Source organism: Lissotriton vulgaris, chromosome 5 (assembly GCF_964263255.1).
Source record: "Lissotriton vulgaris chromosome 5, aLisVul1.2, whole genome shotgun sequence".
NCBI classification, from domain to species: domain Eukaryota; kingdom Metazoa; phylum Chordata; class Amphibia; order Caudata; family Salamandridae; genus Lissotriton; species Lissotriton vulgaris.
The window spans coordinates 97,472,937-97,545,025 of NC_141693.1; the positions used below are offsets into that span (position 1 = coordinate 97,472,937).

The window sequence follows — 72,089 nt, forward strand, 5'->3', positions numbered from 1 at the left end:
CCCGCCTCCCAGCTGACCCCTCCTCCCCTCTTATGGCGACCGCTGCGCGGCCGCGCCGAAGGCCCGCCAAAGGCAAGACCGTCTGCGCCCGTCCGTGCCCGTCCGCGCCTGGACCGCGCCCGGCGCCAGGACCCCTGGTCCTCAACGATGCCAGCCTACACGACGGACGTACAACGCCGCCACCCTCAACGCACTCAAACCCGACCGGAACCCCGCCTGCTACCGAGCCACAGCAAAACGCACCCACGGACCCTTCACCTGCGAAGCCTGCAAGTTCACCTGCCTCCGGACCATCACCGCACCCGAAAGGCCAGGCACCAGCAACAACTACCCCAAGTTCATCCTGCTCAACACCCACTCCTCCACAGACACGACGTCGAAATCTGGAACCTGCTCGACTCAACATCTCCAGACGTTGCCTTCCTCACAGAAACATGGATGAAGGCCTCCTCAGCACCCGACATCACCATAGCCATCCCGGACGGATACAAGATCACCCGGAAGGACGCGTCAACTAGACCGGAGGAGGCATCGCCATCGTCCACAGGAACACCATCTGCATCACGACCAACTCTGACAACACCCTCACCGCCGCTGAGCACCTCCACTTCCAGATACACACCGACCCCAAGACCACCCTCAGAGGCACTCTCATCTACAGACCCCCGGGACCACGCACACAATTCAGCGAAGCCATCGCAGACTTCATCAGCCCACACGTCCTACCTCCTCCGACTACATCCTCTTAGGGGACCTCAACTTCCACCTGGAGAACAACAACGACAGCAACACCACTACCCTGCAGGACAACCTCGCCAACCTCGAACTCAAGCAACTGGTGAACACCCCCACCCACTACGCCGGTCTCACGCTTGACCCCGTCTTCTCCTCCAGAAAGCACATCGCCTTCAGCCACTCCACCGGACTTCACTGGACTGATCACAGCTGCGTCCACTTCAGCTTCAAGAGAACCACGACCCACCACCACCTGCAACAGGTTCCCCGCAGGAGCTGGAGCAAGATCACCGCCGACCAGCTCACCACCTCCCTCAGCAAGAACCCTGCCACCAACACGACGGACCCCAACGAAGCAGCCCGCATCTTCACACAGTGGCTCATCAACTGCGCCGACGACCTCGCACCAATGAAGAACCCTCCCAGCAGGCACGGCAGCATAAAAGCATCGTGGTTCACCAACGAACTCAGTACATCCAAGAAAAACTGCCGCACCCTCAAAAAAGCCTGGCGCCACGACCAGACCACAGAAAATATGACCGCCCTCAAGAACGCCACCCGCACACACCACCAGCTGATCCGCACCACCAAAAGGACATAATTCAAAGAACGCCTAGACAACAACACCCACAACAGCAAGGAACTCTTCAGCATCGTCAAAGAGCTCTCCAACCCCAGCGCCGGAAACAACAACATCACACCCTCGCAAGACCTCTGCGACTCACTCGCCTCCTTCTTCCACCGCAAGATCGCCGACATACACAACAGCTTCGACGCACCAACCACGCACCCAACCACCGAAACAACGCCCCCCACCACCACCCTCTGCAACTGGACCCCGGTCACCACCGAAGACACCACCCGCACGATGAACACCATCCACTCCAGATCCCCTACCGACCCCTGCCCCCACCACACCTTCAACATTTCCGGCTCCATCATCCCACCCCAACTCCGGAGCATCATCAACATCTCCTTCAACACCGCCACCTTCCCGGAGAGCTGGAAGCATGCCGAGCTCAGCGCCCTCCTGAAGAAACCGACAGCAGACCCCACCGACCTCAAGAACTTCCACCCCATCTCGCTCCTAACTTTTCCTGCCAAAGTCATCGAGAAGATCGTCAACATACAGCTTGCCGTCTTCCTCGAGACGAACAGATCCCTCGACCCCTCACAGTCTGGTTTCCGAGCCAACCACAGCAACGAGACCACCCTCATCGCAGCCACCGGTGACATCAGATCCCTGCTTGACAACGGGGAAACAGCTGCCCTCATCCTCCTGGACCTCTGTGCAGCATTCAACACAGTCTGCCACCGCACTCTAATACAGAGCCTCAGCAACATCGGAATCCAAGGGAATGCACTGGAGTGCATCAAATCGTTCCTTGCCAGAAGAACACAGAGAGTCCGCCTCCCCCCGTTCCGATCCGCGGCCACCGAAGTCATCTGCGGCATACCTCAAGGTTCCTCGCTCAGCCCTACCCTCTTCAACATCTACATGAGCCCCCTCACCACCATCGCATGCCAACACAACCTTAACATCATCTCATACACCGACGACACCCAGCTGATCCTCTCCCTCACCAACGACCCGGCCAACGCCAGAGCCAGCCTACACGAGGGAATGAAGGACGTCGCCGAATGGATGAAGAACAGCCGCCTGAAGCTAAACTCAGACAAGACGGACGTCCTCATCCTGGGATCATCCCTCTCCGCCTGGGATGACTCCTGGTGGCCCCCCGCCCTGGGCACCACCCCCAAGCCAACGGACTACGCACGAAACCTAGGTTTCATCCTGGACTCCGCCCTCTCAATGACCAGACAAGTCAACGCCGTATCGTCATCCTGTTTCAACACCCTGCGCATGCTTCGAAAGATCTTCCGCTGGATCCCCACCGAAACCAGGAAGACGGTCACCCAGACACTCGTCACCAGCCGAATGGACTACGGGAACACCCTCTACATGGGAACCACCGCCAAACTACAGAAAAGACTTCAACGCATACAGAACATCTCCTCACGACTCGTATTGGACATCCCTCGCCACAACCACATCTCCGCCCAGCTGAAAGACCTGCACTGGCTCCCCGTCAGCAAGAGGATCACGTTCAGACTCCTCACCTACGCACACAAAGCTCTCCACGACCTTGACCCCAAGTACCTCAACAACCGCCTCACTTTCTACACGCCCACCCGCCAGCTGCGATCGAGCAGCCTCGCCCTCGCCACCATACCATGCATCCGCAGAACCACCGCCGGAGGAAGATCCTTCTCCTACCTGGCGGCCAAGACATAGAGCTCCCTCCCCATCCACCTGCGGCTGACCCAGGACCATTTCTCCTTCAGGAAGCAACTCAAGACCTGGCTTTTCGAGCAGTAACAGACCCCTCCCCAGCGCCTCGAGACCCTTCCGGGTGAGTAGCGCGCTATACAAATTGTTCTGATTGATTAATTGAAATGCCTGTCTTAGGAGCTCCCTGCCTACAAATCCCACACTGTTGCAGCTGTGGCAGGAGTGGACATTAGTCAGCCTGATATAATTTTACAAGAACACTGCACATCACTAAGAATGCAATGCTATATCAACTGTCAGTAGTCATTGTCTATTCTTTTTCAAATCATTTTTTTTATATGCATTAGTTTAATTGGAATAATTGCAGTAAATTTTGACTCCCAGAATGCTTTAGGTTGTTATACAAAAACCCAGCACAGGTGCACCGCCGGCAGGTGGTAATTTTACCCAATGGCTGGTCCACCAGCATGTTAGACTTTTCCTCGATGCTTCTTGTTGCCCTGGTGCATTGTATTGTATTGCACTGTATTATGGTGTATGTACAGTGCTTACTACTGCAACGTAAGTCACTGAAGCACGTGTTCTCGCTGGTAGCACCTAAACAGTGTCGCTGTGCACTTGGAACACTGTTGTCCTAGCTTTGAGTCTTTGTAGAAAGGGTTTCTTTGTCATGTGTGTTGGAAGGTGGTTTAGGTGCTTACAGCTAGTAATAACACCGCAATCACAAATAGGGTCCACTCAAGTATCAATAAATGTATCCATGCTCAATCCTGGGTAGCTAGGCTGACAACCTGTCAGGCTTACCTTAGGAGACAGATGTGTAAAGCATTTAATATCACCAAAACAGTAAATAAGGAAAAGACAAAACAGAATCATAATCCAATACCGATTTATAAAAATAAAGAATATTTTATCTTTATATTGACAACAAAAATACAAAAATGCAATGTAGGGAACGGAAATATGAATTTTTGAAGTTTACATTTAAATAAGTGCTTTCTAGCACCTAAAGTGAAAAACGACAACTGTGGCTATCTGGTCACGCTGCACTGGGACTAAGTCAAAGTTTCATGGTTCGGATACGATGAGCAGTAGGGCTGATCAAGTTTTCACCTTCTCACTTAGTGACTTATCTTCTCGCGAGGTTGAGTGATTGGGTCCTCGGATCTGAATTTTGGTGTAACTACGCTGGCCTGCTGCAGCGCAATGCCTCGGTGAGTCATGAAATTCTTTGTCATCGATGGCGAGGAGCTCTGGAGCGTTCAGAGGGGCAAACGTTCAAGATGAGTCACGGTTCAACATCGCCGGCTTCACTCCTGTCATCAATGCCAGTTTTCTCATGGAGCTTTCTCACAAAACTTGAACACAATTTCTCAAACTTTCAGAAATTCTTATGAAAGGAGGTTCCTTGAGGATCAGAAAGGGATCCACCGCACAAGTGAAGGGATCAGAAGCTCTGCTTTGCCTCTTGGGATCCGGGTCTCCAAGTCCCACAAGACACCTGGTCAATCCAAGTAAAATCCAGGTGAAGCTGTTCAGCTGGAGTAGTCCTTGTTGTGGTCTCCAGCACTTTTCTACCTATTGCTGAACAGGTAGTCTACTGCTTATATTTCAAGACAGGCAAAGTCCCCTTGTTGTGAAGCCCAGCAGGAGCAGACCTTCCGAGTGCGGTCCTTTCTTGTGTAGTCCATAGGTCCAGCAGGGCAGTCCTTCGTTTCCTGATATTTTCAGTATGGGATCTAAGGTACACATGCAGGTCTGCCATATGTATACCTCGTTCTGGGCTGATAAGAGGGGGGCAACCCAACCAATGGGCTTCAAGTTACCATCTTCTGTCACAACAACCTCCGGGGAAGCGTGGCATAATTTTGTCCCAGAATGCACATCTCAGTAAAAATTAAAATGGAGAAAACCTCTCCTTGAAGTTCAGGTCCTAATCTAATTAGAGGGACTCTCTGCTGGCTAGGGGTCAAGGAAGGCAGGCCTGGTCACTGGGCTATCTTGGATTCCCCCTTTGAAGAACAGTTTATCTCCCCAGCCGTCTTCCGATCCTGGCATCTGCAGGCAGCAGATTTTCTCCCACCAGACAGCTGCATTGTTTCAGCCCCATGCCTCTTCACACTGATCCAGGGAAAAGCTTGGCTCAGGCTGTCAAAAGCTGGCCAATTAGAAAAGGCTGCTACAGGGCTGTTGAAGGTAACTTCAGCAAAGTATTTATTTATTATTTATTTATTTATTTTTAGAGTTTTCTATAGCGCAAACTTGAACCGATTAGGTAAGTTCTAAAACTATTTTCCTGCAAGGGTTAAAATAAATCCGGCCTTTGCAAGTTGTTGGATTTATCATAACTATTAATTTGATACTTTGAAATAAGTTACTAGCTTCCACCTGTCAAATGTTAGTCTTTATAAAGTTTAATAAAGCCATCCAATGTTAGCCTATGGAGCTAACAGCACTAAAAGTGACAGTGGTTATACTGTTATACCACTGAGCTGTTTCATTTTTAATCCTGTCAGTTAACACACAAGAATAAAGTGAGTAACAGTGGAGTCTACCTAGGCAGTTTTAATTCAATTTCTATTCTTTCACACAGCGCTGCTAACCTCACTACACCTATCATTTCACAGGAATTACAGGTTGTCATGTGATCTATCACGCCAGATCGACGCACGTTTCGGTGTGTTTGTACCACCTTCCTCAGGACCTCAACAGAAACAAAGCTTGCTTCCTTATAGTGTGGACAAGGGTATCTGAAATAACAAATATAACATAAAGTATCAATGCCATTTCTTTAAACTTTTAGAAGGACAGTCAGTTTCATTTTATAACATTGAAAAATACATGCTCTTAAACGTTGTGTTGGAATACCTATGCACTGGCATCTCAGTTGATATATAGACAATTAAGCTATCTGCTTGACCAAAAACACCCATGTGAATACAGGGGATACTGAATCTAAATAATGGGAGGGTCAACCAGATTTTATTTGTACTCAATTGAACTCAATTTAATTATCCAGAGTGGCAGAAAGTCGGAAAAAAGGGATGCAGTATTATTTATGCCACATCAATTGAGTGCACTCTTGGAGCCACCGAAACGCGCGTCCACCCAGCGTGATTGTTCACATGACAACCTGTGATTCCTTAGCCACAGAAAAAAGAGAGTTTTTTGAATGAGAAGGAATGTATGTGTTAGTGTATGTGTGAAGATATGTGTGAGCATGTTTATATGTGTGCTCTGTAGGGTGTCCTTTGTTTTTGAATTTGTGTATGCAATTTGGAAAATGTATATATGATTTAAATTTTACTATTTATTGAAATGAACTCAAAAAAATTATAAAATAAATTTTGATATAAATGGAGAAAAAACAAATACATTGATATAAATATCATTGAAAGTGTTATTGCCGTGTTTTGAAGGACTTTTTGCAAAAGTATATAAACTATGTGACAAAAAGAGAAGTATTTAGGCCACGAGGGAATTTCTTTTCTTGTTGTAGTGTTGTTTTCCTCTCTATTCCCTGGCTGAAAGTATTTAAGAGGGGTTCCCCTATATATGTTAGTGTATGTAACCTCATCATTGTTGTGGTACTTCTAACGGATTTACACATGTTCTTAAGTTAAACCGTTCTGTTTTGTGCCATGGCGACAGGGATTGATCTCAGATTTAAGTTACTCAAACGTTTACTGGACCTAACAAGAACAGTGATATTATAACTTGTGGTGGACTAACATTAACCTCAACTAATAATCCACTTATCCAAATTGGGCTGTTGCAGCAAGCTCTACCTTGACATCCTCTTTATTCCTTCAAAAACATGCTGTTTAACTGCACTAGAGTCATCAAACCTCGACTTACATAAGACAGACTTGCTCACCCCAGGCCACAAATTCACTTTTCTATGTCAGCTTGAGTAGCTAATCCAGACTAAGGTTTTTATTTGTTCATTCTAGTCCTGAATTTATAGCTACACAAGAGAAGAAGTAGAAGTGGATGAATCACTGAGGGGACTGTCTGGAAAACTTAAAGGAAATATAGGAGGAGTGTTAAAAAATATATATTGCACCAGTATATAAAGGCAAAATTGGGAAATTTCAAAGATACTGATATCTGCCTCTGTGTTCCGATATTACCAGGCAGGGTAAACCACTACAGTCCCGACTCCCCATGACTATTTCAGACCTCAGAATGTTCCCAGCTCTATGCATGATTTGCTTGGTCAGCCATGTATTTGTGTTACATTCTGGCAGTTCAAGTTGAGTTTGAAAACAGGACATTAAATTCAATATTGTCATTACTTATGAACACAATGGTTTCTTTTACAAATACCCTTTACACAGGCAACTCCAATACATTTTGAAAACCTGTTGCACGACTCAGCATGCATACAACACAGAGGACTAGTTGCAGGGACATAAAACACATTACATCTTTTGGAAGCCATGAATAAGGAAGTGCCATAATTTAAAGGAAATGCTTGCCAACACCTAATTTACTTTACTCAGCAACTAAAACTAATGCTCGAGCCATTTGAAACTCTGTAGCAGCCCAGGGCCTCAAGGAGAACAAGAGACACCTCTGTTCTATTCATGCTAAGTGTAACTTCTGCCTAAAGACCAGGTCAGTGAGTACAGGAACCCATCCTAGACGCATCACCATTAATACTGTTTTTGTGTGCCAAAGTCTGGACTTTCATGCAACATGTGGAACACAAGAGATAAAACAAAAGCAACCTTATAACATTGACTCTTTACTCAAACCTCAGCAAATTCATAAATGTTTCTGTACTTTTAGAGCCAAGCTGGAAGGAGTGGGGAATAACAGTGAAAGCGGAGGGCAGGGATCTGAAGAGGAAGCAGCACAAGGGAAGAGAGAGAGAGAGTAAATGCACTCTCAAGGAGTGCTTCCAGGAGGGAAAAAACAGTAATTCCCTCCTGTGGTTCTTAACAAAAACAAAACACTACAGCGAGGTCCAGCAGGTGTTGGCAAATGAGACACAAGAGTGGGCTAATGAAAGTCCCACTAGTAAGTGCCAAATTGTGGGCACAAGTACAAACAGGTGAGTCAGTTAGGGTGGGTGAAGGCCAGGCCAAGGACATGGAGAGAACAACTGGGATATATTTGCGTTAACACCCATGAAAACATTTGGTAGACAGAGTTTGATATCCCACTTCTTCACTGGAATTACAGACAGGTCAGGAGGGCCTGAGTTGTCTGTACCATTTACAAACTGGTGTGGGAAAACCAAATGACATGAATGTACTGACTGCCAGTGGGATTTGGACACTGGCACACTGGAATAATGCTGTCTTTCAGGTTGATAGCGCCTTTTGAGTTCAGTCAAATTTTAAAAAATATGTTGCAACTGCCCAATTACCAGCTCCCACAGGATCAGAACCCATTCCCGCACTGGTTTCTCCTCTCAGGTGATGGATCTTGGTCACTGTAGTATGATCAATAGAGCTATTTCATCATCACAAGCAAATCTCAAATCCGATTTTGATAACGAGAGGTTTAAGTTGTTTTGACAGGACATATTTTCTCATTAAAAGTTTAGTAAATACAGATTCTTTATTCCTTAGTCAGATATCAATCAGATTACAGAATTGATAATGCCAATTATGGTTAGAGCAGCTCATATTAAAATTATGCATACAGGAAATAATCCCTATTCTAAAAAAGAGGCAAAAATTGTATCAGAAGCCATGAAGAGTTCAAAAGTGAGAGGCAAGAGTGAGAATACAGGATAAAGCTAAAAATCAATAATCAATAATTTCAGAACTTCGCATGAAGAGAGGTTCCAAAGATTCAGTAGAATCTCAAAACACCATAGGGGAAATACGCGTTAGCAGGAAGCAAATCAACAAGAGGTAAAGCATAGAGTATGGGTCTCCTAGAGTGGCAAAAGGGTTCTCTTGAGCTGTACTTGGAACACACACTTTTATAAGGCAGCATAAATCAATTATGTTATACATGTTGCAGGTTTCCATGTTCTTTTGTCTTCAGCTAATACGAATTCAGTATTCTCCTGGGAGTACATATTTCTCTCTGATTCTCACAGATCTTCGGTCGTACACACATGCTTTCTCTCCATGTCTGCAACTTTTGTTAATAAATCAAATTTCTAATTCAAGTCTTCGTTTTCCATTATTTCGCTACATTTCCTGACCTTCCTCTAAAGCAAAATATATTTTAACTAAACAATATCCTATGTGAAAGCATTACATCAGCTGCAAGAAAATAAATTATTAAGTAGGAAATTCATTCATATTAAACACAAAGGGGCCAACTACGATGCAGCCCCCTACAGGTCAGGGCCGCATCGTAATGGGCCACTCAGATCCTCTCCGACCGCCTCATTATGATGGAGGCGGTCGGAAAGAAAACCTGCCAGTGATTCCGGCTTGCTTCTGATGGGCTCAGAGAGCCTGTCCGCCAGTCGGTAGCCAGCTAGTAATCTCAAGGGAAGGCTTTTTCACCCTTGCAATTACAATGCACTGTTTCCAACATGGTTTCCATACCAGCCTATCTGACCTGAAAACCATTTCCGAAAGACTGTTTGGGGGTCCCCAGCAGGGTCCCCTTTGGGGCACGTCCTCCAGTAAGAGGCCGCATGAGCACCTATGGTGAACCCGAGTTAATTCCTGCACCTTGTGGCAGGCACCTTGAGGTTCTGCACCTCCCATTTCACTATGGGAGCATGCATTATGGCCGGTTTAAGGCCGTGATACATGCTCCCGTAGTGAAATATAGGAATGCGTCCGAACATCCTAATGAGGGGGTCGTGACCGCCGACCAGGTGTTTGTTAGTCCTGGACCGAACCGGTGTCGGCCAGAAGGAATTCCACCCGACATCAAAATCAATCCCAAAATGTTAAAGGAAAAGGTCATGCCATGAGCAATGCATTTTTTAATATGTGTGTTTTCTCAGCAAATAAAAGAAAGCTTAGGCCAAATTTATGAATGGTTTTCTGTGTGAGCAGTAACATCTACCAGCTTTTGATCGAAACAAAATAGTCCCAAAAAACATTTTCTACACAAAGTATGTGAAATTAAGAGGTCAAGTTCAGAGGTACATGCTGTAATTTGTGTGAAACTTCTTCATTATTTCACAAAAGGAAAGACAACATTCCTTTCTTCGTTAACTGAAACAGTTCACAGAATTTCAAGCAATCGTTCTTCCAAAAGAAGGGGTTAAGTTGAGGTAAGCCTCTCAAGCATTTTGTTCACTTTTTATTCAAACCATTATTTAGCATACTGTTAAAAACATTTTTAAGATCTACATTAACAAGTAGGTCTGTGTACTGCATGTGTTGCACAGCACTTTTAAATGTGCATTTTTAATACAAGTTGCACGATAATTCTGCACACTTGTTTTATTTTGTAATTTTAATAAAAGCACCCTCTTAAGGTGTACAGGTAAACACACTACAAAAAAGAATGCAGGCAGAATGTGGCTATTTGAAAAAAATCCTAATTCTTGTTATAGTCTGTAGTTTCACTGCTGGCCTCGTTGAGAAGCAATGTCCTCACCAGGGCTTCTGTGACAGCATAAGGGTCACAGTTGGCCGAAGGTCGGCGGTCTTCAAAATAGCCAAAGCCTTCTTGGGCTACCTGGTGTGGGATGCGGATGCTGGCACCGAGTTTGGCTACACCAGAAGAAAAGTCATGGATTACGGAGGTCCCATTTTGTCCAGTTAGCCGCCGGGAGTTGTCCTTGCCCCCGTGGGGGTCATACACACAGATGTGGTGGTGGTGTCTCTTACTGAGTTTCTCAATGGCATCCTCAATGTATCTGAAGAGAGGAAGAGGGAAAAAGCATAGGCTAGCATTAAAAAACATATGATCATGCTAGACGACATTCTCTACCAAAGCCCTCTCAACAGGAGGTTCCCAAACCACCCTGACTTCCCCAACAGTTTCATATGTTTCTTTTATGTACCTTAAATGCATACATGTCTCATTTATTATGCTCTCTATGACTTAATTGTGTATTACTAGTCCAATTCTTTTCTTATTTTCTATGTAATGAGCTTAGAACATGATGATATAAGGTTATTATGTATACCTTGTAGAGTCACCCTCTTTTATTTTCAATAAGAAAAATTTGAACAAAAAAAAAGCATATGAACACATTACTAGAGTGCTCGTTTGAGGTACCTTGCCTGCATGAGGGCTGTTGGCTGATCGTCACGCAGTGGTACAGACCCTCACCTTGCAATGAATGAGCCATTCCCATGTGTCATTTTTGATCAACCACGTGGTAGGCTAGAGTGGAGTGCAGTGGCGTAACGAAACTTGAGGGCGCCCCCCTGCAAGATACGTGGAGGGGGCCCCTCCAGACTCAATCAGGAGCTCTCCAGCCAGAGTATTGTGCTGAGCGGGCTCTTAGAGATCACCCCCCGCCACCACAGGTGTTACGGGAGTCTATGTTACGGCACTAGACTGGTGCTCCTGCTGCCTTCTCCTTTACGGTCGCTGCTGCTTGGTCTCTGCCCTTGGAGCCAGACATGGCCTCATTCCAGTAGCGCCTGGTACCCTCGTCTCTTCTTGTGACAACATATTTCCTGCAGGAATCCAGGAATTTCTAAATGCTTCGTGAGACACAATGCAGTCCCTTCACTTGTGGTTTTCTTACACTCTCAGCTACAGCTGACTTGGACAGCGAGGCAAGCCCTGAAATGTTGATGTGAAGTGGGTGAATATTACATTCCACAAAGTGGAGCACTCATCCCTGAATGCGGAAAGGAGGGCCTTTATCTATAATTGTCTGTTCTTTGCTATGGGCTTATTGTCTCATTTGAACCAAGCTCATCTGCTTGCCAGTTCCTAGAGCCATGACCTTTCCATGTTCTGCTCTCTGGTCATCTCTCCTCATTTCTGATGATGCTTTGCTGCACAGTTTGGTACACCTCGCTCTTCCCTTTGGGCCCCTGTGTGCTCCTTTGTTCTCGGAGCAAGAAGACTACAAGGATTGTTTTGTGAACTTCTTTTTCCATGGCCTTCCACCAGGGAATGGCTCCGGCTCCCAGGTGCTCACTTCATGAGCCAGGTCTTTGCTTTTAGGAGTGTGAGAGACGCTTGCTCCGCTGTTAATTATATTTTTATGCACCTTATTGAGTCTTCAAAAAAACATTTTTACTATTCAAAAAACAACACTACTACTGACTCAGTCTGTTTTGTGTAAACTGTGTTAAACCCAGGACTCATAATGACATAAAGGACAAAACATGAGTAGATCCAAGAACTTTAACCCTGTTTAAGATGGCTCGGAAGCCGGGCGTTTGGTGGGGCAAATTCTCCAGCCACAATTCAAAGTTAGCCCATAGTCAGGCAAGAACTGTTTCTCTAAGATAGCTTTGTCTACCCCTTAATAGTGCAGATTTCAGTTGGAAGGCTACTTTGGAAAATGTTTGGTGTCGACTAGTAGTATCAGCAAATCAGCAGAATCAAGAAACCTCTCAGTAAATGATCAGAAAAAACGATTTAGTAACATCAGAAAGTATGTTATGATTAAAGTAGGAAAAAAACACAAACACTGGATCCGTCACTGCAAAGATATAGCATTGCAAAGTATCATTCCCATTCCACGTGGAGAGTCCATTAATTCCTGCGCAGTGCTCACAGGTGGCCCTGGAGGCTGCTTCCCACTCCATTAGCACAGCATACCCCCCAGCTCCAGTCAACCTCTTGCCTTCAGGCAGGGTCGAGGGCTGGTTGGGAGTCAGTCACCTTGTGCAGCCAGGCACCTTTGAGGCCCCAAAATTCACAGAGTTCCTGGGATGATGTGTCTGGCTTGACCAATTGCAAATTAGCAGAATAAGACGGATTCATGCTCAGCTGACAACACCTAGACCGCCAAGATTTCAGGCCTGGGTTGTGCCAAAGACAACACCCTTTCAGCCGCACAACCTATATGGCGTAGCTCGCTGTCCATGTAGGTAAGTGCTGCAGAGCCATACATGGGGGTAGTAAGCACAATATAAATCCTTCTATACAATACAACAGAAACATTTGGTTCTACTCCTTGCAAGCTGACTTTTAACTGCAAGAACATAGTGCCAGAAAGAAACAGATATGAGGGGCACCACTGTGCATTATAAGGCCGATGTTGTCACGGAGGCAAGTCTTTTACTTGCAGTGAAGTCTTAATATTGTGCAAGGGTTTACAAAGTTATTCTCCCCCAGAATAATTTGACAAGAAACATATGTGAGATAATCAAACCATTTAATATGCTCAAGAGTTACTTTACTTATTGCAAATTCATGTTATTTTCAAATTTGTATTTACATTATTCTCTCTATTCTTTAAATGTCAACAGTATTGGCATCTGCTGTAGGCGTGAACTCTAGAGCGTTCCATGGCATAGCCCTGAACACTGTGCGGTTAGCCATTAGCAAGAAGAGTATATCCTGACCGCCAGGCCCTGATCAATGGTAAACACGACCCAATTGGTCTTTGCCACCATAAATGTAACTTTTCTTTCTACCTTGGTGCATACTTGCAGTACCACACCTAAGCCATGGGGAGTACCACTGATTAAGCACATCAATCATTGTTTCATTGCCTTCCATAAAATATGTCTTTAGTTTTTCCTCATCACGTAAAACAATAAAAACTAACCAACAGGGCTCTTTTTAGGTAAGCGCACATAGCACCCTGAGGTGAAAGACAGCTACTGGAATGCCACTCTTTGTGGCTATAATATGAGGACTGTTGGCCATAGTTTTGTAGCTATTAGCAAAAACAGCAGGTTATGGACCAACAAGAAGTATCCTTAGGTCAGCATTTCTAGACAGACTGCACCTATGTTGACTCAGACTGGGAACATGACATGGCCATCTCGCATGATTTTCTACAGGTTACCAATATTAAGTGCCCAAACGTACAAGCAGGAGCAAACTAAACAAGACACACATTCACAATAACATGTGATTAATTACAGCCATACTGCAGGGAAAACAGAGGTCCTCAAGCACAGCTCAGAATTTTGATAAAAGAAAACACACGAAAAACGTATTTTTACTTCAATGTAAGCAGACTTCAGTAAGACATCTATAAAGAAGGAATACGTCAGTTCTACTAATAGGTGGTTGCGCAAAAGAAAGTGGCAACGAAAGAAAATATTAGCGAGCCGGACCACTAGAACGCATTGCTGTCTGTAATCAGATACAGTCTATGCATAGCTGCCATGGTTTCAGATTACTTATGTGTGACATTTTAAGAATTTCAGTGTAATTATGAGTGACATTCAACGACTATGAGTGACACTTTCTTGCAAGCAAAAATCAAGCAACAGAGAAGAGGGAGATAAATAATTTCAGAACTGATACCCATTTTAGCAATGAGAAACTTCAAGATTGTCTCAAAACGGCTGCAAAGCCCCAGAAATGGCAGGCCAGTCCTCCTCAACAGGTGCCAAAGCCAAAAGCAATACCACATCCTTCTTCGGCTTTCTGCCACGCACATACTCCTCTGCCAACTCTCTTGTTCAAAAAACACTCTCATATACTAGCATTTAAAAGGGAGAGTCTCTGCACTTTTCAGTAGTGTTGTAATACATTTAATAGGAGAACAGCGGCACTTTGGAAGAGCGAATTGGTACTGTGGATAATAAGTACCAGCACTTTTTGTATCTTTTCATTTAAAGAACCGTCTGCACCATTTCATAGATATACGTCACTCCTCCAACTGCAGACATGACTCTATAAGCACGGATTGAGGGCCTCTTCTGGACAGGCCACTAACCAACTTTCTGGAGTACGGGGTTCTGCTAAATTGCCAATCCCCTGTACTGGTGCTGGCATTGCTCTGATAGCAGCAGTTGCTGGGCTACTCTTGACTTTGGGTGCTCAGTGATGCATTAAAGAGTTGGCAGTCTGCAGAATCCTTGTTTTCAGATGCCAGGTCAGGTCATCGACAAATTACAGGCTCTGGTCTGCTAGGCTTTTTCAAGATAGTACAGCCTAGAGTAGACCATTCCCGGAACACACAGGAAGCCTGGGCAGGCATAGCTGCCAAGGTTTCAGCTTGCTTATGAGTGGCATTTTCATTTTTTCAGTGTACTTATGAGTGGCATTCAAAAACTATGAGTGAGACTTTCCCGTGAGCAAAATAAAGTAATAAAGACCAGAGAAACATATAAATATCAGAATTTACACCCATTTGTGCAACCAAAAACTCTCATTTAGTGTAACGGTCGGTAGAAAATTAGAAAAAGATAATCACAAAAAGTCCATATTTTCTCCCTCATTAGCTCATCCTGCAAACAAAAGTCAGTATTTTCTCCCTTATTAGTTCATCCTGCAAACAAAAGTCAGTATTTTCTCCCTCATTAGTTCATCCTACAAACAGTAGGAAAACGTGCTTTAGAGCTTCGTTGAATGATACCTGACTGATACGTAAAATTAACAAAAACTGAAAAGTCATGTTAAAAGTGAATACAAATGGCTTTAGGTGTACATGAACAAATGTTAATATCCGGTATATTTTTTCAATACTTGCAATCCTTCCTACCTTGAAAAGTGAGGACCCGACCGACCTGAGAGGAACCAGCAGCTGCATTCTGATTCTGGCATCGTCCCCATAGATGGAAAAGCACTGTATGAGATAGACGACGGCTGGTGAGGGGCCGGTCTCAAGACTTTCCTTTCTGCCTGGACTGAGAGTCCTGGCCCACACCGAAGTGGAGGGGCACCGGGCACTGTGGCAGGGCCTAATCAGTGCATCCATTGGAACAAAGAAAGCCAAACAGTGAGCACAGCTGGAACAGGCTCAGCACAGTTCCAGAACACGGGAATCTCTGCGGGGGACAGGGCTGGTGAGGCAGCAGGGGCACAGCAGGACTTAAAACATTCCTGCCAGGTGTCAGAGTGAGCCCGATTTCTCTCAGAGCAGCAATGAGGGCCCGAAATTAAATACATTCTCGTCAGTTTTAAATAAATAAACCGTCAAGTGAACGGAGCCTACCTAATCCTCTGCAGCAGTTACCACCCTCAGCCTGGAGAGCAGACAGGGTCAGTGTCTGTCAGGCTCTAAGGACCTTATGTATCATAGTACCGTTTTGCGAATTCCAAATAGCGAATTTTAAGGAATCGCTATTTGGAATTCGCAAAACGGTATGTATGTACAAAATCGCTTTTTTATAGCGATTCCTTACCATTCCTAATTTGCGATTAGCAAATTGCTAATCGCAAATTACCCATTCATTTCTATGGGCCAGGAGGCCCATAGGAATGAAGGGGCAATTTGCGATTAGCAATTAGCTAATCGCAAATTAGGAATTTTTTCAAGGGTGCAGGGGTGTCTCAAGAACACCCTGCTGCACCCCTGAAAAAGACATTTTGGGGCATATGGCGCACATACATGCCCTAAGGGCATGTATGGGCGTCATATGGCACCTTTGTTTTTTTTGAAAAAAGCATTATTGAAAGAATTCGCAACTTACCACCAACTAGAGGTTGGTGGTAATTTGCGATTCCTTAATGGCATTTTTGGCATGTTATTTCTTTGATACATTGCATTTAAGGAATCGCAAAATTTGCGATTCCTTAAGTGCAATCGCAAAATAAGGAATAGCAAATTTTGCGATTCCTTATTTTGATGCAAAAATGTTTCATACATACCATTTAGGTATTTAGCATTCGCAAAGGCCGAAATTCACAGAATTTCGGCCTTTGCGAATGCTAAATAGCTTGATACATATGGCCCCAAAGTTTTAAAATGACGAATACCTCCGTGAGCCACGCAGCAGCCTCGACTCTGTGATAACAATGTGTCAGTCTATAATGCGACCTCATGTTTCCAACCAGTTCCCGTCCCGTCGCAGGGCAGCGGTGATGACGCACTGTACTCGCTGCCGCTCAAATGAAAGTAACACATTTGGAAACTTCCAAGTGCTCCCACGAGTGACCTCCTTCACTCACCTACTCAACAAAAATAAATGACTTCAGTTAGGCATGCGGTTGCCTACTTCTGTTTGCCAACTCTTCACACTACAGGCGTTTTTCCAAGTTAACAAATCAATCAGCTCCATACAAACTGTATCTGACATTGGATGTATGACAGCATCCCTGTACCCTTAGGAGAATACTTCACCAAGGCCATCTTGATGGCTAAGCATTGCCACTACATCACATTCCTCTTCAAATGAGGAACCCACAAGTAACAAACACAGTGGACAGCCATCCGCATCCAAAAGCCAGCTAGCTGTCGAAACAATGCTGTCCCACTAGTCCGATAAACTATTTTCATTCACTCACATCAATATTACAGTAAAATCCTATTGCTTACCCATCACAAAACACATTTACACCCCTTCTCCCTTCCACTTTCCAGTTGTACTGGAAGATCATACAAACTGCAGAAATTCACCATTCAGAGAGAACAATAACCCTTTATTTTAGAGTTGTGTTCCACTGACCTCATAAACAAGGACCATCCAAGGGAATTTATGCATATTGGGGTAGGAAAAGATTTGGAGCTTAGGCACCACTCATTTCATGCTATAACACAAGATTAGCTTTTATAACTTCAATCATAAAGCTTGAACCAGAACAATCTGAAAACAAAGCTACAGCAGAATTTGGTCAGGTGACTTACTTGAGCCCACCTGCCTTGCGCATGGCTTCAGTGCTGAAGTTGGTGTGACATCCGGCACTGTTCCAGTTTCCAGCCATCGGCTTGGGATCCAGCGTGGCCACGACCCCAAAGTCTTCACACACTCGGTGCAAAATGAAGCGAGCCATCCAGAGGTGATCTCCAATGATAATCCCTTCGCAGGGACCCACTTGGAACTCCCACTGAGGACAAAAAGGAAACAGGACTGCTGGTTTAATTTTACTCAAATAGAAACATTTAGACATCAATTTAATAAGATGATCGAAGGGGAGTGCCAAGCCCTATGCTAAAGGACCCCACTGTTCTATGTGCCCAAGAAAAGCATTCTTCCACTTGGAGTTATAAACTTTAGAAAGTATAACAGGTGCATTCTACTGACACCCACACTACAACCTGCGGAAGGGCTCAGGTATTCTTTTCTTTGCGTATGCGTATGTTAGGCCCCTGCTGAACCTCTAGGCTAATAGCTCCACCTCAGCCATTCACTGACCACCACAGCTAGTACAACCAAACTGATAAATGAATGCACTAAAGCTAGCACCAGAAACATTGCCTCTTGCATCTATCCAGCAAGAGTCCTCTATTCTGAGCATATTCCTGGTTTCCTCACATTTAGTGGCGGCTCCCCCACTAAGGCGGAGGAACATCGCCCCACTGCTGTGCAGCAGCGAAATGAAGGGAAAATAAAATGATAATAGCTTCAGGTTATTATCATTTTATAGATTGGTTGGATACCAACAGACACACGGGAGCTCTCCAGTAGTATTTACAGGGTAAGTATACATTGTATATCTAAATGGGTGCTTCAAGGAAAGAGGTGTGGATCCAACACCTACTACGTTCCACCTAGGTAGAAACAATATCAATATTATCATTTTATGTTGTCCTGCTTCGGCAGCTTTGCAAGTCGGGCGGCTGCTCTGACACAGGAGCAAGGGGAGTGGTGAGCACACTTTGCAAGTGTGCATGAATATTTGGTTGCCCGTCTGGGGCCGCCCAAACATTCTTTGTTACTTAGCATGTTCTCCTCCTAGGCTGCATTACAGCCTGGGTGGAGAACATGCAGAGGCTCCCATTCCCTGGCTGTGCGGCAAATGGCTGTGCTCAGACCATTGCTGCAGCATTGTGATTGGTTTTGGGGAGCCTGGGTGCTTACCCATTAGAACGCTGCATTGCAGCATTGTGATTTGCTTAGGAAGTCTGGGTGTGCTTCCTGTCCTGTTCCGGTGGTGCTGAGGGATGAGAAGAAGAGACGAGGAGAGACGTGGGGTACGGTAAGTTTTTTTTCTCCATGTTTTGTTTATTAATTTCACTCTCCCTAACCACCACCCCACACCCCATTCCCCGCCCTGACACCCCCGATCGGTGCCTGCTTCGACTGCTCAAATAGCTTTTCCACACAGTGAAGAACATTAGTCTACCTGAAAGTCACTTGGGCAGGGGTTCAGAAAAAGCGTTCACTTTGTCTCTTCCCAACGATGGAAGGAAACGGTTGCATCTATTTTACACTCCAGAGCACTCTCTATGTGGACATAAGCCCTTCACTTTGCAGATATAACCTCCCCTCATCCACTGAAAATCACTGGTGTGCACCCAAAATATCAGTGGTACCCAATATCAAAGACAAAATATTGAAGAATAAAAATTTGACTGGTATCTCAATTTGTTTTACCTAACTCCACATATATGTATCTACGTGGTATGTATATCTTTATGGTATGTACATGCTGAGTTAGGAATAGTTCGTATATACTTCCCTGAGGAACATCCATTACAACGTGGTGTTTACACCTCACTACCATTACAACGCTGGTTTTACAACGCAAGTCGTTACCACGACTTGCGCTGGAGGGGGCTCTAGGCAAATGAATAGTAGATTTACTATTCCAACACCTTCCCTACTGTACGTAGGCTGGTGTTGGAATAGTAAATCTTACTATTCCTAAGTCCAGCGCCCTACAGCGCAAGCCTTGGTAATGACTTGCGTTGTAAAAACAGCGTTGTAATGGTAGTGCGGCGTAAACACCGCGTTGTATTGACATACAACCTACTTCCCTATATGCAGCACCTTTTGATATGCGTCCCTCGATATTCTTGTGCCACGATAATCAGGGGGTCGATATTCAAAAGTACAATCAACTCCACCCCTAACACAGTTTCTAGAGCCATTGGGAGGGTGACCACAGGTTTACAGTCAACCCTGCATTTTTTTGACACATTTGACCATCGTATCGTATCCATTCAGGGCACGGTAAAAGACTCTTTATCAGTTTGGCTGCACAGTTAGACTAGGGAGTGTAGAGTGCCTAGAGGTAGCTTACTGCACAGTGTACTAGAGATATGATCACTCAAATGGCATAAGACCTGAGGCTTCATCCAAACAGCGTTGTCTATCAAGACTGTCCAAGAATAAGATTAAACTTGCACTGCCACCTGCTCCCCAGCACCAGAAGAGACCCAGAAGGATAAGGTCTTGGGCGCTCTTTCACCAATGGTTTCTTGGCACCAGACCATTTGAACGGGAATCAGTCAAGTTTTTTCAAGAGTGCCCGATGGAGCAACAGCTCATTGTAGCAGGTAGGCTCTCTGGCAGAAGCTTGCAGAGCTTAGCTGAGCACACCAAAAACAGAGAGCCACCAACTCTGTTTCTGTGGAATTTTAGAATTATTCTTACTTGGTGTCGATATTGCATTTATGTCCTATCTTTCATCCTTTTGTAAAGCGCTCTGATATCCTTCGGGATCATGTTTGCGCTATATAAAACTTTATAAATAAATAGATAAATATATTGGCAAGTTAGTAGTAGCAGAGTGCAAGGTTCTTGTGGGCGGTGTCTTTAGTTTATTTGCCATTAAAAGGTAAAATAAATAACAGAGCCTGTAAGGACACTACTGTGTTGTTGATGGAGAGAGCCTTAAAATGGAAATTGCCAGAAAGCCAGAGAAGCAGTAACTGAATGAAAGAGTGCAGCCAGTGCAAAGCCATCTATCCCCTGCCATCTGAGTAAAGGACAATTATGTCAAAGCTCTTCCATGCACCTTCACAAACAGACCATCCCTCAGCCATCTCCAACAGCATCACTCACACTGCCTTCACCCCCCCCTCAGCACCCGCATACACGCTATGGACTGGTTAGAAATATTGAGTTAACAAAAAGCTCTGCTTTTGGGAACATACATGAGCTGGTCAGGTGCTGACCTGAGACGGCATGCATTCAGCGTTGGTTCCACCGATCTTGACCCCGGCATAGAGGCACGCCTTGTAGTGGGACTCTACAATGTCACGTCCGAACATCTTGTCGGCACCTACACCACAGTAGTATGGACCTAGAACAAAAAACTTTCATTAGAAAACGTCGTGCTTGTCCAGCCATGTATGGAGTAGTAAACCACAGGCCCAAAGGTGAACTAGAGCTGATGGTGTGGACCTCCGGGCCACTCCTCAGCTTTCTCGTAAACAAGAACCCATCAAGAGGAACATTCCCTGATTGATAAAAAGAGCGTCTCAGACCTTCATTCGAGAATGTGCTGTAGCGGTAGCCTTCTGATGCACTGAGGGACAGTGGCGGCTCCTCTGCAATGGCGGAGGAGTGTAGCCCCACTGCCTGGCTCAGAGCTAGCAAATGTAAATTAAAACAATGTTCTTGCATTATTTTAATTTACATTTGCTGGCTCTTAGACAGCATTGTTGGGAGGGGCGGGCGGGGCTGAGGCTAAGGAGGAGGGAGGAGGAGTACTAGTGATCTCCAGCCGCTAAGTGTGCGTATGTGTTTTGGCTGGCCGGCTGCCTCAGGCCAAGCAAAGCACACATGCGCACTTAGGTTTCTCCAGCCCGGCTTCATTGAGCAGCCGGGCTGGAGAAACCCCATAGACTTCCAGGTCTCAGTAGGGTGTCTTTCCTGCCTGATAAGACCAATCCCCGTGCTGCAGGATTGTATGGGAGTACATCCCAGGGGCTGCTGGGGCATCACCCAGGAAGAGGAGAAGAAGCAGCACGACTCTGGAGGCGGCCGGCGCTGAAGGTAAGGTATGTTTTATTTACATTTTATACAATATTGTAACCCCCCTCCACGCACCACGCCTCCCGCGTGACCCCACCAGCACCACCACTCTTTGTTTATGGCGGCCGCTGCTGCTGAGGGACTCGTTTGAGTCTCAATCAAGGCATTAAGTGGAATGTAAAAAGTGTGTGGGTGGCTCTTACGGGTGCGTGGCCTATGCAATTAGGGGTGTGGCTTAAAAACATTGAGGGAAAAAGGAGAGGTACCCCTTAACTCAGGTCAAGGGAAATAGGGTCAACCAGCCAGATGCATTATTTACACTAGTAATTAAACTAATAACAGTGTATAAAAGCGCTTAAAAGATAAACTATGACTGAAGGAAGGTTTTGAATTTTCCAATCCCTGAATGTAAGAGCTTCACATCCACTGTCTGAATGCCAGATGCATTATTTACACTAGTAATTAAACTAATAACAGTGTATAAAAGCAATTACTAATGCGTCTTTATTACTAAAGGAACACTTTTGTGAAAAATTTTAATAATGAAATACTGAGCAAAAAGCACTGTTTCTAAACTTATATCTTACAGTTAGCATGCAATTCCTTAACACCTTCAGCGCGGCGCGAATTCTCGCGCTGTGCTGAAAGTTCTAGGAAACGGGCGTGGCCGTGACAGTACGGTTCCATCATAAGCACAGCCCAACCGGCGCTCGAGACGGAACCGTTCCATCACAAGCATCGAAGGGGTTAAAGATGGTTCATAATTCATTAAGCAGGTATATTACAAGGATGGTAACCTGAGACCTATCTCACTCAAGAATGTCTGCAGTGAAAGCAGTAACTCGCTGAGCTTCCTACGTAAAATACAAATTTGTGACCTGCATGGTGCATGCTTCACTTTGCAGCTGGGACATCATGACATCACATTAACTCTGTCTCTTTATACTTTGTATGAGTCAGGCCAGCCTGTAACTAGACTTCACACAGATCTCACCAGCAAGTGTATTCACTACCAAAGAGTTATCTTACAGCTACAATGCTTTGGAATTTGTTCGGCAAACAAAGATCTCTGCACCAGGTGTCTACAGTCTAATCCCAATAAACTATTTTAAAGTGAAGTCTGCTCGAGAGAAAACAAAGTACAATTAGAAGAGGTATAATACTGCAATATATGGTAGACACTCAAGCACAAGAACAAACGTTACGTTTGTAGGCAATGGTGGCACTTGTGCAAGTATCAAAGCAAACAAAATGCCATTACCGCGCAGTCCCCTGCAACACTCACTCAAAAGATCTGCCAAGGTGCCCTTTTTGTCAACTGGAGAGCATCGTTATATTCCCACCCAGGTAGACTTGTCCACACACCCACTGTGTTAATCTGAAGAGGATCAAGTGCACAACATCTGATAGTCTTTCTGTAGAGCATCACCCCATTGCCATTGGGCACACCATGAGATGGGCCTGCATTCCTATTGTGCTAGAAGGAGCATGGGTTACACCTTTTGTGAAACAAAACGCCCACTGTACATCCAGACAGAACACGGTCTGTCTAAATAATCACCTTAGACATCTGTACTGCTTTCCAAAAGAGACACGATGAACACTGCGGAAACCACACCCTCCGTTTAGAATTATAAACCCAAAGAATGTGCGAATACCGGTTGTATTGAATCTGCACAACATTGTGTTGACAACGATTGAAGGGATCGATCAAATACAGATGGGGGGAGAGAGTTGTTTCTTCACCTAGATATTACAGGGGGCTCCTTAATGTTTAGGCACAGGGAGGGAGATGTGCGATTTGGCCAGAACGAAGCTCCGTGTGTTGGGCCTCCCTGCTGAGACAGCAACCCAGCTCTCCAGCTTCAGGGTCGGCCGCCCTACCGGGCAGCGTGAAGCAGACAGGTGTCGCTTGATGGTGGCTGAAAGGTGGGCTTCAATGGTTACTGCTTTTCGAATGGCCCCGACTCGAGACCTTGTGGGGGCTGGGATGGTAAGGTACCCCCCTCTAGCGTGTCATAGGGTGGTGCCTGTGATACTAACTGTCTGAACCCCCCACCGCTATAACGACTTAAGAAAGGGTGGGGACTGGGGAGACCTTTAGAATTAGCATGCAGGTGGCAGGCCCCGCTCCTGGTGTTTGGTATTAACAGGCTCCATCTGACCGGCTGGCAGGGTACAGTACAGCAGGAAAGGACTTCCTATACATGAGTTGCACCCTTTTCCTTTAGAACAACAGTCTCAACATGGCTGCAATTGTTGGGAGGAAGTGCGCAGCACAGAAGGCCTAGCTGAATGCTAAGAAAGTCCTTCTTTTGTCAGTTCTTCCACATGCCAGCCTGGCTGCATCTTGGCGGTCTAAAATTTCATGTCCACATCGAGGGTGTTGATTTAAAAGGATAATCTCTTTCAGAGCCCAGCGCTGATTACTAGGTGGTGATGAGAGCTTGTTTTGTGACTGTCTACACCGTGTTTTCAAATAATCAGCTTTCACAAGTCGCACTTAGCAGGGGGCACATGACCTGAGGTGTGGTGGGGGGGCCCGGGCCCCGCCTATCGTGACTGCCCAACTAAGGAAGGAAGAAAGCTTTAGCCTGGTGGTGAACCCGCCCGAAGAGGGCCGTGTTTTCGTTCGTTTGTGCCAGTAAAAAAAGCATGTACTAACTGAATCATGATCAGTTCATTTGTGTGCCACTGCACATTTTTTACTTAGTTAGTAACTTCATGAAGTATTCTAAATAAATATTATTTCTCTCTCCCTCACCATCCCAAATTTGAAGGGGAGACTGGAGAGACAAAGACGGCGCTCGCAAATCCAATTGCGATATCATCAAAAGTCAGAAGAACAGAATGATGGTGGTCTCTGGTGATATTGTCGTCGGTATTAATTCTTTATTCTCACGGCGACGCACCACTGCGCATGTACTCTCGTCTCCGACCTCTGGCGGGTGCGTGACCGCCGTGACGCGTCAGCAGCAGGTGCGCACTGCGCACAGCGCGCGGCGCTGGGGCTGTCCCAGGCCAGGGCCGTCATCATTGGCAGTGCTAATTAGATTGACTGCCCTGGGACTCAAACTGCTGGGTACGCGGCGTACGCCGCGCCGGCCTGCACGCATCCGCATCGCACCACCAGTGATGATCCGGATCATCACACACATAGTACATCTCTGGTGCGGTGCGTCTTGCGATTGGTGCGCGGTGCGCTTGCACTGTGTGACTAATCAAAGCAGTAGTGGCGGCCAGGCAGGCAGCTAACTTACTAGATTGGTGTCACCCCAGAAGGGGTGACACCCGGTGCGGTCCGCACCCCCCTAGTGACGCCACTGCATTCATTACCTTGCCATTTTCTACATTTATTGTTCGGAAATCGATCAGCGTTTTTGCCATTACAATTAAGGATATGTATGTAGGGCCTGATACTTAGGGACATGTTTCAATGTCCGTTTTTAATGACTGCGGGTCTGAGACCCGGAGTGGCCTGGCCCACCTAAAGCCCTGAGCGAATCATTAGGCATGCCCTAAGTGTTATACAGGAGGCAGAAATGTGTTCTATTTGCCCAGTGAATTAAAGCATGCTGAAACATTGGATGAATGTCTGAGTTATGCACTCTGTGCCATTTTTGGCGAGGGCAGAAAGCATGCTTAGGTGGATTGGGCCCTAGCAACCACAGTAGGTAACAGTTAGCCACATTTGCTCTTTGTCGGTGCCGAGGGTGGAGGGGAGTACAATGCTGCCCACACACCTGTGTGTGGGAGTGGGTTTCTAATCAGCAGCTAGAGAGCTCAATGGTGTGAAGATATGGGGAGAGAATGTAGCGTAACAGTCAGAGCTGCCAACTTTGGAACTGAGGAACCAGGTTCGAGTCTCGGCGTTTGCTCAACAGTCAGTGATTCTGGGCAACTCGCTTAATCTCCCTGTGCCTACCAAAGAATGAATGCATCCTTGTGTAACGTAACTGGTGCTTATGTAAAGCTCTCCAATACCTTCAGGTCGAGTTTGTGCTATATAAAATAAACTGCATAAAAATATGAAAGAAATGTTCTGAAAAGCAAATTCCAGTTAATGGAGCACAAGGCAAAGTTGTGAAGGTAAACAGCTGGCTGTCAGGGGCGTACCTTGGTCAATACAACTGGGGTGAGCTTCAGATTTCCCCACAATTACACTGACATTTCTGGGCGCAGTTTGTGGAGTTCTGCTTCGCGAAACTTCCCGAAGTGATGCAAAACTCAGTTACGCTGTGTGGGGATCAGCAAGCAGCAGAGTTTAGCAAGTAGCACTGCTCGAACTGAATTTTAACGACAGGAATTTGTCCCGCACTGTAAAATCTGTGCGAACAGCACTTCGCGCAGTGCAAGAGGGTGCAGCTTTGTTCTGCTGTTCGACTATATGTTCTACTCAAGCTGCAGCATCTTCAACATGAATAGCAGATTTCTCACACGAGCGGTCGCGACCTGCCGCGACCACCCGCATGGAGAAATCTCACCAGGAGGTGTTCTAGCTTGTGATTTTTTTCTTGCTAGTGCTCGCAAACTTAATGTTGGTGAGCTATTTGAGAGAAAACACTTTGCTCAGTTGTGCGGAACTTCGCGATCCCTGCGGAACGCAGAGTGCACAAAACTCTGCGAACACCGCCGGCAGAGCGGAACTCTTCGCCCACCCCTAGTTAAAATACATTATATGAGAAGCAGGGTATGAGGGGAGCTTAAGGGGAAGTGGAAAGGGAGAGGAGTGCATATTGTTAGGAGTACTTAAAGCACAATCTTTTTCACACTAACAAGTGTGTGTGTTTTTGTCTGTGTGTGTGTGTGTGTGTGCAAACATCCCAGGTGAAATCCAACAGACACCTCACCATTCCTGACTGAAAGCACCGGTACCCAAATATTCATTATAGAATAAAAAATATAGGTCAGATAACATGACCTTCAGTATGCAGGCAGCTCCTATCAGTGCGGAACAGTATGAGAGTATCCACTCTACCTGGGGTGTTGCAACTAATAATATTCAGCCAAGTAATGCGGACCTGCTGAGTATCCACACTACACCAATCATATCATGGTTTCAATGTCCGGTTATGACAATACTCCCAATCCAGAAAAGATGCCAGTTCAAGATCCTCACGCATGCCTACAAAGCCCTCCGCGACCTAGGACATGCCTATCTCAATCACCGACTGAACTTCCACCATCTCGCTAGACAACTGAGCTCCTCTTCACTCTCCCTCATACACACTCCCCACATCCGTCACATCCCCAGCGGTGGCCGCTTCTTCTCCTACATCGCTGCCAAGATATGGAACGACCGTCCCCTCCAGCTCTGCACAGCCTCCTCGCTGGCAGACTTCAGAAAGAGACTCAAGATCTGGTTCTTAGACAGAGACACAGCGCCAAGGTACCCCTTGGAGGGACAGTGCAGCGCTTTACAGATAGTATTTGATTGATCGATACAACCACCATCAAGATTACTAACATCTTATTCATTTTAAGATGTAGTCCTTCCATCCAGCATGAAAGCAGCACACATACTCCAGAGCCACTTACCCACTGCTATTGCCCTTACCCTGGGGTCCTGGAAAGCCGTTCTCTGGCCAGCCAAATGGACGTCCGTTTACCCCCATCAGCGTGTACTCCTGCTCCATGCCAAACCATGGGTGGAAGTCCTTTACCTTCTCCATCACTGTCTTACATGTGTGCCGCAGGTTGGTATCTGTGGTGCAAAACATAACTGGTCAAACAAAAAAGTAGAGACAGGTCGATGCACAACCCAGCATGAACGCTAAGGTCCCAGCTGTACACAAAGTGGTACTGTTTGGAAGTAGAATAGGGGCGGAAAATCTAGTCTATCTCTTCGGTTCCCGCAAAGCGTTGCGGAAATGTCATTCTGGAAAAACGGTGGTAGCAATTCTTGCATTTCAAGGTGAATGCACATCAGGTTTGATCACAGGAGACAGAATCCTACAGCAGTCATAATTACACCACTGAAAGGGAAAAGAGCTCCCACTCTGCTCAATGGTGGTGTTTTGGTTGCAGAAGGGAGAGTTCAGAGTGTGTCAAGGTAAAGGGCAATTTTTTGATTCACTATTAAGTTACATTCTGGACATAGATGGATACTAACAGGTGGTGGAGGATGGCAGGATGGTGTGGCACCCTTGAGACAGGTGATAACTTATGGGCCTGAGGCCGACAGATGGAATGAGATAATCTTAAAATACTTAAGATCCTTGGACAACTGCAACATGCTACTGTGTTGCAAGGTGTGCACGTAGGTGACAGTTATCAGCAAGCAATGGTAAAGCCAATATATCTGGTATAGTCTGCCAGCCTCCATTAATATATACATTAAAACCGGAGCTCAAGTAGCACAAATACAATGAAATATTAATAATTATAAATGAGGATGGAGGAAGACATGCCTCTTCTTGGCAAGTAATACACCGGAAAGAAAATGGCCTGTAATTCCCAAAACATAAGCTAATGGTCATCTTTGTGACTCAGGATCAAGTGCTTGAAGCACCCCAAGACGTGCTCTGTAGATCATCGGCAACACATGGGAGGTCCCCAGCTACACAAAGTACAGGGCCTTTCACATTCAATCACATTGCGAGTTAAGAAAAATAATATTATCTTCCCAGAAGTGGTACCCATGCATCGCCTTAAAATACTATAATAATTATACCAAGAGTGGTCCTGTGCAAACAGTGGGGTGGATGCATTCACTTCAGGAACATTATAGTGTTTTGTCCTCACCTGCTGCCTTCCTGTTGTCTTCCAGTACTTCGCACATCACTAGTTTGTTGGGGTCCAAGCAGAAGGGATCTCTAAACATCTGGACCGGGATCAAGTACATGCCGCTCTCGAAGGGCTCGGCTTGCTGGGTGGCGAAGCCCGAAAAGGCCCATTCTGGGACGTCTGTGTGGGAAGTTTAAAGTCAAATAGGTTACAGGTTCCTTTATGGTGTGAATCAATGCAGAGTCAGGTAGGGGAACCACCATAACTGAATGGCAATCATGGACACATTGATCTCTCCCCAGGAGTCTCACCTCCATTTCCGAGAAGCAGTGTTGGCCCTTAACACTGCAAACCCAACTACATAGCAGTGGACTGTGGTATGGAAAGAGCTAGGACCAAGGGCATTGTGGAGAGGCAGGAGGTAGGTGGGGACATGAAGATGGCAAACTGGGAGATAAAGCAGTGGGTAAAAGGAAGGGGGAAAAGAGCTGAACTGAAGTGAACTGGGTTGAAAACTTACTAGAGCATTCGATTTGCACAGGACTTCAAATGTATTGAATCGAGATTCGCCAAGCACTACAACTGATGCTTACTCGCCAAGCCTGATCCTCAAACTATCAATCTTAGAGACTAGCAACAGTTTTGTCTTGTCGTCAAAGCTTCACATAGAGCGCACAGAGTGACCGTACCAACAGCTCTACCTGCATCAAGAAATCATTAATGGCCAAAGATGTGCATCATTCTTAGACACACATATACACACAGGAGTGAGGTGCAAAGCCACTTGGGATACAGCTGCAGGCACAGCAGTATCTTGGTACTAAAGCCGATACAGTGTGTTCTATGTTGACAGCAGTGAACATTTTGGCAGGGCTTTTAGGGAGATGGGAAAAATGGGTGGTCTCTATAAGTATCATGGTCTAAGAAGCATAACTAGGAATCTTTTACAAGAGGCGTGGCTTATATGATATAGGGTGTGGCTTTAAACATGGAAACTAAAATGCTGCGTGCCCCATAGCACACCACCCGATCAGTATTTTTGTCCTTCCCTTGAGTTTCCATTATTGTATGCAGGCATATTGCACAGTAATGGATATGCACCTAAAACAAAACAAACATATTGGTTTTGCCAGTGTTTGTTAGCCATATCAGATAAACAAGGATGTTGTTGTGAATAATTAGAATTGAAAGTGTTTAAATTCTGAAAATATGAGACTGTGAATTAAACATTACTAAGGTCTGTAAAATGGAATGGTAGTCTCTGGACCATCTTAGTCACTTCTATTCTTCACTTTACACAACTTTCCTCTTCAGTCTCACACACGTGCATCCTTTTTCTCCCACATCTTTCTGAATTCCTCTGTATGCCTATCATACACCTCATCTCTCTGTTCTTCACTCTGTCCTGCATATACTTCCTTGCATTTTCTTCAGGTCACCATCCACCCAAACACAAGGCATCAACTCACATGTAAGCACTGCATTTTTTTTAGGTCTCGACTACGCAGCGTGCATGCACTAATTATGAGACCTCTAGTGATCGATTCTGTTTTGGCCCCAAAAACGTGCATGCGTTGCATTGCTTTCAATGGCAACGTGTGCGCATTTGGCAATTCCCTTGCGGGAGCGAACCCTGAAACCATATGGTTCCTGCTCGCTCCCACAAGGGAAACAGGCACAGGCCCCCTCCTCACTCCCCTCCCCCTGCTGCCAGGGCGAGGCGCGCGCGCGCTTGTCTGTTTTGGATCCATTTCAGAGGGAAGCAACTAAATGAAAGAAGGAAAGAGAGGTTGTGAACCGTTTCTTCAAGTCACGGTTTTCAGTAAGTAACCTCAAAAACACAGATTGCCCAGGAAAGCACGTATTTCATTTAGATGACGAAGAAGAGAAGGCATGCCCAGTTGTAACAATCTGAGCGTCATGGTCAGGACAGGACAAGCATCTGAAGCATCCAACTGTAGCTTGGACATTGCATGTGGTCTAGAAAAATATTAAAGAGGCACAAATAGACGCACAATGACACAATCTATGAGGGACTGACATCCTTAGAGCCACCTGCATCTCACAACGTCATTGCACAGTTATTATAATCTACTTCTAGCCACACATATTGTATTGATAAGTTAGATAAATCCTATGAAACCTACAATCAGGTCCAAACTCTTGCTTCTATTATACCTTCTGCTTTTTGCATTACATAGCGCCTTCGACGGACCAGTAGCTCCTCTTATGCCACCCCGCCAGCACCTTGGGAGGGGGGGGTGATTAGTCACACTTTACAAGCCATTGATTGATTGACAGCATTTTTTCTTATTCTTGACCTGGTGGCACAGAATAAGTGTCTGGGTGTGTTGACTGCTGTGTGCAAGCAGGAATTGCAGAAGGGTTTTCAGTGCTTCAAGCAGAATAGCATGTTGCCATCTTGAGCACTTCCTACACAAAAAATGCTAATTTAAAGAACTTTTTGAGTAATTAGGAATGATCAGTCTATGACACCCTACCTTGCCTTCTGGAAGCCCTTACCCCAATCATAATGTTTCCTAAAGGAGAGATCTAGAAACATGGTTTGGGGAGCGAAGGAGGGTCATTAGAGGAGGGGATGGGGGTTAGAGTAGAAGTCGGTGCTTCCGTACTGAGATTTCTCACCAATCCATGCATGTTGCTGCTGTAGGTATTCCCAAAAATGAGAGTTATGAAGAGGGCGTGATCCCAGACTAGCATTCTTTCACTATTCTCAAAAGTCCCTATAGAACATTTGTATCCAATGTTCATTCTGTTAATGGAGATTCCTTTTAAAAAATATGTATATTGGGACACTCACTTCTGTAATAAATTCTAAATCTTCTAAATAAAAAAAGACACAATTATGAGGCATAATATCTTGAAATATAAAATTGGGCGTTCCCTGTGTGTGCTTCCAATCATTTGTTCCTCACAGGTACTTCATATTGTATTATAAAAAAGAGCTCTTATCTGAAGTTAGGTAGGTCTGTAGACATTGTCCCGGTCTTCTCTGGGCAGTAAGGAAGAGACAGAGTCCTTTTCCTTCTCTGCCCGTCCGGAACGCCCACAAAAGCAAGCAGAGCCTTTTCTGAAGGCCTTTGCTATTTCTGCCATCTTGGGATACAGTTTTGAAAAGAAAAAGTAGAGGAACAGAATCTTTTTAATAAAAGAAGTAGGGGCACGCAGTGACCTTCCGATCCTGCCCACTTCGACCACTGTTCAAGACTGACCCAGAGGAATGGTCAGACTGGCTCATCGCCTCTGCTCACACCTGCCCTTGAAATGCTGGCACATGCCACATCCTGTCCTAGAAGGAGTAATCCAGGGTCAGCCTTTAGCTAGCGCTTCGAGCAGTGGTCGAAGTGGGTGTGATCGGAAGGGCACGGTGTGCCCCTACTTCTTTTATTGAAAAGATTCTGTTCCCCTACTTTTTCTTTTCAAAACTGTGTCCCAGGACGGCAGAAATAGCAAAGGCATTCAGATAATGCTCAGCTGGCTTTCGTGGACGATCGGGGACGGGAGGGACTGGCAGAGAAGGAAAAGGACTCTGTCTCTTCCTTACTGCCCAGAGAAGACACGGACAATGTCCTCTTCTTTTCTGTTCTGGCAGATGCCCCCCCCTTCTTCCTATTATTACCTTTCTTTCTGTCTTGCTCCTCACTTACTGAAAACAATGACTTGAAGAAACGGTTCACAACCTCTTTCCTTCTTTCATTTAGTTGCTTTCCTGTGAAATTGATCCAAAAAAGAAAAATACTCTTGCAGGAAATGCCCTTTTTCTGCCACTTTTCTATTACAAAGTGCAGCCTCGGGATGGAGAGAAATAAAAGTTTTTAAATATGAAAAATAAACAAATAATTAAATAAAGCAAGCCAGAGTGGTGGTCTCAAAGTGGCCAGATTGGTTTTATTCACATCCAAACACAACAGCCTCACTTTACAGACTTTGCAGTGAAGCGCTACTTTTGTTTCCTCCTCTTTCTTTGAACAGTATTGTTGTCCCCAGGTGGGGAAGTGCACCATTCCTGGACGTCTTGCAATACCTGGTTCATGGGTGGATTGAAAAACAATATGTGTACCATGGCTCTGTGTTTATGGATGTAAAGCAAGCATTGCAATATCAAGTGGTGATTTTCCAAAATTCAAGATGCATCTGATCTGAACAAGTAGAATGAAAATACATCAACTCGTACTACTTTTTCATTTTCCTTATCTACTGTTAAACCTTCTGATGTATATATTGAAGGGCTTGCATAAGACGTGCGTTACCTGATGTTGTAACTAATCAGTATTTAGATCAAAATAACACTTTAACAAGTTCTGCAAAAGATAACGGCATGCTGATAATGGACCAAAGGTAGACAGGCTAACTTATTTAAACAAGCATTGGCATAACCAGTAGGTCTCCCCTTTGGGACCTTATAAGTGTGTAGCCATTCAACAGTTGATGTTGTTGCTCTAAGGATATTGTGCTGCATAACTGAATACTTATAAGGTCCCAAAAGCGAGACCTATTGGATATGCCAATGCTTGTTTACTTTCTTCCTGTCAATACTTTGAAAGCTGTGTACCTCCTTCCTACACTATCACATAGAACCATAATCACAACTGGCACACATCTCCATTGGTGAGTGTAATCTGTAAACCGGTAAAGGATTAGATGTGCGTGTGCTCTGAACACTTTTATGACCCACTGATAGACACTGTGAAAAACATGCACAAGCTTCAGACGCAATTCTGAACTCTGATTTGTGACCTGTTAGCAACACCCACCCACCTCAATTGCTCACACACTAGGGCCCTATAACAAGTTGCACGGGTGAATACCTCGCGAGTCAACTGCAAGTTTTATGGTGTCTCCGGACCTGTATTTAGCGGATCCTCAAAATCCAGACCTGATAATTGTGGGTCACACAATCCGGAATCAGCAGTGGAGCTGCAGTGCTGTAGGTAGCTGCTGTGCTCAGCCCCCACCTCCCTGCAGAAAAACCTTTCCTCACGCTGTCCTTGGCCTCTTCCATCCTCACACGGGCACAAAAAAAAGCCCGCGGAGCATTTATCACCTACTCCAAGCAGATGATAAATGTTCGCAGATTTGAGCCCTCTAGAAGGGGGAAACATGTGGACTTGGTACCAGTATTCCAGATTCCGCATGTTATTTCTCATTCTTGTGGAAACAACTTGTAATCACCATTATCTTACTGGGGATTCTGGCCCTGGGATCTCCCGGGGAACTCGTAATAGGGCCCACATGAGAAACTCTGGACCTGATTTATACTTTGGTGGATGGATTATGTACCGTCGCCATAGCAGGGTACTTTACTCCGGCCATGGCAAGGGTAAACTCTCCGCCAAAGTTAGAATTGTCATCCTGCCCAGCGGACGTCTCTTGCATTTACAAGAACTGCTGTTGTGGTGGTTCCTGTAAATGCATTGAATGTTTCACAGATGGCTCTGTAAACGTGACCGATCCGTATGTCAAACTTTCAATACTATTTATTACATTAAAAAAATAAATGAAAGAGAGGTTTTGATTTTGAAAAGAAAAAAAAGAAAAACAGTCACCCCGTCACAATGGGAGATTTCTCCCATGTCGTGAGAATTATTTTGTCGTTTTCACTGCCTGTCACCACCAGGTTTTACCTGGCGGTGACGGGCAGTAAAAACTGCCCATGTGTTCGCCCACTTTATATATAATATATGGCCAAACTTCTGGCAGCCCTTACTCTGTCGAGGGATCAAGGGTGAATGAAGGCGGCAAATACGAAGAAATCTTCGCTGTCTATATACTGAAGTTCTGCCTGACTCTAAGTGAGTTGGGCAGAGCTTTGCTTTGGCTCCACCAGAGTGAACCCAAGGACTAGATGACTGGCCTCCTGATCGGAGCCTCAGGGACAGAAAAGGCTCCAACAATCTTGAACCCAGCACTTGGACTCTACTTGTTGTGAGTCTTAGCCCCTAAGAGGGGCCACCTCAGTCCTGGATCATTTGAAGTTGGACTGAAGTTTCTCTGACAGTCCAGCCGTGGTCCTGTAAGCAGAGCCGACACAGTGCAACACATCTCCTCGCAGTCGCATCAGCACCACCACAGAGCGACGAATACCCCAAGCTGAACTCAGCATCACAACCCATAGTCTCCTCCAATCCGCTGCTGCGCGACGCACCCTCAATGCAGACCTTTGAATTGCTGGCACCTCATCAACAGCATTCTCAACGACGATGCAGGACTCTGCATTGCAGCTTAGCAGCTTCATCAGAACCGCCGCTGTGCAACGCATCCTCAACCCAGGGTCCAGCAATGCTTTGCAAACCAGGATTTAGGGTACAGCGCGCCTAACTGGGTCCCTGTATCTGGCCCACACTCCATCGCTTTTGACCAAACTTGTGACTTTGTCCCTGTCCAGCATAGACGGATAATCACAGTTGCATTTTGAGCTTTTAGGCACTGTTTTATCTAAATCTTTAAAGTTGCGTCTCTCTGGTCCTACTGATTGGATGCTTGTTGTTGGGGTGTCAAATCATTTTCACAATTTTACTCTATTTTTCCAAAATGGTGTGGGGTTTCCCACGTGTTGTGTTATCAATTTATTATTTTTTGAAGTACAACAGAAAGACTTTACATATTGCATCCAAGTTATGCCTGTCTGCGTTGTGCCAAGCTACCAGAGGGTTACGCCCAGGTTAATTTGATGTTTGCTGCTTGAGAAAGGTCTCACCCCCATCAACCAGTGACCCAATTTCCAACAAAAGATGTGAAGGGAGTTCAGCTTATGCCCACTGAATTCTTGGCCTTTCAACTCTGACAGTAAACTAGTGTTGGTGCCACCTTTTAGATCAACCTCTCACAAAACAGTCCTGCATCGCACAGAGGTCCATTATATCCCCTCTACTATTCAACATCTACCTAACCCACTTGCCAATCCTGATTACATCCTTCAACCCATCCATCCACAGAGAGGCATCTACACAATGAAAACACTACATTGCAGCCTCCCATACCTTGGTTAATCGCCAAGCTTGACTATGCCAACAGTGTATACCTTGGCGCACCTGCATCATATGCAAAATACAACTCAAACAAAATGCTGCTACAAGACTCCTTCTCTGCCTTCACCCAAGAAAACACATGACTCCAGTCTTGCAATCACTACACAGGCTACCTATAGCTAGAAGAGAAATGTTTAAGGCACTTTGCATTGTTCACAGAACCTCCAAGAAGAAGGACGGCTATACTTACAAGCTAACTTCAAGCATTACAAACAAATCAGGACTCTGGGTTCCAGACATGCACCACTCATCATCATACCACCTTACCATAAGAAATCCATAGGAGTCGCTGCTTTCTCCGTATAAGCCACAAAGCTCTGGAACTCCCTACCAGGCGCATTCTTCGCATTCAGGAGCATGTAAACTTCAGAAGACAGTTGAAAACATGGCTATTTCAAAGATTACTAAAGTCCCACATATCCAGGTACCAGAACCTGGAAAGATAGTCACACCCTCAAGCTCAGTCTTTAGCTCACAATCCACTGATTGAAAACAACTGAATGAGCAAACTACTTTCGATAAGCTGGTAAGTTAAGGAGGACTGTCTTATGCTTTGCTGGGGTATTATGTAGTCATGTAAGTCCATACATAACATTTCCGGCCCAACTAATACTACTACCATAACCCACAGCTGTCAGCAGCCAACTGGAACATACTCCTCTTACGCTCACATAAGACCAGGGCTTTAAGTGGGCCGGGTCTCAAGGGGTCTGAGCACCGGCAGTTTTTTAAACGGGGCCTCGAAACGGGTCTCTATCGGGCTCTGTTTTGAGCCCTGGCTCAGGTGGTCCGTTTTTTTGGGGGACTGCAGTGACAGCAGTTTGCTGTCACTGCTGTCCGGAAAAAAGTGCCAGGGCACAAACAGCCTGATAGAGACCCATTTCGAGACAGCAAAGCACATGGATGTGCACTGCTAACACTGCTTACTACTGACGAGTGGAGAAGTCACTGCATGACGTCATGCCAGGTGAGCGTTGTGGGGGAAGGGAAATCCTTTAAAGAGTCATTTTCTTTATGGATTTCCCTTCTCTTTCTGAAACGCAAGAGCAGCAACATTGTGGTAGGGTCACCAGGGCTTTAATTGGAAGCTTTTTCAATATTATATGTAACCAGCCATAGTTGCAGCTTATTTATCTAAGGCAACTAATAACCATTGACAAAGCCAATAGTGCTTACTTGTTGTAGGTATGATGTTACTTGTTGTCTCGCATATCTGGATGCAATGACGGAAACAACAAAATACAAGTCGGGCGGCACACTATACTAAACACAGACTTTTAGCGCAAGTTTGTTAAAGCCACGCCCCAATTAGACTGGCCACGCCCCTTTGAGAGACCCCCCAGTTTTTTCATCCCACTTAAAGCCCTGCATAAGACATATTTCTACAAGGGTTATCCATCAAAGTACCGTGCAGCTAATAAACCATCACCAAATGAACAGGCATGGAATAACTGAAGAGCTCTGTCAATGACTGTGGGTCCAAATATCTATACACGATGGCAACTACTTTGCATCTCAGATATGAGAAGATAGTAGCAATGCACATCCCATCAGATCTCTCCATTTCTCTCTCCCCCAGTAATGCCACCTCTGCCCCAGACATTAATCCAAAGTGTCTGATTGGACAACTCAGTGCAGTAACCAGTGAAGCAGACTTTACCATCTACAGCACCACAAAGGCACCTGCAGAGCTGTTTCAAGGCTGCCAGTGTACTGAAAAACCACAAACTATGCATCTGTGTATCCCGCAGGTCATTATCGACCGCATTGCTATGCGATGCATCTCGTAACACGATAACCACACAAAGGTGGTCATCACACATGAGAGGGAAACACTTCCCACATAGGATCACAAAACAAAGACAACACCCTTCCAACCATACACTACTCTATATAGCGTAGCTTGCTGCCCATGTAGGTAAGAGCTTCAGTGCCAAACATAGGGGTAGTAAGTGCTATACAAATGTGCAATACAATGCATAATGTATCATTTGTGTATCCCCAATATTTTTTGATCTTATTAAAATCTTTTTTCCATCAGACTTCAGAATTATAAAACAGAACGTGCTTCATTTGTGCTTTTATAACTGCTGGTATATGTTGAATGATTTGCACAGTTCATTTACATTTACATTTTTTGTGAATTAGAAACAATCAGTTAGTTTTAAATTGATGAAAAGTACTTTTTATGGCTGAAGCTGAATAAACGTTTATTGACTGAATGAATTAGAAACAAATTGACATCGTACTATATTTCTTTTTGCACTCCCTATATGGAAGGCCACTGAAATTGTGTGATTTGTGGCATTTTCCTCATAACTATGCCTTTGCGAGGGGCGTGGCTTGGCTCTAGCCAAGATGGCCGCAAGTTAACCAAGCTCCGTTAAACCAGATGTTGCAGATCCACCATCTGCCCTGAAATCCGTCCCAATTTGCATTCCAGAACCTAACTGTGTGCCCTGGGGGTAAGCTTGACCCCCCTGTAGTAAATGTTGACCCACCCCGTGCAACTCTGGGACGGACCACCCAAGATTGATCTCTAGTGTGACAGCGGACATGGATGGGAAGCAGGCCGGGGCGTCATCCCTGGGAGCAATGCAGCAGCAACAGAAAAGCTGGGGTGAGTTATGCCCGACCCCCGCAGACACCTCAGCACCAGATGAAACACCAGGAGGAAGGTAGCATGACCGGCGTGGACAGAGGCCCAGGGATGGGAGCGCTATGTGCGCACATTGGTAGCCGGGCCTCACCGTGCCTGGTCGACAGACAAAATGATACTATCATACCCCTGCCGTAGGAGGGCACACAAGTATGGCACCAACTCCAGCCCTGGGGCCGGTTGATGGGGGTCCGACGCCTTTGAAGATGGCCTGTGGGATGCCCCGGTAATCAAGGAGAAGAGCTAGGGGCAGTGGACGGGCCATGGACTCGCTCCGTGGACTGTTGAGTGGCCTCACCATCAAGCCTCACTCCCTTTATTGATCGTGTGGGAGGGCAGGAATCGCTAGCCACTAGTGGGGGGGGCACTTGGACCCTGTATTGTCCCAGTCATAGGAGGGCACACGACAAGGACAGCAAGAGGCCATACAAAAGGTTAGATCAACACAAGCCTACAGCTTGTTACCTTGTCACTGCTGCCTATGAGACGATTAAACTGGGGACGCGAAGCGAAGGCTGGGTTGAGTGCCCTGGTGCGCCCTCTGCATGGCCCGAGTCCTCCCTTAGTGATTCAGGGTGGCCGGGGGCGTATTCCTGGAATGACAGCCCAACTGAAAGGCACGAGGCATAGCAAGCATGGCTGTGGAAGAAAAGAGACAGAAAAGAAAATGGGTTCTGTCAGTGATCTCACTGAGGAGACCAAGGGATTCCAGAGGCGGGAGTGGGACCGGTCAGCGATGGCATGCCATGGACTGCCTGTTGCACCAGTGGCTGCACCAGGGATCATGGTGAAACCTAAGGGTCAGATGCCATTACAAACCAACAAGATGGATAAATACGCTGTCCCTAGGAAGATCGGAGAAGGGGTCGGACCAGTTGGGGGCATAAGCGCAATTATAGCGGCCATTTAGGACCTCGAATCCCTGCTCAAACCCAAAAAAATGCGTTAACTATTGATGTGTGCCTCCTGCAAGCAAACTTCTAGAAAATATCCGACAAGGTTAAATCCACCGAGTCCAACATCCACACTCTCCAGACTACTTCAAAGTCACTGGAGGAACAGGTGCGCACCTCTATGACGCAACAAGAACTCCTTCCGGCCAGGGTCAAGGACCCGGAGGGCAGGGCCCAGAGTAAAAACATTAGAGTGGTAGGGGGTTCAGAGGGTCTGAGTGTGGATCTCTTTGTTGAAGATTTGATAACTAACTTTCTGAGTACAAAATTCTTCTCTGTTGAACGTGCATATAGGGCGCTTGTGCCTACGCCAAAGCTGGGAGCCCCTTCCCGCTCTATTATCACCAGGATCTTCAACCATCGGGACCCGGACACTATACTTCAGGAGTCTTACTCTCAAGAGGACCTGGAAGTATGAGAACACAACACTGCCGTTCTTTCTGGACTTCAGTCTACAAGTACAACGTCATCGATGCAACTTTGAGGAGGTCAAGAGGGCGCTCTGTGAGAAGGACTTGAAATACAAGATGCTTTTCCCAGCCAAACTTTGTGTGGTAGCAGTAGGGAAATCCTGGTTCTTCACCTCCCCAATTGAGGTAAGAGAGCGGCTGGACGGCTGGCGCACCTCGGCGGCAGCAACCCCGAAGGGTGGGTAAGGCCAACCCCAGGACTGTAACAGAGGCAACTCCTCAGTACAAGACGACAGCCAGAAAGTTGATGGGACAGCCTCAGAGGGCTCTAACGAGAGATGATCAAGCCAGGAGCAAGTTCAAACTGCACGTTTTCTAGTGTGTGTTAACTGATGTAAAGGATGAGGGGGTGCAGTTAAGAGGCACCGGGAAGGGCTTGGAGTCTTGTTTTCATATTTGAAAGTCAGGGGACAGATGACTGAGTAAAATCAGCAAGTTCTAGATACATTTGGGCCATTGGTACTTCATTCGACCTCACAAGGGTCTGCACGTATTTTGGGTATGGTAGAATATAAAGGCAGAGCAGCCAACCCACGATACAGTCAGTGTTTAATTTGGGGCAACAGGCACTCTGCAAATTGGGTTGTTGGGCAGTTTCAGACCCACAGTTCAGGGTAGGAGGGAGGGGTGTTGCTGGGTTCTTTCTGTTTTAGTTTGATATTTTCATGGTTGCAAGGTCTACAATAATAGCTAGGATTCCTGAACGGGTCAAGGGGGAAGCAGCCAGACTGTCAGGGTGGGGGTAGGCTTAAGATTGAGCAATTGGAATTGGAATTGGAATTGGAAATAGATTTATTGAGCGCGATTGCTGCCCGGGGGCGTCCAAGCGCTGGGGGTAAGAATCGAAGGGACAGGTGACGTGACACATTAGAGCTCGGAGGCTTGGGAGAATAGTAAAGTCTTCAGCTTTTTGCGGAATGACAGCAGGTCCGGGTTGGAACGGAGTGAGAGGGGGAGGGTGTTCCAAAGTTTAGCGGTATTCACTGAGAACAGCCTACCCCCGGATCTGGCTCTCTTTACTCGAGGAACCACTGCCAGAAGAGCCTCAGAGGAGCAGAGATTCCTGTTTGGGTGGTAGGGGATGACAAGCTTGCTGTTAATAGCAGGTCCTGTTTTCCAGAATGCCCGGTGTGCGATGCACAACGCCTTGAATGACACTCTGTGTTTAACTGGCAGCCAGTGAAGACTTTTCAGTGCAGGTCTGGCTGACTGAGCTCGGGGAATCTTTAACAGGGTGCGCGCTGCGCAGTTTTGCACTATCTGGAGTTTCCGGAGGGTCATCTCGGGAGCCCCCACGTATAGAGCATTGTGTGTGACAACACAGCTGAATGTTAATCAGAACACAAGCACACTCTGATTTGAAGATTCTGTCCCGGAATGAGAATGGCCAGGGCTCCAGGGTTAAGCGCACTTTGGCGCTTACAGTATATTCAACGGCGGGCCCCAGACTTGGTCCTCCTACAAGAAAAACGTTTAAAAGGCCAATACTGTAAGGCTTTGGACTGGTGGGGTTACATCTTGGTGGCACATGCAGGCTACAGTTCTGGATCCCGGGGCATTGGTATCCTACTAAAGTCTACCACACCATACACGGCAGGCAAAAAGTGGCATGACCCGTTGGGGAGATTCGTGCAGATGACAGGCATATGGGAGGGCCATACAATTAAATTTAGATTGCGTTTATGCACCACCCAGACTTCAAGGAGACACTTTTGGGGGACTGGGCGCCCATCACTTAAACATGCCTGTGGGCACACTGATCCTGGGTGAATGATATCATGGCTTAGGGGTGGGATAGGTGGCCAGGAGGGACAAACCTTAGAATGGGAGACACAAACCTCAGTGTGGGATACAACTCCACTCATTCACGGACGCTATGGGCATGGTGGACCTATGGAGGGCACATCACCAGACTGAAACACAAGTCACAAAATTATCTTGCCAGGCATGGAAATCTCTCCTGACATGACTATATATTCACCCACTGTGTCAGTGTGGGCCACTTCAGCAATGCACAACACCTAGCACGCGGCATATCAGATCATTCCCCAGTGGGGACCTGGCTCTTGAGCCGGTCAGATTAACAGGCCTACCTCCCAGGACAGGAGCATGGCACTTGAAGGACAAGACAATTCGGACCGGGTGGTGGAGGGCACGAAACAGTACTTTCAGGTCAGTGAAGGATCGTTCGCCTCGGCCTGCACCCTATGGGAAGAGTACAAAATAGTGCCGCACAGAAATATTCAGGCTCTCATCGGGATCAAAAAGAAAGAGGGGATAGCGCAAAGTTTAGAACTGGTAAGGGAAATCAAATACCTGGAGAAAGAGTGGAGGGGACGCCACAGACACAGAAATGGTTCACCGTCTCCAGTTGGTGCAGTGAGAGCTGAGAGATCTTGCAGAAAATGCTGCATGATTGCAAGCCCTGGCAGCACAGAGATGGATTTATGATGTGGGTGACAAGGCCAGCAAGTTGATCGCATGGCTGGACAAGAGAGACAGGGACAGATACTGGGTCACTGAGAAACATGATCGGGGAAGTGCATTTCAGAGTGAGTGATATAGCATAAACGCTTGCAAAGTACTATGAGAGCGTATACTCTTCAGGGACCCGCAGGACGTAGGATGGCTGTACAGATTTTCAGAAAGATTTGACACTGGACGTCCTCTCAGAAGAGGACAGGGAGGCACTGGAACAAGACCTAATGGTAGAAGAGTTAGAAAGGGCCATCTGAGGGTAACAGTCGGACAAGGCAGCTGGGTCTAGCGGCCTACTGGTTGAACTATTTAACCCCTTCCGCGTGGGGTTGTTTCCCCCGCTGTGCTGTGGGGCGTGCACGACACCCCGGTGCTCATGACGAGGTCAGCTCGTCATGAGCCACGGCGCTCCAGTGCTCATGGTCAGCTGAGCTCGTCATGACCACACCCGTTCCAATGGTACGCTCAGCACAGCAGGGGAATTAGCCCAGCGTGCGTACGTTCCATGTAGTGGGCGCGGTAATGACGAGCTCAGCTCGTCATGAGAACCGGAGCGCGTGGCTCATGGCGAGCTGACCTCGTCAGGAGCACTCAAGAGGTTAAATGTGCGGCACTCAAAATCGCACCTCATCTTCTTAATATGTTCCAGGCAGCATAGAAGGATGGGGCCCTTCCAGAAGATCAGAGAACAGTTACAATTGTGGTTCGTCTCAAAAAGTGCCATCCACCCACGGTCTGCGGCTCGTACCGGCCTATATCATTACTTAACATGGAGGCGGAGGTGTTGGCCAAAGCGTTGGCAAATAGACTGATGAGGGTCATAGCCTCAGTCATTCATCCTGACCAGTCCGGCTTTATGCCACGTTGGAGTGCCCGTCTAATCCTTAGGTGCCTATTTCGGAGTGATACACATGATGGCTGACCAGAAATAAGTGGAGGCCGTGGTGCTATCTCTAGATGCGAGAATGGCCTTTGATAGTATAGAGGTGCCCTATCCCTTCGCAGTACTCCCCCGCGTGGCCTTTTGTCCTAGGTTCTGCTGGTGGATTCGACTCCTATATCAGAACTCAGTGGCAAAGGTACCAGTGAATGGTGTGCTGTTCCGCACTGTTGCCCTGTGTAAGGGAACGCGATAGAGGTACCCCCTTTCACCGATGATCTTTGCGCTGGATATGGAGCCTCAGGCAGCCTGGATCCGTTGAGATCCTCTCATTTGGGGGATCAGCAATGGGAGGAAAGAATCTAGGCTATGTCGACGACACCTTGCTCTATGCTTCGCGGCCATGATCCTCTGTTCATAGACTTTTACACATCCTTGACCTCTTCAAGAGTTAATCGGATTATCAAATCCACTGGGATAAATCTCTGATCTTCCCGCTAACGGGAGGGACCCTCTACCATTTCACCAGGTTTCCCCACACCAGTGGCAATGCGGGGATCTCGCTACCTCAGAATTTTTATCATTCAATCACGCAGGGCTTCCTTCAACAGAAGGTACTCGTTCAGTTGGAGCGTCTCAAAGCGGACTTGGCCAACTGTAGGGTACTACCGAACTCTTTGATGGACAGAGCTGTCCTTTTTAAAATGATGGCCCTGTCACGTATGCTATATTTCCTCTAAAATACCTGTATAAAGTGCCGAAAATGTCTTCACTAGGGTTAACAGAGAACTTTGCATACTTCTCTGGATTGGAGGCAGCTAACGTATATATCCCACAGGAAGCAGCAGAGGGGAGTGTTCGAGGGAGTATTGGTGTTTCCAGACATTTGTGCATACTACTGGGCCACACAGTTGATGGTGTTCAACAAGTGGGTATTCTGGGATAGGGAGGAACCGGCCTATAGGGTCGACCATGATACCATGGGTAATCGGGGATACCCTGCCATTCTGTATACTAAGAAAAAGATGGATACACTTCCGAGTCATACTCGGGCAGTGGTGGCAGCATGGCATGATGTCAACAGGTACTTGGGATGGGAAGGCAAATTCACCGCCATGACCCCACAATGGGACTGGGATCACCTGATGAAGTAAAGAAACTGAGAAGTCTTATCAGGTGGAATCTGACATGGATAAACTAGGGGACGTCTGGAGGAGGACCCCGAAACCGGTCCCAGGATGCATTTTTTCTGGTCCAGGGAAGACTTGGCTTGGGAGTTCGGGCTGGACTGTTCCCATGAGGAAGCGTGTCAAGACTGATTTGCATATAGCTGGGTCTGAACTGGGGTGAGCTAAAGAATGATGATGGATTCAACCCAGATCTGTGACTGGGGGTGAGTGTCTGAAACGTTTCAGCACTCCGTCCATCATCTCTTTGTTAAGGGAAATTACCCCACTACGGGACAGTGATCACCTTAGTGAAGTATAGAAATTGAGAAGTCTTATCAGGTGGAGTCTGACAGGGATAGATAAACTAGGAGCCTGTAGGCAAAATATAATATGGCACAGAAGAAGAGATTCCAGTACCTACAATAGTCACATGCTTTGAGGTGTCACCTACCCGAGGGGACACAATTTCCAGAATACTCGTCCACGGAAGACCGACTGTTGCTGGACCAAATCCCGGCCAAAACGCTTTCTATTGTCTACCGGAAGTTAGTGAATAACTCACTGTATCTCCTTTGCTCACTACGGGAAGCCTGGAAGGGAGATTTAGGGCTTATAAAGGACGACAACTGGGTAAAGTCCATCCAAAGCCCCAGGGAAATAGCCATAAGGGCTCACTTCCGTCTTACACAACTGCGTATATTACACAGATCTTACTATTCTCAATCTAGAATAAACCCGCATGGGATGAAGTGCGTTCGGGGTTGCAGAGCAGTGGGCACTTTTTCCACACACTTTGGGAATGGCCTGAGATCCAGGGCTACAGGAGGGAGGTCACGGCCGTCATGACTGCGGTTACAGCGTGGAGGTATCACTAGAGGCTAGATGGCTGATTTTGGGTATTTCCAGCGAAGAGAGCTGGCCCAGATACCTCGGTCTGTAGTTGACACTGGAGGCGGGGGTGGCTAAGTGAAACATTGCTAAAGCATGGGGAGCAAATAGACCTCTCAGATATCCGGGACGGGAAGAAAGAATTAGAGCGCTGTCAACTGGTGGAACGCAAGGTCTACCGGAGCCGGGGTTGTCCGCGCATGTATGATGAGAAAGAATGCGGCAACTGGACACAATATATGGGGACCTGATGAGGGCGGGGCTGGGGAGGGTTTAAGGAGGAATGGGAAACATCTCTTGCTGAACCTGCTCAGGGTAGGATTGAGCACCTGCAGCAATGTATGGGTACTATATTGTGCATGGCAATCACAATCGTGGATGGGTGTAGTCTGTAACACCCACAATTGGCCTGTGCTTTGAATTTCATATTTGACATGTATTGGTGTATACTGAGCAACCTTTGAATAAAAATATTTATTAAAAAATAAACTATGACTTTGCCACATAATACATCATCTGCTGCAGAATTGACAGATTTTAACAAAAAACTAATTTTGTTTCTATCTAACCCAGATCAAAAGTTACTTAAAACGCTGCAACATGTGCTGCCGGACAGTGGAAGGTCCTTCGCAAAGGTTGACTGGTCACCTTTCAATTATTTATAGCTGTATTTGGAACTGGTACTAATAAAGTGAAACCTTTGCCGTGCCGTGACAGCGCTAACATGTAAAAATGATTTAAAAAAAGAAGTGATACCATCACAAAATGAGCCACATTAAGCTGCATAATTTGTGTTTTCTTGCCACATAATTTATTCAAAATGTAGGCCTCCCCTGTTGCATAATTCCAGTGGCCCTGCCTGTACCCCAGCGAGATTGCTACATAGTTCACTTTAAAAAATCCTCTCACTTTTTCAGTCAAAGAAAGAAAAGTAAACAACATCTCCACGCAGTTTGTCAGAAGACATAGCCCAACATTTTACTTGTCTTGGAACATGCAGCTCATTCATTTACCTTCAGAACTCACGCCCCTTTAAATACTGGGCCAGCTGCCTCGGTAATTTGGGGGAGGGCAAACATAAATATGGGCTGGCCCGGCCCTCAAATATCCCCCTGGTTAGTTTTGCCGGGTGGGAGAGGAGACCACGCAAAGGACTTGGGTTTGGCAGCTACATATGCTTTACAGTGCTGGCTGTACAAATCCCTACCTTCTAGGCACGTGGGTTCGTGGTCCAAGGTTTTGGTCTTGCAGCGGACGCCCTCCCCGGAGCCATCGATCCAGACATAGGTGACCAGTACCTGACCCCCCTGGGGGAGTTTCATGTACCGCTCCCGGACACACTTGTTCAGTTTGGAGCTGTGAGAAACCGACATGGCGACAGACCTGCAAGAGAGAAAAAACACGAGTGAGGCGGCCAGCGACAAGACGACACGCCCACCTGCACCCAAAGCAGAGTACATAGACCGGAGGCACTCCGAGGGCAGGATATATTTGACCAAGGCCGCTCTGGTCGGCCGAAACGCGTCATAGTGGAAGATCAATAGAACAGCCTTCCTACACTGCAGAAGGTGTCAGCTTCGATCTTCTCAAGAAAATGGATTGCATGTGGATATATATATATATATATATATATATATATATATATATATATATATATATATATATATATATATATATATATATATATATATATATATATATATATATATATATATATATATATATATATATGTATATGTATGGGTGTGTGTGGATTTCTTGATAGATAGATAGATAGATGGATGGATGGATGGATGGATGGATGGATGGATAGATGGATAGATAGATAGAGAGATAGAGGGATGGATGGATGGATGGATAGATAGATAGATAGATAGATAGATAGATAGAGAGAGAGATAGATAGATAGAGAGATAGAGAGATAGATAGATAGATAGATAGATAGATAGATAGATAGATAGATAGATAGATAGATAGATAGATAGATAGATAGATAGATAGATTGCCATGTGCAAATACCCAATTTCAATTTGCCAGGAGCCCAACACAAACAACAGCCATTATGCAAGCCCAACACAATCTCCTAACACCGGCACTGCAGGCGCCCTCCAACTGCACAGCTCTCTCGCCAGAACGGATGCTCACTTGCCCAATCCAGCCCCAGTAAAGCTGTATTCACAGACCAACCGGTATGGAGTCCAGGCTCACCGTCCAACCAGCAACTGTCCTACACCACATACACTGAGCCCTTTACGGGCCGGCTGGAGCTGAGCCATCACTAGTCGAGCCAGGGGGTGGGTGTCTAACAAACTTTACCTTAGAGACTCACTAGCATTGTTAATTCTGTTACAAGCGTTCTTCTTTCACCAGATAAAGTCGCGTGACAGTAAACCATGCCTGCGGAGATTGAGGGGCGAGGACTCCTTCAAGTTTCCAGTATTTAAACACGTCGTATCCTCCCCTCCCCAACACCCTGACCGTCCAGACAACAACAGTACACCCCTTGTAGGCCCCAAAAAGACCAGAGCACTGCATCTCTCCTGTGTATCAGCTCATCAGACCCGTGCAACTCCCGGCTCTCCCTCAGACTCACTGGGTTGCTCCTGGCAGCTCGGCTCCTGACGCCTCTGTTGTTTAGAAGGATGAGGCGCTGATACCTGCTTCAGGGGAGCTTGCAGCTGGCCTAACCCCTCCCACTTGCAAACGAAGGGCACCGGATAAAGAGAGCCCTCCCCACAAAAAAACCCAGAGGCACCCTAACAAGGATACCGTGCTTTGTTTACTCAAACAGTGAGTTATAGACCGCAGGTTTACTAGGAAACTTGGAAACTTGAGTATAATGAATGAATAGATCAGAACTGTGGGCCTAAGGCCTGGCCACACCCACAGTGCACTTGTGTGTCATACATACAGTAGCCTCATATTATGAGCTGATATAAATCAATCACTATATTTGTAAAGTGCGCTATATACCCGCGAGGGTCTCAAGGCACTGAGTGTGGAGGGGCAGGGGGTTGCTACTGCTCGAAGAGCCAGGTCTTGAGGAGTCTTCTGAAGGTGAGGAGGTCCTGGGTCTGCCGTAGCTGGGTGGGGAGGGTGTTCCAGGTCTTGGCGACGAGGAAGGAGAATGGTCTGCCGCCGGAGGTCGTCCGGTGGATGCAGGGGACTGCGGCGAGGGCGAGGTTGGCTGAGCGGAGCTGGCGGGTAGGGGTGTAGAAGCTGAGTCGGTCATTGAGGTAGGCTGGTCCGGTGTTGTGGAGGGCTTTGTGTGCGTGGGTTAGTAGTTTGAAGGTGATCCTCTTTTCGACGGGGAGCCAGTGAAGATCTCTCAGGTGGGGGGTGATGTGGGTGCGGCGAGGGATGTTGAGGATCAGTCGGGCGGAGGCGTTCTGGATGCATTGCAGTCGTTGCAGGTGTTTGGCCAGGATGCCTGCGTAGAGTGCGTTGCCGTAGTCTAGCTTGCTGCTGACGAGGGCCTGAGTCACAGTCCTTCTTGTTCCAGTGGGGATCCACTTGTAGATCCTGCGGAGCATGCAGAGTGTGTTGTAGCAGGAGGAGGAGACGGCGTTGACCTGTTTTGACATGGTGAGGGAGGAGTCGAGGATGATTCCCAGGTTGCGTGCGTGGTCGGTGGGAGTAGGTGCTGTTCCTAGCGTGGTTGGCCACCAGGTGTCGTCCCAGGCTGAGGGTGTGGGGCCGAGGTTGAGGACCTCCGTCTTGTCCGAGTTCAGCTTCAGTCGGCTCTTACTCATCCATTCGGCGACTGCTTTAAATCCCTCGTGGAGGTTAGTTTTGGCAGTGGTCGAGTCCTTGGTGAGGGAAAAGATCAGTTGGGTGTCATCTGCGCAGGAGATAATGTTGAGGTCGTGTTGGCGGACGACTTGTGCGAGGGGGGCCATGTAGATGTTGAACAGCGTCGGGCTGAGGGAAGATCCCTGGGGTACGCCGCAGATGATGGAGGTGGCTTCAGAGTGGAAGGGGGGAGGCGCACGCTCTGTGTTCTGCCGGCGAGTAAGGATGTAATCGAGTCTAGGGCCTTTTCTTGGATACCTGCTTCTTGGAGACGTGCTTTTAGTGTGCGGTGGCAGACTGTGTCGAAGGCGGCTGATAGGACCAGGAGGATGAGGTCCGAAGTTTCTCCGTTGTCTAATTGAGTCCTGATGTCGTCTGTGGCTGCGATGAGGGCTGTCTCGGTGCTGTGGTTTCTTCGGAATCCGGACTGGGATGGGTCAAGGGTGTTGTTGTCCTCGAGGTAGTGGGTCAGCTGCGCGTTGATGACTTTCTCGATGACCTTTGCCAGGAACGGGAGCAGGGAGAAGGGCCGGAAGTTCTTGAGGTCCTTGGAATCCGCCTTGGGTTTCTTCAGGAGGGCGTTGATTTTGGGGCGCTCTGCTTGTGACACGGGACTCACTTTTGCCTGCAATCCCGGTATCTTCAGCCTACCTGCTACCGCTTGCCTGGCGGTTTTGCCGCCATTCCCTGCCACTTGTCTCCCCCCGCCGTCGCAGCCTCTGCCATCCCGGCGCGGCCGCCGAGAGGGGGAGACTACGACTCCCAGGGAGCTTTGCGGCAGGAAGCCGCTACACCCGATTTCCGCGCCTGGAGGCGCTTAAAAGCCAACAACAGCCTCGGGGGAGCGGGCGCTCTGCTTGTGACACGGGACTCACCTTTGCCTGCAATCCTGGTATCTTCAGCCTACCTGCTACCGCTTGCCTGCCGGTTTTGCCGCTATTCCCTGCCACTTGTCTCCCCCGCCGCCGCAGCCTCTGCCATCCCGGCGCGGCCGCCGAGAGGGGGAGACTACGACTCCCAGGGAGCTTTGCGGCAGGAAGCCGCTACACCCGATTCCCGCGCCTGGAGGCGCTTAAAAGCCAACAACAGCCTCGGGGGAGCGGGCGCTCTGCTTGTGACACGGGACTCACTTTTGCCTGCAATCCCGGTATCTTCAGCCTACCTGCTACCGCTTGCCTGGCGGTTTTGCCGCTATTCCCTGCCACTTGTCTCCCCCCGCCGCCGCAGCCTCTGCCATCCCGGCACGGCCGCCATGAGGGGGAGACTACGACTCCCAGGGAGCTTTGCGGCAGGAAGCCGCTACACCCGATTTCCGCGCATGGAGGCGCTTATTAGCCAACAACAGCCCCCGTGTCGCGGGAGCACGCTGGAGTGCGCCGGGCTAAGCCCGGGCCAAGGGCGGGCCCGTTCTAGCCCGTTAGAGACCGTTTGTGACCGGACCGGGCCCCCCCTCTTGGTTTTTGCCTTTGCCACACAGACATCCTGTGTGTATGCTTTATCCTATCTACATAGTATTAGTTGATAACTGTTGAACATACATTGATAAGCTATATGTCTATGAGGGGCAGCAGAAGTAAAACAGCGGCGGGAGGAGGTCAGATAATTGGTCCTTTGGATAACTTTATAACAAGGGCGAATGAAGCCATAGATCAGAGTATCATTCTCCTTGAACGCAGAGTCTCCCAAGACTTACAACTAGCCAGACGTTCATCCTTGGGACTCCTTGCCTTAGCCAGAATTGGGGTCCCAGAGGTGGCAGACCATATTGTTAAAACCAGTTGGTCCTTATAAAACAAAGTACAATATTGGCTTAATGCCAACCGCCCCTTACCCCCACACTGCTCAAGTAGGATCCTAACAGTGCGTAGAGTCCCCTGGATAGGAAAAGAGCGTAAAACTATCCAGCGTGACTGTGTCATAATCAATTTTGAGGATCCTCGTACTGTAGATTATATATGCTCCTGGAGCACACAAGGCTGTTACAAACACATAGAAACTAAACGACTCTCCTTCTTCTATCCCCCTAGGAGTCGTGCCTGGCCAGGCCATGACAGGAACTGGAGTAGATTGGGCTACCGAGACTGGGGTGAAGAATGGGGAAATTGGGGAGGGAACATGGGAAGAGATGCAGGTTTTATGGACAATTTTATAGGGGTTCCGACCACAAACAGATACAGCTGTCTAGAGATGATTGACTGACTGACATCAACCATCAATCCCCATAAAGACCAGGAAGGCATTAGAAAGCCCGATAGTAGAAACAATCAGTTGTCTAATAGCCACCAGCTGCTCAATCACATTGCAAAGGAAGCAAACGGAATAGTATCCCCCATAGAGGGATTCCCCTCAACTACACGGACAGACAACAATAGACAGGAGACGATAGCATCAATTACAAGTATTGGCGAGGGCGTAGACAGTTCGCTACATGAAACAAGATCTTTCACTGAGGGGACCGTAACTGTTGAGAGTATCGGAAACGCCTGCCCTAACATATAACCCAAATCTGACCTTGCAATCCTTAGTTGGAACGTTGCAGGACTGGAATCGAGACTATCTGATCTAGACTGGTTAAAGATTATTTCCGATAAAGATATAATCATGTTCCAGGAAACATGGGTCACCACCAACCTGCATATAGAGGGTTTTCACTGCAATAGTATAACTGCAGTGAAACCTGATTTTGGCAGAAAGATGGGTGGTTTATTAATTGGTATTAGGATTACTGCAGGTGGTAGTATTAAGGTAATACCCACTAAAAGCCCAAACATCCAGATCATCGAATATAAAAGAAAGATCCCCTTTTATGTGATTAATTTTTATAATAATGATTTTTATTCAATCCCAAACAAAAATTTGACTGAACTTTCTAAAATGTTGTCCGTTATCACTGAGCCTCCAGACAAAAGTATGGGCCAAAGGATTATCCTAGCTGGGGACTTCAATGCTAAAATTTCTAATTTGGAACCACCCGGGATAAATACCCGAAGTGACCGTGCAGCAAAAAGGGGTGAACAACTGGACTTGCTCATCCGTGAACATATGTTAACTAACATTATGGATGTACGCCCTACCCCCAACAATAATTATGTTCCAACATTTAGAGGCATAGATCATTCCTCAACTGTAGATTATATTTTTATGTCACCTGAGCACATTGACAGCCTTATATTGGCAAAGGTTATTGAGACCGCATTTGGGAATCATAATGCCTTGGTTGCTAACATCAGACTAGGGTCCTCGCCAGTGTTTAAAAGCACTGTGGGGGCCAGAGATCTAACCCCCGCCACAAATAACTTAAGATTGAAATGGAGGGGGGTGGATAGTGGTAACATAATTAACCAGGTCACAACTAAACACAAAAATCTAATAGACTCGTGCACACTATCTGATGGGAACTATCAAAGGGTAATCTCAGATTTTACTAATCTGTGCACAGTTATAATAACACTTTTAACTGTTCCCAACCGGAAAATAAATACAGACCCTAAGTGGTTCTACAACAACTGTTCAGCTGCAAATAGGGCTCTGCATAAGGCACTGAATGTTAGGCCCAGATGCCAAATTGAGGTCAGGGAGGCAAGAAAGAGGTTCAAATCTGCAATAGGGAAACATAAGGCAATCATCTTGTCAGAACGCTGGGAGGAGCTATCAGACTCTGCATCAGGGAAAAAAGGCACGATCTTTTGGGCTGCAGTGAAAAACATGCGCAACATGGGAACGCAAATGTCAGTAATAAGCTGTACCATCTCCAGCTGTCAGTGGGAAGATCATTTTTCTAAAGTGTACGCAACACCCCCAAATGTCAGTAATAACTTTGCACCGGGCGATTTACGCTCCTTAGAGATCTCCTTGGGAGAGGTCATCGCGGGCATAAAACAAAGCCTTGGCAATAAAGCCCCTGGGCCAGATGGCCTCCCAATAGACATTATCAAATGGAAACCTGAATTTTGGGCACCCATCTTGAAAAATGTCTTTAATAGCCTACCTTTAGTGCCAATACCTGACACATGGTCCACAAGCATAATAGTGCCCATATATAAAAAAGGAGAAAGAACAGACCCAACAAATTACAGCCCCATCTCGCTCCTGGACAATACCCTTAAAATCCTGGGGCGACTACTATACAATAGAATAAATGAGTGGGTAGATGAAACAGGGATCTTAGACTCCTGTCAAATGGGGTTCAGAAGCGGATTGGAACAACCGAGCAGTGTCTAAATCTAAATTTAGTAATTGGTAGATATACCATTGCTCGGTCGGTACCAATCTACCTAGCGTTCATGGACTTATCGTCCGAATTTGACCTAGTAAATAGGTCCAAATTGTGGTCAATCCTCCTGGATTATGGTTTAGACGAACCGCTTGTACATTTTCTTGCATACTTGCACACTGACACAAGGGCACAAGTAAGGATCGGGATGGCGGGGGAAGTGTCAGAACCCATAAAGGTAGAAAGAGGAGTCAGGCAGGGGTGTGTTTTAGCACCCCTGTTATTTATTATCTACATTAACGGACTAAATAAATCTCTAAAATTGGCAACTACAGATGTCCCAAAAATAAGGGGGGGATTGCTACCGACTCTGCTTTACGCAGATGATGCGGTGCTCATGGGCCTTACTCCGAATGCTTTATGCAGTTTGGTAAAAGATTTTGCTCAATACATGGAAAAACTTGATCTTAAAGTAAATTTAAAAAAATCTTTTATCATGTCCTGTGGCCCGGGGAAGAGACAACTAAGTGTTATTTTGGTGGGTTCTGATAAACTCTACTCCACTAACACTTTTCCCTACCTAGGAATGGTTTTTGCTGCGAGCGGATCGTGGAGTGGACATTTGGTCCACGCCACGAGCAAGTTCTCAAAATCCATTAATTCTATTCTTAGCCTAAGAAAGTAGGTGCCACGAAAGCAATTGAATTTTTTTTTAAATTACAATGCGTGCCAGTAGCAACGTACGGGGCAGAGATCTGGGGTCTGGGCAAAACACCGAGTATCCAGACCGAGGAAAACCGATTCTGCAGAAAAATCCTCGGAGCACCCATTCCTTCTTCAGAATATATTTGCCACTGTGAATTGAACCTGCACTATAGATCAGATTTTATCGCATCTAGACCGTCAATGTTTTGGCTTGCTATCTGGAAGAATAACCTGGCCAGCTTAACCCATGACATTATAAGAGATTGCCTTAACTGCGAAAAAGGGATGTCAATCCCCTGGCTTTCTGTAGTTTTTAAACAATTGAGTAGTGTAGGCAAAGGTCACCTTTTCCTTGACCCTAGCAAAATTGAGCTCCAAAACAAAAACATTCTAAAGTCTGCACTGTATGCACTTTATAGTAAAGAAAGATTGGCGAGGGAATCAACTAAACCAACAATCCAGGTTTATGTGAATAAAGATCTGTACATACAACCAATCCCATTGTACCTTACGTTGCCAATGACAAATTGGGAAAGATCTTTACTTTTTCGCTTAAGGGCAGGCACTGTTAGATTTCTATTATGTTGCCCATTAGGTCACTCTTTCTTAAGATCTGGAAATAAATTGTGTCCATGTGACGATATGAGCTTGCAAAATGACCTACACTTCTTTTTTTGCAAATTTTATCAAAAGTATTTTAAATGGTTCTTAGCACCGTATTTTAAGAAGCACAGACCACTTTCTCTGGAGGAATCAAATTTGATGTTGCTAACTTTGAACAATGAAGAACTGATATTCCGCACTAGTACTTTTTTAAGAGTTATTATTCACGTACGGAAAACAATGGAGCACCCTTAGCAAATTTCTGAACTGTTGCTGCTAATCGATTTGTATCTTATAATGTGTTGTTTTTAAATATATCTGTAATCATGGTCATTTTATGAATTGGGATTGTATTTTGTATTGATTTATGAATTTGCAAAAATTTGAATAAAGATTTTGAATCTGAATCTGACTTTCTCGATGACCTTTGCCGGGAACGGGAGCAGGGAGATGGGCTGGAAGTTTTTGAGGTCCTTGGGATCCGCCTTGGGTTTCTTCAGAAGGGCGTTGATTTTGGCGTGCTTCCAGCTCTCCGGGAAGGTGGCAGTCTCCAGGGAGATGTTGATAATGTTCCGTAGTTGGGGGGCAACGGCAGTGTCAGCTTTGTTGAAGATGTGGTGTGGGCAGGGGTCTGCTGGTGACCCTGAGTGGATGGAGTTCATGGTCTTGCGTGTTTCGTTGACTTTGGTCCAGGAGGTCAGGCGGTTGCCGTGGGTGGTGTTCGCTGGGGCGGTGGAGTTCAGTGTGGTAGGGACGGTTGCGTTGTGGAAGCTGGCGTGGATGTCAGAAATTTTCCGGTAGAAGAAGGTGGCCAGTGAGTCACACAGTTCTTGAGATGGCGGGATGTCGTTTGCGTTGGCGCTGGGGTTGGAGAGTTCTTTCACAATGCTGAAGAGCTCTTTACTGTTGTGTGCGTTGTTTTCTAGGCGGCTTTTGAAGGACGCTCTCTTGGCTAGTCTGATGAGGTGGTGATGTCTGTGAGAGGCGTCCTTGTGGGCTGCGCGGTTGTCTAGTGTTCGTTCGTGTAGCCATTTCTTTTCCAGTTTACGACACGTCCGTTTGGAGGTTTGGAGTTCTTCGGTGAACCAGGTGGCTTTCTTGCTGGTGCGGCTGTTTGGTGGTTTCTTGAGTGGGGCGAGGGTGTTGGCGCAGTTGTTGATCCATTGTTTGAGGTTGCGTGCGGCGGGGTCTGCGTCTGTGGTGTCGATGGGAGGGTTCTGGGCAAGGGAGGCAGACAGCTGGTCCTTGGTGACTTTGCTCCAGCACCGGCGGGGCAGCTGTTGGGTGCAGTGGTGCATGGTGGGTTTCTTGTAGGTGAAGTGGACGCATCGGTGGTCGGTCCAGTGGAGTTCGGTGGTGTGGTTGAAAGTGAAGTTTGTGGAGAAGATAGGGTCAAGCGTGTGGCCAGCGGCGTGCTTTGGAGCCGTGATGAGTTGTCTGAGGCCGAGGTTGTCGATCACAGTGGTGGAATTGGTGTCGTTGTTGTTCTCGAGGTGGAAGTTCAGGTCCTTGATGAGGATGTAGTCCGTGGAGGCGAGTGCGTGGCTGCTGGCGAGGTCGGCGAGGGAGTCGCTGAACTGAGGCCGGGGTCCAGGTGGTCTGTAGATGAGTTTTCCTCTGAGTGTGGTGTTTGGGTCGGTGTGGATCCGGAAGTGCAAGTGTTCGGCGGTACTGAGGGGGTCATCTGAGTGGGAGGAGACCTTGAGGGTGGAGTTGTGGACGATAGCTATTCCTCCTCCAGACCTGTTGTTGCGGTCTCTGCGGGTGACCTTGTAGCCGTCCGGGATGGCTATGGGAATGTCGGGTGTCGAGGAGTCGTTCCACCAGGTCTCTGTCAGGAAGGCGACGTCTGGGGCGAGGGTGTTGAGCAGGTCCCAGAGCTCGACGGCGTGTTTGCGTGCAGAGCGGGTGTTGAGGAGCATGCACCGGAGGTAGTTGGCACCTGTCCTGATGGGTTTGGCGGCTCTGTTGCAGGAGAAGCTGCAAGTGCGGCAGGAGAAAGGTCTGTGGGTGCCTTTCGGGCGACATGGTAGCAGCGGTGGTCTCGGCCGGAGTTGAGAGTGTGGAGGGCGCTGGCGTCGTGGCGGAGTCTGGTCCAACGGTTGCGGGGTCTAGGGGTCCTGGCGCTGGGCGCGGTCCAGACGCGAACGGGCGCAGAGGGGCACAGACGGGCTTGCCTCTGGCGCTCCTCCGGTGCGCCAGCGGCGCGGTCGCGCAGTGGTCGTCATATGAGGAGTGAAGGGAGGGAGGAGCAACTGGGAGGCTGGAGCGGGGCGGCCAACGGGCTGTTGAGGGGGTGGGGCTGCAGGGGAGCAGCAGCGGGAGACGGAGAGGGGGACAGGAGATAGCAGGCGACAAGAGGAAGCAAAAGCGCCAAAAGGGCAACAGGAGGAAGCAGGAGGGGCAGAAATGTGGCACAGAAAACCAAACAGCGAGCACACTACAAAACAGAAACCAGTGCAAAGCGCGCAGGACGGGCAGCTCAGGGGGCGCGAACTCTCAGCAGTAGCGTTCGGGAGGAGGGAGGGGCATGAGCACTCCGGGGGATATGTGCGGCGAGAGGAGCGATCAGACCTCTGGCGAGGTCAGGAATCACGCCCACGGTCGCGCAACGGCCACTATTTATGGCGGAAGGGGAGGGAGGAGCAGCTGGGAGGCGGGAGCGGGGCAGCCAATGGGCTGTCGAGGGGGCGGGGCCGCAGGGGAGCAGCAGCGGGAGACGGAGAGGGGGACAAGAGATAGCAGGCGACAAGAGGAAGCAAAAGCGCCAAAAGGGCAACAGGAGGAAGCAGGAGGGGCAGAAATGTGGCACAGAAAACCAAACAGCGAGCACACTACAAAACAGAAACCAGTGCAAAGCGCGCAGGACGGGCAGCTCAGGGGACGCGAACTCTCAGCAGTAGCGTTCGGGAGGAGGGAGGGGCATGAGCACTCCGGGGGATATGTGCGGCGAGAGGAGCGATCAGACCTCTGGCGAGGTCAGGAATCACGCCCACGGTCGCGCAACGGCCACTATTTATGGCGGAAGGGGAGGGAGGAGCAGCTGGGAGGCGGGAGCGGGGCAGCCAATGGGCTGTCGAGGGGGCGGGGCCGCAGGGGAGCAGCAGCGGGAGACGGCGAGGGGGACAGGAGATAGTGGGCGACAAGAGGAAGCAAAAGCGGCAAAAGGGCAACAGGAGGGAAAGAAATGTGGCACAGAAAACCGAACAGTGGGCACAGTACAAAACAGAAACCAGTACATGCTCACAGGACGGGCAGCTCAGGGGGCGCGAACTCTCGGCAGTAGCGTTTGGGAGGAGGGAGGGGCACGAGCACTCCGGGGAGGCTGTGCGGCGAGAGGAGGGATCAGACCTCTGGCGAGGTCAGGAATCACCTAAGGGAGATAACATGAAGTGCAAACCCTTGCACATAGTGGTGTTCCAGATTATGTTTGGAGGCTGGGCACAGCTAATATACATGGGGAGTTTTGCAACCTCCCCAGGACACCAGCAGCAGCCTTGGAAGCTTTTGTTTCTGTATGTTTTTGGGGGGCAGTGACTTGAGGTTTGAGGACTTAGCACTTCGACCCTTCCTTTCTCCATGGCATCACCCCTCATGCCTCGGGAAAGTATTGGGCTCAGGGACCTGCCCCCCCTTTAAACTGCCTCCTTTCATGTGGTGAGACATATCTGAATGTTGGCAGGTCTGATGCAATACTCTGTCAACGTCTTTGGCTTCATCAGAAAAACATTTCCGGTTGGTTTGTTATTGTTCGACACATGGCTTATGACATCCTTGATTTGAGTAGTTTTTTTCCGGAAACTAAACTGTTCTTTTGAGAAAAGATGTTCACTATGCGAAGCTGCTGAGACCGGCCTTTTGAGTACAGGTTTTCATAGGATGCCAAGCAGGATATTGGAGGAGGGGTGGGAAGCACCCTCTCCGCCAGGGGTATTTGGGTAGGGAAACAGTGATGAGGAATAGAGAGGTGTTGTAGAAAATTGCCCCTTTTTGACATGGTCACCCACCATTTTTGTCTGGTATTTGATGAAACTTTGCCTGAAGTGCACTGGTTTCCTGCTAACCAGGTCCTCAGGTCTAACCAGGTCCCCAGTGATAATGTTCTGCCCCAAAAACAAGGTAGCGGTGCAATTGTTCCACAGTTGGCAAGACCTTTAGCACCCCTGTATGTCCCTGGTAAATTGTACCCAGGGCATGGGTATTAAAGGGGGTCCATGAGGACTGCAGCATGTATTTTCCCACCCTAAAGGACCTACCACCAAACTCATGCGGCCTCCATTGCAGGCTGCATGAAATTGTGCAGACAAAAACAAAAACACAACATGCCACACACAATGTGTGCCATGTTCCAAGACACAGCGGTACAAAAAGGGGTGGTGATGGATGGAGCATCTGAACCAATCAAACACTCACACCCAGTCAACAGATCTGGGTTTAATCCATCACCGTTCTATAGCCCACTCTGCCACCCCAGTTCAGACATGGCCATATGCAAATCAGTCTGCCCCTGTGCCTCATGGGAACAGTCCAGCCCGAACTCCCAAATGAGGGCACCACCCCATATGCAGGGGAAGATGCCACTAAGAAAATAACCCACAAGACTGGCAGAGAGGTCAAGAAGAAAGCTGTGTCACCCCCACTCCCACAACTGTCGGTAGGGGGTCCAAGGTTGTCCCTGGAACCAGGAGTGAGGCTGTGGCGGAAGAGGAGGCAGCATAGACAGGAGAAGGAATACTGGTGAGCCAGCCTTAGGGGCATACTGATTGGTGGGCATCGAGGTGATTAACGGCACCTCTGACGAACAGTTTATCAGTAACAGGTGATGCAGGAATGTCCAGAGTCAGGAAGACTAAGGTGCACCAAGGTTGGCAGTGTAACAGAGATCATGCAGAGGCAGAGTGCCTAAGCTTCCCCCTGTAGGGAGGACGGTGTAATGTGGAGGAGCGGATGGTACTGTGGTGAGTCCACGCTGTGATGGGACCTGGACAATGTGACCAAGAAGAGACTGGAGCCACAGGGTTAGGTATCAACCCCAGACTCGCTTGTCAGCCGACGATGAACCAGAAGGATGGAGAAGGAGTGTCGGATAACCAAATAGAAGGTGCTACCAGTTCAAGGTTCCAAGGGAGTCAAAAGGGTCAGTATAGCACCTCCATATGTATGACGCACAATGATATGGCAGAGGATGGGATGAGCGTTGAATCAGAGCTTGACGGGTTGTCTTACGACAGAGTAATGGGCAATGTAAATGAAAGGGAGGAATGGGAAAAACTCAGAAGGGTGGTGGACCAGTGCTAAACATCCCTGAAACAGAGAGATTGCAAAGTAGACCTGTGAGAGTTGGGGATAGATGAACACAGTTCAGACAGCAGATGATCTGGGGTCTTGCAATGTGGTGAAGGTTAGAGAAGAAAATAAAGATTACAGAGAGGGATGCGCTCTAGGGAGTCCAGGGTTGACATATGCAAAGGTAAATGGCCATATTAGGGCAATTGGAGGCATTTCGGGTCAAGAAAGGCGACCAAGTGATGGCGGCAGCCCAAATACAATTGGCAGAGAGCCCCAGAGGGAAAAGCAGCACTGGTCTGTTGGAAGATGAATGACAGGTGGGATGGGAGAGAGAAACAGACAGATGCAGAGCAGGAGGAACCTGGACATCAGAGTAGGGTAAGAAATGGTGGGCCACAATGGGCAACAGATGGTCACCAGGATAGGAGCAGGAGTGGGTATGGAAGGTTTGATGACCACAAGGAGTTCACTGCTGAGAGAAATGTTTATAGTATGCTGAGGGCTTGGTGGGAATCGTGGGGTAGGTTTCTATCACAGAAAGGGTGCACCACTTCTCCAGAGGCACAGACAGATGCGCCTGAAAGAGATGCGATAAAAGGTCTCTTTTCTCACGTGATACCAGAATACACATTTATTTAGATTACCGGGGTAGTGTGTTGACTGACGAGAACATTCCAGGCAGCCTCCAGACTCATCCTGAGGCTGAAAGTAAAGCCTGTAGTGTAATGATCGAATCCACCACAGTCAGAGGTCACCTGGCTCTTCGTAATTTGAGGCCAAGACAAATACTGGTATTTTGCAGCTTAACAGATGAGCAACATAATTCAACCAGGGCTTCCTGCCATTGTGAATAGTTCCAGCTTACCAAAGGATGATAAGAAGTACAATTCTTGTTTTAGCCTTGCACAGTGATATACTCCAATCAATGACTAGGAGCAGCAGTTGTCTCAAAGCAGTAAGGGCTAGCTTGCATTTCTCCTGGTCAGCAGAAGAGGAAAGATGACCTGCTCACATATTCTTGGTGTTGGGGAGAGGAGCACAGGCTAGGAGGCCACAGGAAACAAGTTTAAATCTGCACATGTGCTTTTTTTCTCATTATGTGAAATGTTGTTTTTCTTTTACAGTCTCCTATTTTGTGTTTTCTTGGGCGCACTTAAATCACTTACGATGACCGTCAGTCTCCATATCTCTTTTTGATACCCCTCTTTTTTTCCTTTCACCTACTGTGACTGTTTCGTCTACAACCCCTGAATTTTCCTCTTGAACACTTTGTTTGTCAAACAACACATATATATTGTTATGACCCAAAGCACGGTGATCATTCAAAAGATTATAAGTAAACATAATTTTAGGGTAAACATATAAGGCCCCATGCCTAGGAGAAGTGAGAATGCCACACCTTTCCTTCTGAATTGTGTTAATGCCCACTACCCCCTGCTTCATACTGATTTAAGAAGTGGCCTTTAGCTTTCTTCAATAGGTGATTCATGGACTGATGAATAAAGACCATGACTTTCATATTGGCTCCTAGTTTGATCCTCATCCTTTCTAACTTGTTCCTAACTTCGTTCTCTGTATTTATGACACTATCATTGTACAGGATGAGGTCTGTGTGAATTTGCCAAGCAGTCAGAGCATTTATCATGGGACTAAGGAAAATAAGTGTTCCAGTATTTGGATTTGATTTTATAGAAAAACGATTTCATGGAATACCATTACTGAGAATTCATTTCACCTAAACTCTTTAATCGAAATTTGCAGACTGAATGGCATTTACCATTCTATAGAAACCAAGTCATAGAATGTTCTTTTTTTCAAAATTGGCTTTTACATGCCTATATTTAGGCCAGGGCAATGCTTGCAGAGTTCTGCTACGTGGAATTCCGCGGAGCGGCCCAAAAACTCTACGATATTCCACGGACTACCACTGGAGTAGCACAATGCGCGTTTCTGTAATGGAAACTGCATGTGAATGGCTCCCCGTGGTTTGCATGGGTGTGGCAGTTTTGTTTTCTCTTCTGTGCATGATGCTGCTGAGCTTATTTTCAATCCAGCCTTAATCTTTTCAATTCTCCCCCATCTGCCTCATCCACACTTCATTTTACTTTATTTTATCAGTGTGTCTTTGTGTTTGTGTATTTTACGTTCATGTTATTTTTGCGTGTTTTTCATGACTTTTTTGTACTTTTTTGGCTTTTCCCTTTACTTGCTTATTATTCCTTCGTCCTTCCTTTTCTTTCTGCTTTTTTCTTCCCACCCAGCACCATGGCAGAGGAGGATAAAAGGGGTGAGAGAGGGTGCGGCTACACCAGTGTGTCTGCTAGCTGCATACCTTGCTGTTGTTGGCACTGCCAAATGGTGCAAGCCTCATCATTTTTTCAGAGGTGGAGGTGGCAGCACTTTTTTTTAATGTGCCACCTTCCAGTGCCATATATTTTTGATTAGATTAACTGTACCAGTAATCTATTTTTTTAAACTTCTTTATTAATTACATCAGCACCCAAGGGTAGGAAGAGGGATAATTCTTCTGAGGCGAGTCAGGGAGCCGGGAATGCCAACACCAGTCTCGCTGACAATGGTTCTGCTGATCTCAGTGAGTCTGTTATTATTATTATTAATTCCCTAACTTTTATCTTTTTCAAATATTAGAATAATTACAATTTTGCCTTGTTCATTTTCTTTATGCTGTCTCCTTTTTTAACTCCTCTATTGAATGCTTGTTAAATTCTTGTTATCCTTGCACTATCTTTTTTCTTCATTTCATGATTTTGTGATTGACCTCCTCCGGTCTGCTTTGTTAGTAAGCGTTCCTTCTCTCCTTTATGTCTTGTGGTATTGTAGGACTAAGAGATGTATGGTACTCTACTGTCTACTGTGAACATTGCAGGCCCAGTAAGCCAGTATTATTCACCACACATGTTTGTTGAGAAGGCTTTCTTTTTCTTGCTCATGCTCAAAGAGTTAACATGAAGGAGTGGCCATAGTCAAGGTGGGACCCCCAACGGTGTGCTATAATTCATTAGACCGTATACCAGCAGTTTTCATGACAGTGCAGCATGGCAGGAATTTATAATATCCCATTGCATTTGCCAAGCAACTTGATATGTCTTCATAGACCATTATTCCACCCCTTCATTGCGCTTCAATGACTCGGTGTCATCAGAGCTATGCACCGCCATATGAAAAATGTTTGGTTGGCTTCACTGCCTGGCTTTTCTAACACTGTCACCAATAAATGCCCAAAGTGCTTATTTAGATACTGCTGACCGAACAGTAGTGATGTAGTATGGTTATATTTTGATTAAAAAACATAATAATAAGGGGAGACTTATCTGGCATCTAAAAATGTGTAATGTTTTTTCTAGCCGCAAAAACTACCAGTGCCAAGGCCAGCCGAGGTCAGAGGCAGTTCTGCAGATGTGGTGGCGATTGGAGGGGGAGACCCAGCGGCGGCAGGGACAGGTGTTGGTAAGTCCCATTACTTGCTTATTGATAATTAATATAATATTCACTGTATGGGCATTCTGACTCGCGTACCCCCTGCTATAGCAGCTACAGTGGTAGTTCAGTTCTTTTGGCCTATTCCATCTGCAACTGAAGGGACAGAAGCTCAAAATGAACGTAAAATATTATTGGTTGATGGAGAGAGGAAAGAAGGATGGAAGGTTAAAAGAAAGGATGGGAGAACTGGTATATGAATGAAAGGATGCGTGGGTGGGTGAAAGGACACATGGGTGGGTAAATGGATGGATGAGTGAAAGTATGGTTGAAAGGGTGGATGTTCAATGGATGGATACATGGATTTATGGATATTAGAAAGGATGTGTTGGAAATTTTGGTGAAAGTCTGGATGAGAGAAAGTTAAGTTTAAATGGTGGTTATAAAAGGATGAATGAATAATTGCTTGGATGAAGAAACAAGGGTGCCATTCTGGAGTGGGGCATGCTCACCTACTTTGCTTACTTGGTTTTATCAAAGCTGTAAAGTAGGGGGTATTTTAATTCTTTGTCTACTCCCTTGACTCACTGTATTTGCTAAGCGAGGCAGATATGTATCCCACCCATCATCATTCATCACCTTCCTCCCTGCCCATGGCATTTCGCCACCCATGACCTAAGTTAAGCATGGTTCAATTTGTCACCGCGTTGTTGGCTGTGCAATGTGTGCCTGCTTCAGTTAATGCAGCATTTACAAAGTTTTCAATGCATTGCAAACTGAAAACAAGGTGGTTTTCCTTTCCCTCCCAGTGCCCACTCAGTCACCTCCCAGTGTTTCACTTCTTTATTCTTTTTTTTTTTTTAACTGTTTATTTATGATTTTGTCATACATAATAACACACAACCAATACATTGAATGGACTCATTCTGTACAGCATATATTCATTCCATATCAAATGTATATAGACGGTGCAACAATAGCATACTTGGATCACCAGAGGCAAATTATTATTTGCATACAGTGTTATTATAGCCATATCTCCCACAGAACCCAGTCCGCCCATCGTCAAGCACAAGCAACAGCAACACTGTATATGCATGAGGCTAAGGTTAAAACCAACATAAAATGTCACATATCGATCACACAGGATCTCAGGGAGTGGAGTCTGTCTCGTCCGGATTTCGTGAGAGGAGATAGCCTTGACGAGGGCCCCATATATCCTTTGGTTTGGAGGTTCTCTGAAGCATTTCAGCATATGTGGTCATTTGCCCCTGACAATATATTAAATCTGCTAGCCAATCCTTAAAATTCAATGCGCGACCCCTACCCCATCTGCAAGCCACCCTGCGTTTGGCCAGTAGCAGTGATATGGCAGGAAAATTCCGGTATGACTTGGGTACCTGCGCTGTATAGCCTAATAGCGCCATCAAGGGATCCCCCTCCAGTATGCTGTCTGTCATTTTATCAAGTGCCCCGAACACCTGCTCTCAAAACTCCTGCACCATCGGACACTCCCACGCCAGATGCAAGAATCCTGACCCAACTGGCAGAGATCAGTCCGGTTTGGAGACAACAGTATTGCCATTGATCATCAGTTACCTCTCGTCTCAGTTCTTCCCCCCAATGTGTGCGGGCCGAGCTAGTGACTCCCTCTTGTTTTGTACGTATGCAACTGTATAAGCCAGATATTAGATATTTTCCGTCTGTAGACCCCAGCATTTGGTGTGATGGGGTGAGGTTCGGGGGTTCCTGTGGGAAGTCTGGGACAACCAACCGTTTCCCCTGTCTCAGGCGCACGTATAGGAACACGTCCAAGGGCTGTATCCCTTGGAAAAGATGAGCTGAGGAGCGGAATAATCCTTCATGGAAGAGGTCTCCCCACGTAGTAATGTGAGTGCACTTACATAAGTTAAGAAATCCCTTTTCTTGCAGTAGCGATATACGGGGGTGATAAGATAGTGGGAGCCTAGAGGAACATATGAGGGGTGAGGCGAGGAGCTCATTTATCCGGTTCACTGCATCAACCGTGCCGATGACCGTGGTGGGTGGCGTCGTACGGGTGGGAAAAGGACTGTGTATAATGCCATTCAATGGTATACGGTCTGTGAGCCAATCCTCCGCAGCCACCTGTGGCATATACATAGGGGGGGGTATATCCAATAATAGGCTTAATGCGCCTGCGCGCTCAGAAAATAGACCTCAAAATCTGGGATGTCAAAGCCACCTTGATCGTATGGCCTCGTGAGTATGGCTGCTCCCTCCCCAGAGCAAGCTGAGTAATTCAGTGCGTAGGGTTTTAAAAAAGTAGGGTCCAGGGTGGTAAGGTATATTTAGGAATACGTTTAGGAACTGCAGGAGTATAATAATTTTTATGAGGGATGCTCGACCTGCAAATGAGAGAGGTAGAGATAGCCAGCGCGTGACATTACTAGACAGTCGTGTAATAGCTGTACCATAATTGAGCCGTATCGTGTCCTCCCTATCTCTGGTCACCTGTATACCAAGATATTGGATGTCTGTGTCACACCACTCCAATGGAAAGTCAAGCTGAAACTTAGGGACCGCCAATGTGAGAGGGAAAACCTGAGATTTCCCCCATTTAATATTGACGCCAGATAATCTACCAAACACAATGAATTCCCGTAATAGGGGATTTATGTTCTGTTGGGGACCTCTAATATACAGTGTCACATCATCCGCATATAGCGAGATCAGGATCTGATGCAGACAGCTGCGGAACGCCTTATTTTGGTGGCACTGACGGAGCCTAGAGGCCAGCGGTTCAATCGTTATGGCGAATAGGAGTGGGGACAGCGGGCATCCCTGCCGAGTGCCTCTTGAAAGGGAGAACAGGGGAGATAAGTAGCCATTTATCAATATCTTGGCAGTGGGTTGGTGGTACAATAATGTAATCCAAGATATATATAGGAGCGGGAAGCCCATACGTTGCAACACTCCGAAGAGATAGTCCCACTCCACAGAGTCAAACGCCTTGGTGGCATCCAAAAATACAGCAGCAAGTGGGAACTCAGGTGTCACCGTCTGAATCAGTGAGAACAAGTTGCAGAGATTATGGGTAGTAGCTCTACCGGGAACAAAACCTGACTGGTCAGGGAGTATGAGTTTGTCCATCAGAAGAGTTAGGAGATTAGCCAGTTCTTTAGCCAATATCTTTGTGTCGCAATTTATCAGCGACAATGACCGGTAGGAGTTGCATGACCTAGGAGACTTTCGGGCTTCAGGAGAGATGTGACCATTGCTTCCCTCATCAAGGTGAGAGTATCCCAGCTTCCAGGGATTCCTCATATATTTCTTTAAGAACCGGTGCCATCATATCAATATAGCTTTTATAAAATTTGTCAGGTAGCCCGTCTGATCCTGGTGCCTTCCCATTTTTCAAATGCATTATTGCTTTTCTGATTTCATCTAACTCGAAAGGGAGGCCCAGGAATTCCCTCTGTGTGTCGCTGAGCCACCCAAGTGCCACATCCCCCATGAAACCGTCGAGATCCACTGGTCCCTGTCGCTGTGAAGTATATAGCTGTTTATAGTTTGTGGTGAACATTTCGAGTATGTTGAGTGAATAGCGCTGTATCACCTCCCCAGGCCCTTCAATTTCTAATATATGGGTTGTGAAACGTGGACATCTGGTCACTTCGGCCAGTGCTCTACCTGGCCGCTCCCCTTCGCCGAACCGACGGGCCCCCCATTAACGCACCTTAAATTTCACCTCCCTCGATGCAGCGTCTTCATACTCTGATAGCTTCTATCAGAAATCTTTCTGCACCTGACCTGTGTACCCCCGTCCCAACCGTCCCTCCAGCACTTTCAGCTCCTGGTCCAGTTTCCTGATTGTTCCCTGTATGCCCCTAAGCACCCCAAAGCTCTTTGAGATGCAGTACCCCCTGATTGTGACTTTAAAAGCTTCCCATATTGCCTCAACGTTGTCCACTGACCATTTATTTCTGGAGAAAAAATCCTTTATTTCATCACCCAATTCAGCTTGAAAAACGGTGTCTAGTAGAGCATTGGGTTGCAACCTCCAGTTAGGTCTGGGTTTGTTGTATCCTGGTGGGGTAAGTGATAATTTCACGGGGCAATGATCCGAAAAAAATCCTGGCTGGAGGTATAACATTACAAATGGTGGACCCCAGCCCTCTTGAAAGCAGACAATAATCAATATTTCCCATGTTCCTGTATGTGACGTAAAATGTGTTCCCTCCTTCGCCTGTGGGTGTGTGTAATGCCAACTCTCAATAAAGCCGCCCTCCTCCAGTATTCCCTGCTTTACCCCTGTGAATTGTTATAATGGTGCATAGCAGCATTAGACCCAAATTGAGCTGGATTAAGGGCTATGTTAAAGTCACCTCCCCAGATTATATGGGTGGATCCTACATTCAGTATTTCCCCCCATAAAGTAGTAAAAAACTTGGGGGTGTCCACATTAGGGCCATAGCAATTTGCTATTGTGATCGAGTCCCTTCCAAGCTGCCCCCATGCTATGACATATCTTCCTTGTGGATCCTCTATTGCACCCGCCAGTTCAAAGGGCGTCTGCTTTTTGATTAATATGGCTGTGCCTCGCGCATATGATGAGTATGAGGAGAAGAGCCTACAGCTCGCCCATTTACTGGTGAACGTTACCGGGGCGCGTGGGTTGAGGCCTGTCTCTTGTAATAGTGGTACAAAAGGGGGTGGTGATGGACGGAGCATCTGAGCCAATCAAACACTCACACCCAATCAATAGATTTGGGTTTAAACCATCACCGTTCTTCAGCCCACTCTGCCACCCCAGTTCAGACATGGCCATATGCAAATCAGTCTGACCCTGTGCCTCATGGGAACAGTCCAGCCCAAACTGCCAAGCCATGCCTTCCCTGGACTGGAAACACGCTTCCCAGGACAGGTTTCTGGCATTGCAGCCGTCTTCAGCCAGGCTTGCTTGAATCCAGTGGCAAAGTGAGCAAGGGACTCACGTCTGAGCATATCCTGCCAACTTATGGCGAACAAAGCGGTACAAAAGGGGGTGGTGACGGACAGAGCATCTGAACCAATCAAACACTCACACCCAGTCAACAGATCTGGGTTTAATCCATCACCGTTCTTTAGCCCACTCTGCCACCCCAGTTTAGACATGGCCAGATGCAAATCAGTCTGACCCTGTGCCTCATGGGAACAGTCGAGCCCGAACTGCCAAGCCATGCCTTCCCTGGACCGGAAATAAGCTTCCTAGGACCGGTTTCTGGCATTGCAGCCGTCTTCAGCCAGGCTTGCTTGAATCCAGTGGCAAAGTGAGCAAGGGACTAACGTCTGAGCATACCCTGCCAACTTATGGCAAACAAAGCGGTACAAAAGGGGGTGGTGATGAGCGGAGCATCTGAACCAATCAAACACTCACACCCAGTCAACAGATCTGGGTTTAATCAATCACCGTTCTTTAGCCCACTCTGCCACCCCAGTTCAGACATGGCCATATGCAAATCAGTCTGACCCTGTGCCTCATGGGAACAGTCCAGCCTGAACTGCCAAGCCATGCCTTCCCTGGACCGGAAATAAGCTTCCTAGGACCGGTTTCTTGCATTGCAGCCGTCTTCAGCCAGGCTTGCTTGAATCCAGTGGCAAAGTGAGCAAGGGACTCACGTCTGAGCATACCCTGCCAACTTATGGCAAACAAAGCGGTACAAAAGGGGGTGGTGATGGACGGAGCATCTGAACCAATCAAACACTCACACCCAGTGAACGGATCTGGGTTTAATCCATCACCGTTCTTTAGCCCACTCTGCCACCCCAGTTCAGTCATGGCGTATGCAAATCAGTCTGACCCTGTGTCTCATGGGAACAGTCCAGCCCGAACTGCCAAGCCATGCCTTTCCTTGACCGGAAACAAGCTTCCTAGGACCGGTTTCTGGCATTGCAGCCGTCTTCAGCCAGGATTGCTTGAATCCAGTGGCAAAGTGAGCAAGGGACTCACGTCTTAGCATACCCTGCCAACTTATGGCGAACAAAGCGGTACAAAAGGGGGTGGTGATGGGCAGAGCATCTGAACCAATCAAACACTCACACCCAGACACCAGATCTGGGTTTAATCCATCACCGTTCTTTAGCCCCCTCTGCCACCTCAGTTCAGACATGGCCATATGCAAATCAGTCGGACCCTGTGCCTCATGGAAACAGTCCAGCCCGAACTGCCAAGCCATGCATTCCCTGGACCGGAAACAAACTTCCTAGGACCAGTTTCTGTCATTGCAGCCGCCTTCAGCCAGGCTTGCATGAATCCAGTGGCAAAGTGAGCAAGGGACTCACGTCTGAGCATACCCTGCCAACCTATGGCGAAAAAAAGCGGTACAAAAGGGGGTGGTGATGGACGGAGCATCTGAACCAATCAAACACTCACAGCCAGTCAACAGATCTGGGTTTAATCCATCACCGTTCTTTAGCCCACTTTGCCACCCCAGTTCAGACATGGCCATATGCAAATCAGTCTGACCCTGTGCCTCATTGGAACAGTCCAGCCCAACCTGCCAAGCCATGCCTTCCCTGGAATGGAAACAAGCTTCCTAGGACTGGTTTCTGGCATTGCAGCCGTCTTCAGCCAGGCTTGCTTGAATCCAGTGGCAAAGTGAGCAAGGGACTCAGGTCTGAGCATACCCTGCCAACTTATGGCGAACAAAGCGGTACAAAAGGGGTGGTGATGGACGGAGCATCTGAACCAATCAAACACTCACACCCAGTCAACAGATCTGGGTTTAATCCATCACCATTCTTTAGCCCACTCTGCCACCCCAGTTCAGACATGGCCATATGCAAATCAGTCTGACCCTGTGCCTCATGGGAACAGTCCAGCCCGAACTTCCAAGCCATGCCTTTCCTGGACCGGAAACAAGCTTCCTATTACCAGTTTCTGGCATTACAGCCGCCTTCAGCCAGGCGTTGCTGAATCCAGTGGCAAAGTGAGCAAGGGACTCACGTCTGAGCATACCCTGCCAACCTATGGCAAACAAAGCGGTACAAAAGGGGGTGGTGATGGACAGAGCATCTGAACCAATCAAACACTCACACCCAGTCAACAGATCTGGGTTTAATCCATCACCATTCTTTAGCCCACTCTGCCACCCCAGTTCAGACATGGCCATATGCAAATCAGTCTGACCCTGTGCCTCATGAGAACAGTCCAGCCCAAACTTCCAAGCCATGCCTTCCCTGGACCGGAAACAAGCTTCCTATTACCAGTTTCTGGCATTACAGCCGCCTTCATTCAGGCTTTGCTGAATCCAGTGGCAAAGTGAGCAAGGGACTCACGTCTGAGCATACCCTGCCAACCTATGGCAAACAAAGCGGTACAAAAAGGGGTGGTGATGGACGGAGCATCTGAACCAATCAAACACTCAGAGCCAGTCAACAGATCTGGGTTTAATCCAACACCGTTCTTTAGCCCACTCTGCCACCCCAGTTCAAACATGGCCATATGCAAATCAGTCTGACCCTGTGCCTCATGGGAACAGTCCAGCCCGAACTTCCAAGCCATGCCTTCCCTGGACCGGAAATAAGCTTCTTAGGACCGGTTTCTGGCATTGCAGCCGTCTTCAGCCAGGCTTGCTTGAATCCAGTGGTAAAGTGAGCAAGGGACTCACGTCTGAGCATACCCTGCCAACTTATGCCAAGCAAAGCGGTACAAAAGGGGGTGGTGATGGACGGAGCATCTGAACCAATCAAACACTCACACCCAGTGAACGGATCTGGGTTTAATCCATCACCGTTCTTTAGCCCACTCTGCCACCCAAGTTCAGTCATGGCGTATGCAAATCAGTCTGTCCCTGTGTCTCATGGGAACAGTCCAGCCCGAACTGCCAAGCCATGCCTTTCCTTGACCGAAAACAAGCTTCCTAGGACCGGTTTCTGGCATTGCAGCCGTCTTCAGCCAGGATTGCTTGAATCCAGTAGCAAAGTGAGCAAGGGACTCACGTCTTAGCATACCTGGCCAACTTATGGCGAACAAAGCGGTACAAAAGGGGTGGTGATGGGCAGAGCATCTGAACCAATCAAACACTCACACCCAGTCAACAGATCTGGGTTTAATCCATCACTGTTCTTTAGCCCCCTCTGCCACCCCAGTTCAGACATGGCCATATGCAAATCAGTCGGACCCTGTGCCTCATGGAAACAGTCCAGCCCGAACTGCCAAGCCATGCCTTCCCTGGACCGGAAACAAGCTTCCTAGGACCAGTTTCTGTCATTGCAGCCGCCTTCAGCCAGGCTTGCATGAATCCAGTGGCAAAGTGAGCAAGGGACTCACATCTGAGCATACCCTGCCAACCTATGGCGTAAAAAAGCGGTACAAAAGGGGAGGGGGTAGTGATGGACGGAGCATCTGAACCAATCAAACACTCACAGCCAGTCAACAGATCTGGGTTTAATCCATCACCGTTCTTTAGCCCACTTTGCCACCCCAGTTCAGACATGGCCATATGCAAATCAGTCTGACCCTGTGCCTCATTGGAACAGTCCAGCCCAACCTGCCAAGCCATGCCTTCCCTGGAATGGAAACAAGCTTCCTAGGACTGGTTTCTGGCATTGCAGCCGTCTTCAGCCAGGCTTGCTTGAATCCAGTGGCAAAGTGAGCAAGGGACTCAGGTCTGAGCATACCCTGCCAACTTATGGCGAACAAAGCGGTACAAAAGGGGGTGGTGATGGACGGAGCATCTGAACCAATCAAACACCCACACCCAGTCAACAGATCTGGGTTTAATCCATCACTATTCTTTAGCCCACTCTGCCACCCCAGTTCAGACATGGCCATATGCAAATCAGTCTGACCCTGTGCCTCATGGGAACAGTCCAGCCCGAACTTCCAAGCCATGCCTTCCCTGGACCGGAAACAAGCTTCCTATTACCAGTTTCTGGCATTACAGCCGCCTTCAGCCAGGCTTTGCTGAATCCAGTGGCAAAGTGAGCAAGGGACTCACGTCTGAGCATACCCTGCCAACCTATGGCAAACAAAGCGGTACAAAAGGGGGTGGTGATGGACGGAGCATCTGAACCAATCAAACACTCAGAGCCAGTCAACAGATCTGAGTTTAATCCATCACCGTTCTTTAGCCCACTCTGCCACCCCAGTTCAGACATGGCCAT

The 72,089-nt window shown here is 47.2% G+C and overlaps 1 protein-coding gene across 2 annotated transcripts; it reads right to left on the reverse strand.

Annotated features, from left to right (window-relative positions):
* Nucleotides 1-9,325: 9,325 nt before the first annotated feature.
* Nucleotides 9,326-47,603, reverse strand: LOC147710288 (glutamine synthetase-like). Of its 2 annotated transcripts, none has more exons than XM_086919972.1 (7): nt 47,514-47,603; nt 46,128-46,303; nt 28,393-28,554; nt 27,206-27,352; nt 20,847-20,974; nt 17,631-17,830; nt 9,326-10,823 (listed from the first exon to the last, which is right to left on the reverse strand). In XM_086919972.1, exons 2-7 carry the CDS (start codon nt 46,291-46,293, stop codon nt 10,502-10,504), a joined length of 1,125 nt encoding a protein of 374 aa, XP_086776098.1. In that variant the 5' UTR covers nt 46,294-46,303; nt 47,514-47,603; the 3' UTR covers nt 9,326-10,501. The 2 variants fall into 2 exon arrangements, with proteins under 2 accessions (XP_086776098.1, XP_086776099.1); XM_086919973.1 differs by lacking the exon at nt 47,514-47,603 and adding an exon at nt 47,237-47,338.
* Between the last annotated feature and the right edge of the window lie 24,486 nt (nt 47,604-72,089).

What these genes read in the sequence shown, in the direction of transcription:
- LOC147710288 (XM_086919972.1), bottom strand. Translation starts at nt 46,293, where the DNA reads ATGTCGGTTTCTCACAGCTCCAAACTGAACAAGTGTGTCCGGGAGCGG. An exon ending in CTGAATGCATGCCGTCTCAG is followed by an intron (nt 17,831 to 20,846) that starts GTCAGCACCTGA and finishes TTTTGTCCTCAG; the next exon opens with TGGGAGTTCCAAGTGGGTCC. An exon ending in CGCAAGGCAGGTGGGCTCAA is followed by an intron (nt 10,824 to 17,630) that starts GTAAGTCACCTG and finishes TCCTCTCTTCAG; the next exon opens with ATACATTGAGGATGCCATTG.